At 37.4% G+C, this 72089-nt stretch overlaps 1 long non-coding RNA gene across 2 annotated transcripts; it reads left to right on the forward strand.

The window, feature by feature from the left end:
* The first annotated feature begins 9442 nt into the window (after positions 1–9442).
* On the forward strand, positions 9443–22246 carry LOC107966934 (uncharacterized). 2 transcript variants are annotated; one of them, XR_001706990.3, is made up of 5 exons: positions 9454–9522; positions 10082–10261; positions 12437–12481; positions 21826–21971; positions 22066–22246. It is a non-coding gene; the product is annotated as an uncharacterized LOC107966934 (long non-coding RNA). The 2 variants fall into 2 exon arrangements; XR_001706991.2 differs by lacking the exon at positions 10082–10261 and having other exon boundaries at positions 9443–9522.
* Positions 22247–72089: the final 49843 nt, after the last annotated feature.

The raw sequence follows: 72089 nt of genomic DNA on the forward strand, positions 1-72089 counted from the left end.
TGTCTTATTTACTCAGGACAATTTATTCATCTTATCTGCTCTGCTGAATCACCCTTGTAGCAAGCCTCAACCTTGTGTTCACTTTCATGTGACTCTACCTTCTTAGAGACTAAGTTCACTTGAGCATATATTATAAATTCAGGTAAGCCTTATGCTGAACTTAGACCGCAGAATACTCTCGTTCAAATGATAGCTATTATTTCGCCAATCATATTCCTCATACAGAATTTTAACTGAGAAGTAAAAGAGCAAATTAGAATTGGCTGTAAAGTTGATATGTCTGGGAGACAGAAAGCAAGCAGGAGCAGGAAAAGGAAATCACAACAGGTGCTCAGAGAAAAGCAAAGATGAGTCAGTGAGGACCCTGAATGGGAGACAGAAATAAGGCAACTTCCCAACTGCTGTGTCTTATAAAGCTGTTCCTGTCTTTGGAATTCAGTAAAATGTCACTAGCATCCTTCTAATAACCACTAAGGCAGTTATTTCATGAGTTATCTGGAATAAGCTCCTGTTCTTTTGAACCAAAAGGGCCTTGTGCAGCCATCCTCATGACTGCCTGTCAAGATAAGCAGAAGTAGTGTTATCACAGGAAAAGAGAGAAGGAGTGTCAGCAATATGCTTGTCTAGTGTTCCATAGATTCAATTCATCAGAACCACCTGGGGAACTTTTTTAAAAATAAAGATTCACAGACTCATTCTGGTTCAATATGGGCTCAGGAAACCAATGTTTTCTAAAGATCCCCAAATATTTCTCATGATAGTTAGTTTGGGGAACCTAAACTAAGGGCTCTTAATCTTGGAATTACAGATATCTTTGAAAATGGCATAATACTATGATCCTCTTATTATATGACATTCACATGTGCTTTTGTATAACTTTAGGACCCCCTAACCCAGACCTAGCCCAGTGACCCTTCTGGGAGTAGACAGAAAATGACCTATCCAATGGCCAGCCAATGGGAAGCAGCCAAGCCAAGCCTATTATCTGAGCTATTAGAGACATTTTGCAAATAACAAATAAGGAAAAGACACAAGATAAATTTCTTGGTGTCCAAAAAGAAACCACACTAGGTGTTTCAACAGAGTGTAACGAATAAATACAAAATTGGTTGCACAGGTGTTGAGGAACTAAAAGAGATAATAATTCCAGGAAGCCATTTATGACCCAGGGAAGGAGGATGAAGAGTAGGGGCTAGGATTCTCAGAACTTCTTCCCCAAACTGGTGTTGGTACTCCAGGAGCACGATGGAGGAGCCCTGCAGACCCAGGCCTCTGATCACTGTGGAGAGAATTTTAATCATTTGTTGCTGGTACAATTAAAGAGAAAAATAAAGCTGATTCTGGAAGTACTGAAAGTAGCTGGAGACTGGAACCAACTGCTGCTACTGGGACAATGCTAACAGGCATGGAAATCAGACAAGAAGCAAACAAAAAAATCCTTGTTATTCCTCTGCCTTCCAATTGTCCTCCAGTGCTCCTTATTGGTGGAATAGAAACAAGAAGTGTGGTGATTTGTAAATATACCAGAAATTACTTCAAAACGTGAAAGCTAATTCTCCTCTGTTTCACTGTAGACTGAGCTTAGTGACTCACTTCTAACAAATAAAATAAACTGAAAATGACGCTGTGCAACTTTGAATACTTTTCACAGAAAAGAAAGGCTGACTCAGAGGGCAGAACCAAAAGTCATGGAGAAGTATTCTTGGGCAAGATCAGGCTAAGAAAAACTTTTATTATTAGCCCAGCTGAATTTCAGATTTTCTACGAGCCAATGACTCTTTTGAACCTTGCATTCTTCCCCTTCTTGAACAAGAATGTGTACAGCAGCTCTTCTATGCCTGCATCACTGTTGCATGTTGAACACATGAGGTAGAAAATTTGCCTCTCAGAGGTCTTAAGGCTTGGAGAAGGTGCACTCAAGAATCTCTATTTTAAAAACTACCTCTCAAGCAAAAAAGAGCCTCAAGCATAACTGGATCTGGTTTAGATAGTAAGATTTTGATATTAGAATGTTGGGGACCTGAGAAGGGGGTGTGTGTATTTTGCACATGAGGGGAATGTAAATAGCCAGAGTGTACACTATGGTAGTTTTATTTTTGAACCTCAAATTTTTAAATATACATTTCTTCATGAAGTGGAGTCTAAGATTACTCCCCTTGTGGTGGGCTGGACTTAGTGACTCATGTCTTACAAATAGAATAAACTATAGGGAACAATATGCAACCTTAAAGACTAGGTCATAAAAGGTACTATAGTTTTTTCCTTGCTCTCCCTCTTGAAACAAACATTCTGGAGGAAGTTACCTCCCATGTCAGAAGACAATGCAAGCAGCCTATAGAGAGGGTCATATCAAACAGCCCGTGAAAAATTGCCAACAACCATGTAAGTGGGCTTGAAAGAGATCCTCTTTCAGTCAAGCATTCAGATAAGAATGCGGCTTGGCTGAAATGTTGATTAAAACTTTAAAAGACCTTGAGGCAGAAGCACCTTGCTAAGCTGCACCCAAATCCATGACCCACAGAAACTGTCAGATAATAAATCTGTTTTAAGCCATAAATTTGGGAGTAATTTATTACACAGCAATAGATAACTAACACAGATGGCAAAAGAGAAACAGTTTCCAGAGTCTTAGATTCAACATCACAAAAGAAAATATATATGAGAAGATTTGGAACTGAGAGACAAATTAATCACTGTTATGGTCCAACATTTTCCTACTCAGCATCCATTTATACCTCTGTAGATACGTGTAAACTTCCACACTAAAACACTAACACTGTTATGCTTAACAAGTTGCAAATATCATTCAACCAAATAAAAGACAGTCTCACTTTCTCTGCCAAAATAAGCAATTCAAATTCCCAAAAATCATGGTATCATCTCTAAGTGAAAACAATCCCAGAATCTTTTTCTGGGCAACTTCATGTTGAATGGGAATTTTCTTCTTTTCAGTACTAAACTAACTAGCAGAAGGCAAAGTTGTGGTAACAGAAAGCATCTGCAAGAGTGTTCATAAGTATAATGAAGGGAACAGCTAGTTCTGCATCTCCCTTAATCTCTAGAACACAAATCAAGTGTCCAAGTTCAACCAAGTACAATAACTCATCATTTACTCTGACCTGAATGTCCTCCAAAATATATGTGTTAACTTAATTGCCAGTGTGATAGTATTAAGAGGAGGGGCCTTTTGGAGATATTTAGACCATGAGGGCTCCATGTTCATAGATGAGATTAGTGACCTTAGAAAAGGGCTGGAGAAAACTAGCTAGGCCCCTTTGTTGCCCTTCCATCTTTTCTGCCATATGAAGATACAACTTTCGTCCTCTCGTAGCAAGAAGGCACCATATTAGAAGAAGAGAAAGCAGCACTCACTGATGAACCTGCCAGTGCATTGATCTTGGGCTTCCCAGCCTACAGAATTGTGAGAAAATAAATTTCTGATCTTTACAAATTGCCCAGTTTCATATATTTTGTTATGGCAGCACAAATGAAGTAGGATATCATTAGTATGCCAATTATTTTAAATAATAAAACCAAGGCAAAGAGAATAATGTTACAATGTAAATATAATTAATAATACTGAATTGTACACTTAAAAATGGTTAAAATGTTAAATTTTATGTCATGTATATTTTGTCACAATTAAAAATAGAAATAAATAACAGGAAAAAAGAATAAGTAACTTGACCATTGTTACATGGCTACTAAGTAACAGGGCTGGGATTTGAATTGAGGATTTAAGAACAATTGGTCTTACTACTTAGGACTTAGTGAAGTCTTCTTTGGGTTGAATGTTATTAGAGACTTTCAAGCTTAGGTACCTTGATGTCCACATCTCTTCCCAGATTTGGAGAGTTTTCAGCCATTATTTATTTAAATAAGCTTTCTGCCTCTTTCTCTCCCTCTCTTGCTTCTAGAAATCTCATAATGTGAAAGTTAGCTCTTATGCTGGTGTCCAATAAATCTTGTAGGCATTTCTTCACGTACTTTTTTTTCTTTGCATATTTTCAAATGTCCTGTCTTTTAGTTCACAGATTCTTTCTTTTGCTTAATCAAGTCTGCTGTTGATTCTCTCTCGGTTGTATTTTTGCATTTCACTCATTGTATTATTTAGCTCCAGTAATTCTTTTTTTTCTGTCTCTTTACTGATCATTTTATTTTCTTCATGTATGTTTTATTTGATCCTGTTGAGTTGTCTGTGTTCTCTTATAGCTCACTGATTTTTGAAACAATTATTTTAAATTTCTTGTCAGGCTGTTCACAGATCTTCATTTATTTAGGGCTAGTTCTTGAAATATTATTGTATTTCTTTTGTCGTGTCATGTTTCTTTAATCATTTCAGTTTCTTGAAGTCTTGTGTTGCTGTCTTTATATTTGAAGAAGCAGTAACTTCCTCTAGTTTATACTGACTGGCTTCAGGAGAGAAACGTCTTCACCAAATATCTCAGCTAGGAATTCTGAGGCTCTCAGAACTTTTCTATGGGTATACCCACTCCACACCTCTTGTTCCCTCTTGGGGTGTGGGGTTTCTTAAGATCGTATGCCTTTCCTCCATCCTGCAAAGCCAGGTCAGGTGCTGAGAGCCTCCCATGTGTTTTCCCTAGGACAATGCCCTGAAATGCATAAGTTTGTGTGCCTTGTCCCAGTCCCACAGAGTCGAACCAGCTGTCTTTACAAGAGCTGTCTTGCGCTCATCATCTGCAAGGGCATGCTTGGAGAGCTGGCCTGAGGAGAGTGGTGAGGTGCATAGAGCATTCGAGTTGCCTATAGGCCGGTTGTGTGAGAGTCCACAGGTGAGATATTTTAAGCCACTCATGGATGAGCTGCCTGACTGAGTCCACTGAGCAGTTAGTAGAGCCCATGGCCTCTCTTCTGTTCCCAGCTTCTTCCAACCACTTAGCTATGTCCATCACTTCAGTATCCTGGGTGGAGCAAGAAAGAATTGGGCCTATTGGCAGCATCTTGCATGGATGGGAAAACCAGACACTTATTCACCACATTTTTATTCTCCCCTGAGGGAGAAATCATGGGCCAAGGGGAGTCTATCTTGGCACAGAGCTGTGCCACATTAGGAGAAGGGAAACATGGGTCAAGTGAAAATGTCCTTTATACCCCCTTCAATGGATCTCTCTTAGATTTTTTACTTCAGTGGTATACTGGAACTTCTCCGTTGACTCATAGATTCCTGCCAAGGTACTCTTGTTCCTGGGTGTTTGTCAAAATTGATGCTTTTGCAGGAGGATAAGGTAGAAAGCTCCTATTCTACCACCTTGCTGACTTTACTCTCCTTAGGAATTAAAAATTTATTACCAATACTCATTATCAAGACAAAACTTATTTACCAATGCCTTTTACATTTTACTGTGGTGAAGAATTAACAAGGTACGAATTAACAGTATGCATAACTAATGTAACCTTTCTCATTATATACTTGACAAAAAAAGAACATTGTATCTGTTTTTCATTTTCAAAGCCAAAGTATTTAAGATTATAAATAACTAATATTTTCTCCTTATTTTTTCCAGTCTGTGTATTTTCTGTGGAGCAGCTAGAGCTTTTTAAATTTTTTGATGAAAAAACTTTTAGTCAGATGAAGTCAATAACTAGGGGCCCAGAAAACAAGATGGCTTCTGAGAGTAAAGCTAGGAAGTAAAACACCAAAGGCGAATTTAATAATCAACATTTTTTTTCAGGGATCGGTCACCTCTATGGTCAAAGTGATAAAGAAGATTTGGGATCCAACCAAGGAAATATAGCAAAGTCTTGCATCATTAACAAAATTAATATATATAAGGGAAGAATAAAATTAGAAGTCCAGATAAAGGGATGTCCAGAGAACAAAGATTTGTCACTATCTTCAGGAATGTCCAAGGAAGAAAACACTCCATCAACTGATATAGATATTTTACAGTCCTTTCTTTAAAACGTTAATGAAATAAGCAAGGAGTCTTATTTCATACTATAATTATCTAGGAATAATACTAAAATTAACAAGAATAACTATTATTATATAGTATATAGTATTAATCACTATCATTATTCTTGTTATCCATAGTATTACTAATAGCTAATTATCAAAGAATGTGTATGCTACCATTATTTTGTGACAGTGGTTGTAAGGAAAATTCACCTTTCTTGCTTTCTTTAGGTGTTCCCCAAGCAGAAAATGAATGAATTGGTTTCACATGTAGTTTTCTAGCAGGCAAACATGCTAATATGGGCATAAACTTTTCATATCATTCTATTTTTCAGTGAAGTCAGTAACCAATTTATACAGAAGTCCCACGTGAGTTTGGTGAGTGTGCCTCAAGTAATTAACAACGCTGATCTCTGTGTGCTGACAAAAAAATGAATTTTGGAACCAAAAATGTAAGGCCCTGACCATAAACCACAGTTGTCTCATTTTGGCACCTCTCTGATAAGGACTTCAGCCAGTGCCTTTTTACTACTGCTACCTGGAATCTTGCTTGATTCAGCATCACAGATATGTTTTAAGTGTTTCTTTTTTCATTCATAGAACCAAAGAAAAACAGTATCCTTTCTTTTCTTTCTTTCTTTCTTTCTTTCTTTCTTTCTTTCTTTCTTTCTTTCTTTCTTTCTTTCAACAGCATTCGTGTGTGTTTCTTTGGTGCTATATGCTGCTGCAGCAGTATACCATGCAAGAACAAAGAATGGAAAAGTGTAATGGCTTATACCAGAAGAAATCTCCTGTAAAATCTACAGGCTGGAACTTGGAATTTACTTTGAACTACCCTTCCATCTGGCAGAATAAGCAGAGCCTGTTTAACATTATGTACATAAATTTTCTCATACTGTCTTTAAATGAAAGCCTGTTTGAGCTTTGCTACTATAGGTCCTGAAGATAGCTTCATGGTATAGGTCACACTTGCATCTCTTTCCCACTATTACCATATTTCAAGACACTGGAGTTTTCTGCTAGAAGGGTAGTGAGGAAGATGGTCTTATTTTAAGTCAAAAGTCCTGACTTATGTACAAAAAAAATCATGTGTTATATGTGAATCAAGTGCTATTGTTGGAATTTAAAATTCTCCCTTGGCATGGCCATATTATACTTTTAAATTGTAGAAAAGGATAACCGAGTTATACAGGAATTGGCTTTTAGAAAAATGTCAAGTACAGTTCTGCTTTGGCTGGGCTAAATAATCACAATTATTTAGCCACAGTTATTTATATCTCCAAGCCAGGAGACAGGGAAGTGAGTGCATCCCTCAGGTGGGGGAGTTGGGAGAAAATGCCTCTCTGAAGGCTGACCTGCGTCCTGTGTCTGAGCTCATGGCAAATTGTCAATCAGTAGTTAAAGTATAACCCTGGACACAAAATGAAAACACGGAGCTTAGATTCTCTTCAGTGCTTATCTTTTATCTGATGCATTTTCCTGAAATGGAAGCAGGTTTTCATAACAACATTTTACGGCTTTTTTGCATAATCTCTCTCTCTCTCTCCACCCCCACACACACACCCTCATCTTTTCTCTCTTGTCCCTCTTTATATGTTTTTCCTTTCACTGGAGTCTGCACAATGAATGATGACATGGATGTTCTGCAAAATTCCAAGCAATCTTTGATTTCTCTCCACAGTGGCTTAGTAGCTTCTTTCATAATTCTTAAGCTCCCAAACTCATTTCCTCCTCCTCACTTTCAAAGAAGAGCAAATTAACTGTTTTATTGATATAACTGGAGTTGGGGAGAAACAGCCAGTGACTATCTAGATAAGAGATAAACATTACCAGTCTTTCAGGCTCAGTTTTCACTCTAAACCCCATTCAATTCTTTGTGTCTTTTGACAACTGATTTCACCGGAATGTAGAAATGAATCTGCATGTGCCACACTGTGTTACTGAAAGTTAAGCCACCCCTTTTCTCCCCTCTTATTTGTGCAACAGAGAATTGAGGAAGGAAATGTTCAAAAGCCTATTTTTTCTGTACCCTCCCTACTCAAAAGTGCATAACATTTGCTAATGCAATTTATAGTCACCTGGCCCGGTTCAAATGCTGGCTCTAGTACCTTCTACTGGTGACAAAATCTCTCTGGCTTCCAGTGTCCTCATCTTTAAAACAGGAATTGTAATAATCCGCTTCATAAGATAGTTCATTCAGTCCATGCTTATTGAGCACTGACTCTAGTCAGGCATTCCTTTAGGCCTCTTACCTGCTTTAACTCAATTTATCCAACAACTACTTTTGATACAGTTACAATACTCCCCCTTTATCCACAGGGGATACATTCCAAGACCCCTAGTGAGTACCTGAAACCAAGGATACCAGATGTTTTTTTCTTCCTGTACATACATACCTATAATAAAGCTTAATTTATAAATTAAGCACAGTAAGAGATGAACAACAATAACTAATAATAAAACAGGACAATTACAAAAGTATGCCAGTACCACTACTCTTGTACTTTGGGATCATTTTAAAGTAAAATAAACATTACTTCAATTTAAGTACTGCAACACTGTGGCAGTCGATCTGATAACCAAAGAAGGTCACTAAATGACTCGGGTGGGTGGAATATGCCATGTGGGCATGCTGGAAAAATGGAGGATTCATGTCCCTCTGGATGGCATGAGAGTTCATCAGAATGGCCTGCAATTTAAAACTTTTGGATTGTTCATTTCTGGAATTTTATATTTAATATTTTTGGAACACAGTTGGCCACAGGTAACTGAAATCATGGAAAGTAAAACTGCAGATAAGAGGAAACTATTGTACTATTATTATTCATATTTTACAGATGGGAAAATGTGAAAAAGCGTCACATTATTAAAAGCTGGGCAGTGACTAATGCTGCAATGCAGGACAATTTAGTGAATCTGGGTTGGAGCCTAGGGTTTAGGTTCTGAGCCTAAGCTTCTGAGTCCCACATCTCTGAATCCTGTATCTACATCTTGGAATGGTACCATTCTCCAATGAGCTCTGTGCAGTGGCAAATGTGCTGAAATACACTCTAGGGCATTTTAGTGCACACTGATTTCTTCCTGGCCCAATAATTATCTCACGAGCTAAGTGATCATTTTATAAATGGCTACCTTTTTGCAAAGGAAATTAGGGGGGGATGGATGAGTGAAGAGGCAATGCTGCAGATTCCCATTTCCCCTCCAAGCAGCTTTTGGATAGAGAAGAATAAACTCACACAATGACTATGCTAGTAGGTTTTATTATCTCATGTTTAAAGGAGAAACACACAAGACTTAAAGTAGTAAATTAAATTGTCCAAGGTTATCAAACAAAATAAGTAGTGGTTACATTTCTAATTCTTTCTAACTCTAAAGAACAAACTCTTCACTGCAAAAACCTTGCTTCTCTGTGATAGTTTTAAGGATGTTCACTGATTATGTTTGGCTCTCCATCTTATGGCACATGATAGGTCTGCCTCGGTACTTGAGTGGAGATATTTTTCACCTACTTATTTTCCTACTCTTGTTTGTCTCAGACTGTTATTATTATGTAAAGTCCTGAACACAGAGGAATTGACAGCGAGGAAAAGGAGGTATGCTAGTAAGTAAGTATAACATAATTTTGTGATAAATGGTTTGGTCTATTCAAACTACAATGTGCTCAGCACATGTGCAAATTAGTTAAGAGTTGATTGTGAGTCAATTGATAAAGGAAGAGGCAAAGCAATGTGTTAAAGCAGGAACATTACAATATCTAGTCAATCCCTAGACTGAGTAGCATCACTAAGATTTTGCAGTATTAGGCAAATTACATTTCATTGAGTCTCTGACGCATCAACCATAAAATAAGGTTTTAATTCAATGCTTTATGCCATAAATCAGTATATAAAATAAAGAATGGTCACTATTACATGAGAGGCCAGTATTAATAAATTTCCCTGTGTACTTGTTCATTCACCATCAAAAGTTTTTGGACTGGCTCATGTTCCTGTGATTGTACCCAATTTCCCAAACATATGTATAGTATATATAGATACTTTCTGGTTTATAAGTTCTGGGAGATGACAGGCCCATGCTATCAGTAATAAAGAGCATGTCAGTTGTTGACTTTCCATACTAGTTTTACCATGTAATATATTTATCAATACTTGTATTTATTTTCAGGAATCCAATTTATCTTTTCCAGAGCTTCATTCTCAATAACCACCTAACCCAATCAGTGCTAAATCACCATCAGGATAAAATCTAAAACAACAAAACAGAAGAATATCAGTATAAATATTAAAAAGCTTCAAACTCCCATCTGGCCTTTTGTTCAGTGCAACTAAGTGTCCTAATCAGCAGGTATGAGTCAATGTAGGCAACAGAGTGAGCCCACAGACTCCTCAACCCTTCTATGCTCTGCATATCTCACAGAGAATTCAAGGCAAAGAGAAAAAAAAAACTGTTCCCAAAGTTAAGAACCATGTTGTTCTAGCATCTAAGATTAGGCAGTTTTCAAAGGCTAAGTCAGCATCCTGCTCATTCCTTTAGAACACTAAATACAACTAGAGAGAACGTAACTAATTTGTTATTGACCTAATTTTTACATGTCTCACCATGTAGAAGAAAACTCCATACGGGGAATGATTTGAATGTCTTATGTCTTCAGAGCCTACTAGAGTCCCTGGCATTGGGTAGGCTCAAAAAACCTTCGTTGTGAATTTAAAAATATGAAATATTTGTGGATATAACAGCACATTTTTAATTCATTCGTTCAATCAACAGATTTTGAGGTCTTGTGTAGATGGCACAGTGGGGATGCAATGATAAAGAAATTAGATATGAAACTTACCCTCTGGTGGGTGAGATGGACATTAAATTAGTATTTATATAATTAGATATTTAATTACGATTTTGAAAAGCACTACAAATAAGAAATACAGTTTGCCAAGGAAACATATTATTTGATCTAAGCTGTGTGAGGTAGTTTAGGGAAGGATTCCCTGATAAAGTGACACTTGAGGCAAGATGTAAGGAATTATTGGTAATTAATGTGACGTGTCTCGAAGAAGAAAGGGCATTCCAGAGGAAAGAATACGCTTCAAGGTCCTGAGATGCAAAGGCTAAAGCTGCATTCAAAGGACTGAGGGAAGCTCAATGTGGCCAAGGCAGGAAAAGTGAACCAGAGTCCTGTGGGATCAGTTTAATGAGGCAGGCAGGGACTGGCTGTTCCAAGAACTTACAGGTTATGTTAAGGTTATTTTTTTTCATTGTCCCAAGGAGAAGAGGAAGCACTTGAAGGGTTTTAGCCATAGATTTGTTTTTAAAATATAATTGTGGCTGTACTAATGATAATAGCTTAGAAAAATATAACAGTGCATGTGAGGAAACCAGTCAAGAGGCAAGAGCATGGAGGGTGAAAGTGAAGATAGAAAAAAATAATAATAAAGAGGATTTGGAATTGGGAAGAAAATTAGGTTGTAAATTTGATGACAGATGGTGATTAAGATGTGGGGATGGGGTAAGAAAATGTTAAAGATAAATCTCTAATTTGTATCTTGCGTGATTCAGTCCCATTCAGACCAATTCAGGGTCAACTTACTCATTAGGCTCAGCAGACATGGTGCCTGGGGCCCACAAAATTTTTAGAGGGGTTGTCAAGAAATTTTTTGATTTTCTTTTAATCCAAAGAGCAAAATGAACTTTAGCAAAGACAATGCTTAAACATATAATATTAATATATTCTTCTTTATACCAATGCAATAAAATATAACTTTTAATATTCTTATGGAGGAAACAAAAGTGCCCAGGGCCCGTGGAAGTTATAATGCAGCCCTGGAGCAACTGTCAGTGATATAACAAAACTGGATGAAGACCAGGTGGGCATGGGGCTGGAGGCTATGGCAGCACAGGGCAAGTTGGCTCTGACATCAGTTGAGTTCAAGGTACCTGCGAAACATCCAAGTACAAGTGACAGAAAGTCCTTTAGATATACAACTTGAAAATCACTATGGCATTCTGAATGTCAGAACGTGTGGAGTCATAAAGTATGGATTTCAGTTCCAACTTCACCATTGTGGTAAACTTTGGTAACTCTTACTACCTTAAACAACATCATCTTTCCTTCAAGAAATGCTTCAAAACACATGGCTTTGTTGATGGTGACCTTTGGCCCAGTTGTAGTGAGAGGTTACCTGTGGGCTTACCCAAAATGAGCCAATCAGAGTCCTCCTGTGGGATTTTGTATCTGACAGTGGTTGGAAAGACCCCTGTGACTTCCTAGCAGTCAATCTACTAGAACATGCCCTTGAAATTGCCAGGGAAAGGGTACACTACCACACAGAGAAACTTACTTGAGAAAATGAAGCCAACATTTATAAAGTGACAGATTCAGTGTAGAGAAAATTCCAATGCCATTGTCACCCCTGTTTCCAATCCTACCACCACATCTACCCTTGCATTGTCTAGATAATTGACCAATAAGTTGTCTAGTCTGTTTAGGGTAATTACAATTTTGATTTCTTTCATTTTCAACAGCAAGAAAGATGGCAAATACAACTACAAAACACCACATGATATTGGGTAAGTCTTGTAATCTCCCCAAGCTTCAGTTTTCTGGTCTGCAGGATGAATATGGAAAAACAACAACATAGGGTCATGATGATTACATGAGAAAATCAGAAAATTGTTTAAAGGTTCAGTGTACAGCATGCACACACTTGTTATCATTTTCATGACGAAGAAGAGAGCAAGCAGGAGGGACTTCTAGATGTCAACATGGGAGCTGTTTGGCCCACACAGGGTCTGGCTCAGTTACTGGGAAGCCATTACATGTGTGGTTTAAAGCGTGCCTTCTCAATGTGCACCATTAGATCCAAGAAAAGTCATTATTATTTTCCTGTGGTACTTTCTGCTTCATGTTAATCTTTTTTCCTTTTCTGTTTTGTTATTGTTGTTGTTGCAACTCCCTCTTCACAGAACGTGTTAATCTTTACTAATTTTCCAACATTTGCAAAAAGCAGTGAGCTTACTCTGTATGAAATTCATGTAGAGCTAGGATGAGTTGCCTTCCACCTCACTTAATGCTCACAGTGAAAAATTCCTTCTCTGTGTCCTCTAAGTGTCCTGTCCTAACTGTACTATTGACCTCTCCTCATTGCAGTGTGAATTGTTTATGTCCACTATCTCTCACTGATTAGACTGTGAGTCTTCAAGGACAGACATATAGTCTCATTTATGTGTGTATACCCCAGCACTGAGCACACAACAGGTACTCAACAAACATTAGTTCAATAAACAGATGAATTTAGATACATTATATCGCAAAATCACAAAACACACATTAGCATCTCTAACACCAGTAATGTGTAATCCGCACTGTAGAATCTGAAATAAAATCCAAGCAGCTGGATTGAGATTTGGAAGTATATATATGGACAAACAGGTGGTGCTCAGCTCGAGGGTGGCCTGCATCCCCTTTATGAGAAAGAGGCCCTGTGAAGGTAGATGTGAACTGTCTTTAGCTTAGCCTGTGGCAGGAGGCGAGCTCTCGTTAGGAGTACCTGAAAAAACGCATTTCCACAATAAGACAACTGGTTGTTCAAGACACTGCCACCACACAGCTTTACTCTGTCTGGCTCTTACTTTATAGGTCTATCATTAGGGCATCTATATTTTATTTCTGTAAAAACTGATAACGAAGTCAGAAAGAGCCTTTTGTGGCATCACTATTTGTAAATTATACGGGCATAAAAGAGCATCACAAAGACTAGAACTCATATTTTGCATTCTCCAATAAGCATACTATCAATTAAAAGCTCAAGGTCAAGAAGCTTAGCCAAGTTTCCATCCAGATGGAATTTATAATAAATGTTATAAAGCACTGAAAACAGGGGATTCCAGCCAAAGCAAAGACATGTCATAAAAGGTACACACCTCCCTAATGTGGTAATAGCACCACGAACATGGGTCTTAGTTTGCCACAAATCTGCTTTTTCATTCTGTTTTTCAGCAAACATGTATTCAGTGCCTACTATGTGCTGAAGAATGCTTAGAAGCTGCAGTCATGAGAAGGTCCCCGAGAAAATGAGAAGAAATATATATACACAAACTCAGACCCAGATGTACATGGACACACACACCATGTGCAGCTAATAGCGCAAAATCAGTCAGACTAAGGCAGAGTAATTGGTGATTGCTTCTTCAAGCCTGTGTTATGGGTTGAATGTGTCCCTTCAAAATTCACATGTTTAAGTTCTGACCCCAGTACTTCAGAATGTGCCTTATTTGGTAATAGGTTTTCAGTAGACGTAATTAGTTAGGTTAAGATGAGATTATACTGGGGTGGGGTAGGCCCCTAATCCAATATGGCTATTGTCCTTATAGCACAGGAAAATTTGGACACAGACACACATACAGCAAAAACACCATGTGCAGATAACAATCATGCTGCCACAAGCCAAGAAACTACCAGAAGCTAGGAGAGAGACCTGAAGCAAGTCTCTGTCTCCTACTCCAGAGTGATTGTGTGATTGGAGCGTGGGATGGAATTTATAACTTCAGAGAAAGGATGGCTCTGTGAACACCTTGATTTTAGACTCCTGACCTCCAGAAGTACGAGACAGTATATTGCTGTTGTTTAAGCAATTCAGTTTGTGGAACTTTTTTACAGCAGCCCCAGGAAACTAATACAACTTAGTTGATGGTTGATTAGATGACTGATGATTAAATGACATAGTGTATATGAAAAAGCTGTTTGAACTTCAAAGTTTAAAAGCACAAAAGTGTACATCATCCATAGAGGCCTTTTGCACAGCCCAAATTATATTGTGTTCCCAAGCAAGTCTGAGCCCCAGGCTTTAGATTTCAAGAGCAAAACATGGAATCTGGATCTGTACCGTACAATACAGGAGCCACTTGCCACATGGGAGCACCCAAAATGTGCCTAGTTCAAAGTGAGATGCACCGTAAGTGTAAAACACACACCAGATTCCAAAGACTTCCTCTGAAAAAAATGTTAAATTGTTCATTAATATTTTTTATACCAACTACATGCTGAAATGATAAAATTTTAGATGTATTGAGTTAAATAAAATATGTTATTAAATATAATTATTTCACCTGCTTTTTTATTTTCACCTTTTTAATGTGGCTACCAGAAAATTTACAATTACATATGTGGCACATATTCTATTTGTATTATACAGCACAATTCTAAAGGTAAAATGTGTCCCTACATTTTCCTGAAATCACATAGATACTATTTTCCATCTGGTTATGTGTCAATTATAGCAGAAGGTCTTCCTTCAGATCACCAAATCAGAGCACTTTGCAGTTAAGTGCAAGGAGGTTTGCCTGCCAGTGGTTTCATCAGCTGCTCCCACCTCACCAGGGAAGGTTTTAAATGTTCAGACCTTTGATCTCCTTCCTCTGCTTGTCTTCATTCCACCCCCTAAGAACTCCAACTCATCCAGCTGGTGGCGAGATCTCAGATTTTAATTCACAATTAGGTTAGAAAGCCAGTGTCCTTTGCTCTTCAGTGAGGAGGTAGTTTTTGAGAAATGACCTCCCCTTGGCCAAACAGAAAAGTCTAAACATTCTACTTTCGAAATTATACAGACTACCATTAAATTTACAGCCTGTCACTTACTATCCCTGGGACTTTTCACAGATACTTAGGGCTAAGCATTAGCCAGGTGATAGAGATACAGATAATTACGAAATAGATTCAGCCATTAGGGGACTGAGAAGCAATTTGGGAAACTAGCATTTACCTCCAGGGTTACAATGATCACTGAATGACAGCTCATATGAAAAGTGCAGTGTTCCCTATGGACATAATACCTATTAGCAGGATTATCACCTCAAATTAAAAAGCCTTAGTATTATGTGTGACACAAAGAAGTTTTTTTGTAATACAGTCCCGCCCCATTTTTATTACTTCACAATTCACTACACTTTTCAATGCCCTGAAACGTCTCCCAAAATATTCATTTTAGATATATGAAAATTAAAATCCAGGAAGATATATGACACAACAACTCCCATCCCCCAATTACACAATCACTCTGGAGCAGCAAATGAAGATAGCAGACCACTTTGTGGGGCTATCCCCAGTCTTAAGGAACTTATCCATAATAAGCAGGATTGTGTCAACTGAAACTATGAGGACAAGCTCTGACCCTAGGTGATACGCTGCCATGAAGTAGACAGGATGCCCCATCAAGCAGGGATCAACACAGGACAAAAGTATAATCCTCGCATTTAGGATGCATGGCAAATTCAGGACCTGCCAAACACTGAAAAGCAAAGAATTAAGGAGACATTCCTGATATATTTCCAGACATATTCTACGGGCATCTCCTTGCACAAGGCTTCCAAGGTATACACTCTTCTTACCTTTCCAGGATGAAGAACAGGATTTAAGAAATAGAGAAAAGAAAGCTAACAGTAGCTTAATTCCTTGAAGAAACCAATATTAACATCACAAATATGCTTCATTTAAGTCTTTTTCTCTGCTTATGTTTTTAAAGTTGGTATAAGACTTTATAAGTAGTTTTGTATTCTGTCTTTTCACATATATAATGTGATTTAGCCCATGTTAGAAAATATTCTTTCAAGTATCACTTTTAATATAAAAACAACATAGCATTATATATATGTATGTATACATTTCATGATTTGTTTTGTATTCTTTATAGTAATTATTTTGTGATAATGAAAATACATGATATAGTATACAAATGCCAGACATGAATATCTTTGGTCATCAATCTTTGTTTCAGATGCTAAAAACATCCTTAGATTGCATCAATTAGCATAAACAATTCAAAGACATGTACTGCATGTCGTCAAACTGCTTACAAGAAAGTCTGGACCACTGCAATTATACTAAGAGAGCAGGAAATACACATTTTAGTGACGCCTTGTTGAGTAAAAAATTATTGGATTTTAAATTTGCTAATTAGATATACAAAATAATAAGATCCCACTTCTATTGATATGCTTGCTTTGATACCAAGTAAAAAACAATTTTTAAAATATTTATTAGTTCTCTTTTCCTCCCATTCACAATTGCTTCAAAGAGAATAAAATACCTAGGAATCCAACTTACAAGAGACGTGAAGGACCTCTTCAAGGAGAACTACAAACCACTGCTCAATGAAATAAAAGAGAATACAAACAAATGGAAGAACATTCCATGCTCATGGGTAGGAAGAATCAATATCGTGAAAATGGCCATACTGCCCAAGGTAATTTATAGATTCAATGCCATCCCCATAAAGCTACCAATGACTTTCTTCACAGAATTGGAAAAAAATAAAGTTCATATGGAACCAAAAAAGAGCCTGCATCGCCAAGTCAATCCTAAGCCAAAAGAACAAAGCTGGAGGCATCACGCTACCTGACTTCAAACTATACTACAAGGCTACAGTAACCAAAACAGCATGGTACTGGTACCAAAACAGAGATATAGATCAATGGAACAGAACAGAGCCCTCAGAAATAATGCCACATATCTACAACTATCTGATCTTTGACAAACATGTGAAAAACAAGCAATAGGGAAAGGATTCCCTATTTAATAAATGGTGCTGGGAAAACTGGCTAGCCATATGTAGAAAGCTGAAACTGGATCCCTTCCTTACACCTTATACAAAAATCAATTCAAGATGGATTAAAGACTTAAATGTTAGACCTAAAACCATAAAAACCCTAGAAGAAAACCTAAGCATTACCATTCAGGACACAGGCACGGGCAAGGACTTCGTGTCTAAAACACCAAAAGCAATGGCAACAAAAGCCAAAATTGACAAATGGGATCTAATTAAACTAAAGAGCTTCTGCACAGCAAAAGAAACTACCATCAGAGTGAACAGGCAACCCACAAAATTGGAGAAAATTTTCGCAACCTACTCATCTGACAAAGGGCTAATATCCAGAATCTACAATGAACTCAAACAAATTTACAAGGAAAAAACAAACAACCCCATCAAAAAGTGGGTGAAGGACATGAACAGACACTTCTCAAAAGAAGACATTTATGCAGCCAAAAAACACATGAAAAAATGCTCACCATCACTGGCCATCAGAGAAATGCAAATCAAAACCACAATGAGATATCATCTCACACCAGTTAGAATGGCAATCATTAAAAAGTCAGGAAACAACAGGTGCTGCAGAGGATGTGGAGAAATAGGAACACTTTTACACTGTTGGTGGGACTGTAAACTAGTTCAACCATTGTGGAAGTCAGTGTGGCGATTCCTCAGGGATCTAGAACTGGAAATACCATTTGACCCAGCCATCCCGTTACTGGGTATATACCCAAAGGATTATAAATCATGCTGCTATAAAGACGCATGCACACGTATGTTTATTGCAGCATTATTCACAATAGCAAAGACTTGGAACCAACCCAAATGTCCAACAATGATAGACTGGATGAAGAAAATGTGGCACATATACACCATGGAATACTATGCAGCCATAAAAAATGATGAGTTCATGTCCTTTGTAGGGACATGGATGAAGTTGGAAATCATCATTCTCAGTAAACTATCGCAAGAACAAAAAACCAAACACTGCATATTCTCACTCATAGGTGGGAATTGAACAATGAGAACACATGGACACAGGAAGGGGAACATCACACTCTGGGGACTGTTGTGGGGTGGGGGGAGAGGGGAGGGATAGCACTAGGAGATATACCTAATGCTAAATGACGAGTTAGTGGGTGCAGCACACCAGCATGTCATATGTATACATATGTAACCTGCACATTGTGCACATGTACCCTAAAACTTAAAGTATAATATTAATAATAATAAATATATATGTTTATTAGTTCTTTGGCTTTCTTTGAGAAATGGCGATTCATACCCTTTGCCCACTTTATTACTATATTAGTGGCTCTCTACCACTACTTACAATACATACGAGTTCTGTATACACTAAGAATAGCAACACTTCATTCCAGTACTTCTTCCGAATATTTTGTGAATACTTTCCTTGGGTTTTCTTTATTGTTAATTTTTCTTTGAATGTTTTGTTGTTACATTTTTTAATGTAATCAAAGTCATTATTTATTGACTTTGCAACTGTCTTCACTGTTTTTATGTATACCTAGAAAGTCTCTTTCCTGCAAGGTCCAGATAAATATAGAAAATATTTTTCTCTTTTCAAAGAATAGTTTTATTTTTTAATACTTCTTTCAATTAATATAGTTAGAAATCATTTTAGTGAACAATTAACTATGTCAAGAAATTATTTCTGATATCAAAACATTTATAGATTATGTTGAGATAAAAAATGTCATAAATGACCATATATAAGAGATTTCATCGACTAATTTTTCTTGTAGTGAAATTCTATGGTGTCTTAATAATCTTGTTCTTGGATAATATGTAAATCAGAAAAATGCTTATAAACTAGTATTAATTGTAAACAGCAACTAAAACAATTTTTATAATTTAATCTCTATAAATGTAACTGCATTTAAAGTTCTCACTGTATAAGCTGCTATAATATAAAAATAAATATAGGTAGATTCTAAAATGTTAAAATTGGTTGTTTCTGGATTGTAAGGTTACTATTGATTTTTATTTTATACTCCAGTATTTTCCGATTTTCCTACAATAGGCATTTATGACTTTTAAGAATAAAAAGTAAAGGAATATTGTTTGAATTGAAAATACAGTATTGCTTTTTCCATTAACGCTTTAATAATAATAAACTTTTTCATAGGCAGTTCTTTTTTTCAAAGTGGTTTGTAGTTGTTTTCATTTCTTATTCCTTTCATGGATAAAAGGGAAAAAAGTGGAAAATAGTTCCCTTGAGGCATGTTTCTAGGTCTGAGATTATTCAGACTCATTGGCTGCCACCTCTTTCTACATTAGTCTCCCGTTCGTGTTGTGCTTTTTGACTTCCTGTGAATACACCACACCTTTACACCCAATTCATGCCTTGGCATACGATGATCTCTTGCTTCCTTCCCCTTCCCCATCAGTTTCTGACTGCTGACAATATTCCATCTCAAGATGTTTTTCTTGGCCCTCCTGCCCACACCCCCTCTGCCTTCTCTCTTATGCTTCCTCGCACCTTGCAACATCAAGATCTGTCTCCCCTTCTGAGCCATGAACTTTCTGTTGGAAGCACTGTGTCTTATTCATCCTTTGAATAACGTGATTCTTACTCATTTGTAAGACCCAATACAATGAGCATATAGCTTCTTTACTTGGCTGCATTACACGGACATTTCAGTAAACCCTAAAAACAAAAACCTGTATACTGTCAGCATTAAAATTATATATACAGTAACCTTATTTCCTCAAATGTTAAACATAGAGTTCACATATGATCTACAAATTTGACTCTTAGGTATATTCCCAATAGAAATAAAAACTACCTTTACAAAAACTTGCATATAAATGTTAGTTAGCAGCATTACTCATTATTATTCATATTCGTAATAGACAAACACTAGAAACAAATCATCCGCTAACCAAGTAATGGATAAACGAATGTCATATACTCAAAAAATGGAATATTATTTGCTAATAAAAAGAAATAACATACTGATACATGCAACAACATAGATAAACTTCAAAAACATTCTGCTAGGTGAAAAGAAAGCCAGTTGAAAAAGAACACGTTATATAGTGTGTCCAGAATAGGCAAACCTATGGAGACAGAAAGGAGATTACTGGCTGGTGAGGGATAGGGGTGTGTGTGTGTGTGTGTGTGTGTGTGTGTGTGTGTGTGTGTGTGTAGGGTGGGAGGGATAGGGGAGTGACTATTAATGGGTATAATTTTTTTTGGAGTGATAAAAATGTTCTAAAATTATGGTAAAAGACTATGGTGTTGGTTTTACACCTTTATAAATATATTAAATACAACTGAATTGAACACTTTAAATGGGTGAACTTCATGACAGGTAAATTATTTCTCAAAAAACTGTATATATACACATATAGACATATATATATATACATATATATATATATATAGAGAGAGAGAGAGAGAGAGAGCTTGAAACACAAAAATCCTTACTCTTTTTTTTTGAGACGGGGTCTCACTCTGTCGCCCAGGCTGGAGTGCAGTGGTGCGATCTCAGCTGACTGCAAGCTTGGCCTCCCAGGTTCACGCCATCCTCCTGCCTCAGCCTCCTGAGTAGCTGGGACTACAGGCACCTGCTACCACGCCCGGCTAATTTTTTTGTATTTTTAGTAGAGAGGGGGTTTCACCATGTTAGCCAGGAAGGTCTCGATCTCCTGACCTCTTGATCTGCCCACCTCTGCCTTCCAAAGTGCTGGGATTACAGGCGTGAGCCACAAAAATCCTTACTCTTCATGGGACTGGCAGCCCATCCTCAAACTCTACCCCATAGCCTTGCCACTATCCACCACTGAAGGAGGAATGTGAAGATATGGTCATGGATAGACTCAGGAAATATGAGATTTAGCAACATCTATTGTAACTACTCTTGGTAATATTTTAATAATGTGTTTACATTTTGAAGCATCAGGCTGGCCAATCAAATAGTCACAAGGTCAAAACAACCCCATTAATTCAACTATATCAAAGTGGCTGTATAGAAATGTGCTACTTTTCCACCACTTCCCAGCCCCCCAGGGATTAGTGGTCGAAGGTTTACTTCTCCGACCTTCCATAGATCCCTGTTTATGACCCTTTTATGTTGTGGTATTATTGGATTACGTGTATATTTCTCCTAAAAGGTTAGGCTAGCTAAACTATGAACCCACAGGCTATATGGATTCATTATGGAACTCTGTCTTCTAAATGCAACCTGGAAAATGGTAATGTTTTATGTTTACTGAATAGAAGTTTTAAAAAAAAAAGCCAAAAAATAAGAGATGGCATCACTGCTAACTTTAAAAGTGTATGCTTTCTACCTCTATTCCCAGGAAGATGTTAAGCAATGTATTTGATGTCCTTCAAAAACTATCTTTATAATGAAACAAGAGAAACCATGATTAACTATCAAATTCAACTTGCTGCACAGCATAACAAAACTACAGTGGAATAAAGAATAAGGAGAATTTTGAGTCATGTGAGTAGCAGAAAACCAAATATCCTTGGTGATTTAATTTTACCTGAATAAAACAGGGGCTAGGCAAGTTGACCTCTAAAATCTTTTTTCCTAGGTCTTGTACAATTGAAATTTAAGAGCAAGGTTGCTTCTGTACCCCTATACAGACTTGGCGCTGTGCCTCCACATTAGCTGCCAGAAAGATGACGAATGACAATCAAAGAAATCACCAGGAGACAATGGCCTCTATAAGGCCCACATGCTTATTTGTTCTGAATTAAAATGCTCAAACTTCAGATTCACTCTCGTCCTCTGTATTTATGGTTCCTTCTGCCTTGAAGCAAGCATAGTGAGTGCCATGATAAATTGTTGAATGTCTGTCTCATTTCCAGGCAGACCCTGTAAATTTCTGAGCTGTGCTTTGCAACCCTTCATTCTGATTTGTAGCATTCAGCCACACTGTCAATGACACACAACGGGTCTGCAAGGCCCTTTTCCTTTGGCTGAACAGTGGCCATGAGATCCTGGCCTTTCATTATCCCCAGAATGTCACAAAACTGTGCTTAATCAGAGCATCCAGCCCTTTTCAATGAGGATGATGTGCTTGTCTTCCCGGTCAAGACTTTTGTCTAAGATGTGGCAGGTGCTGAGAGGGGCACAACCTTGTCAGGATGTGTGATTTTGGAATAGACATAGTAGGGAGGGTAAAGTCCTAAACAGAAGGTTCTCCCTGTACTTAGGATGAAACCCCAAAATATCAATCCTCTGGGACAAGTATTCTTTTCTTAAACACATATTTATAACATGCCCAGCACTCTTGTAGAAGCTGGGGAGATAGGAGAAAACAAAGCAGGGCAAGTCCTTGATCTCTTGGGGCTTAGATTATGTTCCTTTCACTGAATGAACAAAGGGGCGAATGAGTGAATGTACATGATCTTTGTCTTCACAAGAGGTTGCTAATCCCATTGCCATCTAAATCATATCCGGCCCTCTAAGCCAGGCTTACAGCACAACCTGGGCAACTAGTGAAAGTAACCTAAAGGATAAAACAGTTTTTCAAGGTTATTTTTCTATACCTTTTCATACATGAAATATTAATACCTGGCCCCTAAATTCTGGTTTTCTTTGCCAACTTCAAGATTTTTCCCTGAACCTGTATGATTCTGTTCAATCTCTCAACCTCCAGCTTGGTGGGCCTTAATGTTCACACATAATTTTCAGTTTCACATCCTCCTTCCATATTTGTGTTCTTTCAGAATTAAGTATGCATCAATAGTCCAGCTCAAGGTAGCACAGAAATTCACCTACTCAGAGGACAGATTCAGATCACTATGAAATAACTGTCTCCATGGAATCTAGAAAACAAAACGGAGTGGGAAATTAAGACTTCATCTTTTCCCATTTGCCAGATAAAGGTGCACTTTGATGCTAGACATTTATTTACAAAGACTGGACAATAAAACTGAGACCCAATTAAAGCCTGGGGTGAAAGAAGGCAGAAAAGCTGAATTTGTATCTGAGGGGTCTCTGTCTCATCAGTGTTGACGGATAATAAAGGGAGCCTAACATCCAGGGCGGCTGGAAGACTGAGCTTTCCTCAATCCCCACAACAAAGCAGAGGCTAGAACTGTAACAGAGAATCAAACCAGAAGGCAAATACTCCAAAGCAAGTTCTGAATAAGAAACACAATCGTCGGCATAGGTACATTAAAATATGAAGGATTAGGCAGTGAAAAAAGAATAGAGATGAAGAGAGGAAGGAAAGACTCAACACTTCATAGTCTCACAGTAGGTGCTGAGCACTTTCACATACAACAGTTCATTTAATATCCACAATTTTTGTGAAACAGATATTATTAAAACTCATGTTGAGAAAGGACAACAAATTGCTGAAAATCTGAGAAGTGAAGCAGCCTACATAAATCAGACAGATGATAACCAGAGAGCCAGGAATAGAACCCTTGTCTCTCTGATACCAGGAGATTCATGGTTCACCTTCATCAGCTTTATCATCATAGCAGAACAATGTGAAAGTTTACATAAAAAGTCTTCCATTTTTTTAACTTTTATTTTAGGTTCAAGGATATATGTGAAGGTGTGTTACATAGGTAAACTCATGTCACAGGGGTTTGTTGTACAGATTAGTTCATCCACCAGGAATTAAGCCTAGTACCCAATAGTTATTTTTTCTGCTCCTCTCTCTCCTCCCACCCTCCAATAAACCTCAATGTCTATTATTTCCTTCTTCATGTTCACAAGTTCTCATCATTTACCTCCTGCTTATAAGTGAGAACATGTGGTATTTGGTTTTCTCTTCCTGCGTTAACTTGCTGAGGATATTAGCCTCCAGCTCCATCCATATTCCCACAAAAGACATTATCTTAAAAACCTTCCATTTTACTTGACTGGACTTAATGTTCTCATTTTTTCCCCTAATTTGATGGGACACTAAATGATTTGATCTATTACTAGAGAATAAGGAAAAGAGAGCATAAATTGCTATTTACTGTTCATAATTACATACCTATATCAGAATCAGCTTTTGAAAACATTGTAAAATAAATAGTATATTGTTTCCAGAGTTTATCTCCACTGTATTAAGAAGCATTGTAAGAACAGCACCGGGCTCCAGAGATTCGGGGTGACTTGGAAGATGACAGTGCAAGCGAGGTGTGTATTTTCAGCCTTTAACTGGCCTGATACCCTAAGCCTAAAGAGAATTTCTCACATTAAGATATCATAAATATTGTTTCCTACATGTTATTTACTTTAATCTTTCTAACCTCTAATGGTCTTGGTATCACTGTTATTGCCCTTTTATAATAATACTGAGAAAGTTGAAGCTCAGGAGAGTTAAAACGTTATCCAAATTCTCTTCTAACACTGAACTTGCTTGTGCTAGTTTATTGCCAAGTCAAATGAGACATGACTCACTGCTCACTAGAGGTGTACTACGAGACTTCATTTGAACTATGAATATGAGTGGGAACCTGTGCAGTGTGTGTGTGTGTGTGTGTGTGTTTCCCAGCAGGTGACTTATTTATTAATACTACCAGCATATTCACACACTGGATCCACCTACTCTTAGGCCAAACTCTGCATCAGCACTGTGGTAGACTGTTACTCAAACCAAAGCTCCAATGGTCCTTTAGCTACATCTTGATAACAGACAAAGGATAAATGCACACATGAGTACCTGAGATCTTCAGTGCCACTGCTTTAGAACTGGTAAAATATGTTCTTTGAGCCTATAATATTGATACATTTGTATTTTTCTTTTATTTTTCTTGGCCCTGACTTTTTTCTCCTTCTACTTTATGAGTTCATTCAGTTATTTATTTAGTATATATATATGTACATGATTGGAAGAGCATAAGGAAACAAGGGTGTAAATTATATATAATTTTTGCATATATACATGTACATTTATGTATATGTATATGTGTACGTGAATACAGTTGGCCCTTGAACAAGATGGAGTACTGTTGACTGGAAGCCTTACTGATAACATAAATAGTTGATTAATATATTTATATGTTATATGTATTATATACTGTGTTTCTACAATAAAGCAAGCTAGACAAAAGAAAATGTAACTATGAAAACCATAAGAAGAAAAAATATATTTACTATTAATTAAGTGGGTCATAATAATGATCTTCATCCTAGCCGTCTTCACTTTGAGTAGGCTGAGAGGAAGAAGAAGAGTGGTTGGTCTTGCTATCTCAGCGATGGTAGGGGCACAAGAAAATTGACATGTAAGTGGACCTGCCCAGCTCAAACTTGTGTTGTTTAAGGGTCAGCTGTATATCACACTACTATATGCCAGACAGTATTCCAGGCACTTGGAGTACGGTAGTGAACAAAACAGACATAATTTTCTGCCCCTGTGGAGCTTACTTTTTTTGCAGAGGGCATTAGAAAATAAATAATAAAAATGATAAATTATAGGATATGTTAGGAACTGAAAAGTGTTATGGAATATAGGGCAGCATGGGGCTGAAGAGATATGAGTGGGGGTGCAAGCTTCACTTTTAATTAGGGTGGCTGGGTAGGCCTCTTTGACAGGATGAGATCTGAGCGAATACTCTAAGGAAGAGAGAGAAAATCATTTGGATTTGGAGGAGACTTCCAGGAAGAGTGAACAGTCAGTGCAAAGAACGTAAGGCACGAGCATGCTTGACATATTCGATAAATAGCATGGAAGCACGTGTATGTGGCTAAAGAGAGTCAGAAGGAGAGAATAATGATAAGTTCAGGGAAGTCTGAGGGTTGCAAGTCTACAGGGTTATTGTAAAGACTTTGTCACATACTCTGAGTAAGACAGAAAAATGTCAGGAGAATTTGAGCAGGGAATGACTTTATTTAACTGACTTTTTACAAAATTCACTCCAGTTGCTATGTTTAGAATAGATCTTGTGTTGGAAAGGTTGGAGGCATGAAACCAATTTACACACTAACTGCAGAAATTCAGGCCAACGATAATGTTGGCTTGGGTCAGAGTGATAGCAGAGGAGGTGCTAATAAGTTGTCAGATGCTGAATACATTCTGAATGTAAATCCAGTAAGATTCCTTGACACTTTGGATGTGGGGTGTAAATGAAAGATAGCAGTCAAGGAAGATTCTAGGTTTTCGCCTGAGAAACTTGAAAGAAAATGTTACCAAGAATTGAGATGGAGAAGGCTGCAGGTGAAGCAGATGTGAGGGTGAGACCAGGAGCAGAATTCAAAGTTCTGCTTATGTACGTCACGTTTGAGATCTCTATCTTTTCTGAGTGGAAAGGTCACGTAGGCACTTGGATATACACATTTAGACTTCCATAGAAAGTCTAGATGAGGTAAAGAGGTATAGATTGGGATCTATCAGAATATAGATGTTATGTAAGCAATATGAGTTAAAGTCACCAAAAGAGAGTGTCGAATTAAAAAGAAGAAAGCCATTAAAACATTTAGAATTTAGGTAAAGGAGGAAGAAATGTAGGCAAAGAAGAAAGAACAACGAAATAGTATGCTGTATCACAGAAGTCAAGCAAGAGTACTTTTTATAAATGGAGATCTTGAATTTTATTATAAATTACCTTAAAGTTGAGGAATTTGAGGAAGCCATTGCATTTTGGCAACACGGGGTTCTTTGATAACATTAAAGCAGCAGATTTAGTGGAGGTATATGAATATGAACCAGAGAGGAGAGAAAGAAAGAAAGTATGATGAGGAAGCAACACCTTGAATGGGCAATTCTTTGCGTGTAAGATAGGCTAAAGGTAAAGATTGTAAACTGTGAAGTCAGAGTATTTTCCTAAACTTAAATCACGGCTCTACTTATGTATTAGCCTTTGAATGTTGCAGCATTATTTCACTTTGCTAAGCCTCAGTTTTCTCGTCTGGAAAATACAGTTATTAATAGCACCTATTCCACAGGTGTTTTGTGAAAACTAAATGAAGTAATATATGGGAATCCCTTAGCAAAGTACCTTGTATCTAGTAGGATTTGAATAAATGTTAGCTATTATTATTTCTATTAATAAGCTTTTGAGACATTTTTCTATGAAGAGCAGAACAGAAGCAGGAGTTTTACAACCTTATGCATAGCTTTAAACATAATTCTAATTATCTTGTCATATACGTCATATGCCATATGTATATACACACACACGAGTGTACAAAGATAATGCCTCAAATATGTTACTTGAAGTTGGAATAAAAATAGTCGTGGTGCACATATTTAGTAAACTGTTGCAATTGGTTTCCATTATAAGATTTAAATATAACATAATTTTGATGTCCCTGAAAGCCTCATTAAGCCGGATTCAACTGTGTAAGCATTTAGATCAAAGAGTATAGTTCTTTTGAGAGAACTTTTAGAAGTATAGAGCTTTAGAACTCTATAAGCTACTCAACTATCAGATGATTCAAGTTGTCATTGAACCATTACTTTTTAAAGTAAGTATATGCTGTGGTTGCCTGGAAACCACGATCTATCTTTGAGTTCATGAAGTTTCTGATCCAGAATTCTATATATGGGTCAAATATCATGTATTTCAACAGGATGAGAAAATCTAAAATTTCGGTAAGTGCAATAAAAGACAATGCCACAGAACTGACCCCCAGAGCTGCCAAGCAATTCAGAAGACTGGATCATGATTCAGGAACTAAACCACCTCATTGCCAATAAGAAAACAAAACCAAAAACCAAAAAAGTGACAAAAATGTAAGCATTTCCAAAGCTGATTTTTAAAATAAAGTTTAAAACATCTATGTTTACTTATATCAAAGCCAGAGTTCACAACATTCTATTCCCCTGTTTCAGCCCCAAACATCTTACAGGCTCTTTTGGTGCCATGTTTTACTGGAGTCGTTTATTCAGCGACTACCAAAGATACTTAGGAGGTAAGGTTGTTCAGATTTTGCATATTGGAGGTGAGAGAAAGGAGGATCGACTGATGGAATTCACTAAGAAAGGAGATGCAGGAGATTGACCAAAGTTGGGACATGAGATCTTGAGTTCAGTTTTGAACATGTTGATTTTGAGATTCTTGTTAAATCTCTAAGTGAAGATGTCATGAAAATATTTGGGTATATGAGTTAGTGGTTCAGAGCAAAAAAATCTTAGTCTAGTGATAAAAACTTGGAAATAACACCATATAAGTTACCAATTGAAACCTTTAATCTTGGGGAAAGGAAGTAGACTGACAAGAAAATAGACCCTAACACTAACCCTGAATAACTCTAATCTTCAAAACTCCTATCTGCTGTTTTAAGTTTCTGGGGAGGATCCACAGTAATTTAAGAAAGACTAAAAAGTAGTTATTCAAGTTAAGGGAAACAAATTTAAATAAATGGATCATATTCAATTTATGAAATTCTATGAGTGGTTAAGTAAAATGAGAACTAAAATATATCTACTGGCATCAAGGCACAGAGGTCACTGATGTCCTTAGTAAGTAAAAAATTGGTGAAGTGCAGGCATATATTTGTTTCAATAAAATATAAGCTATTTAAGTGGGAGAGGAAACAGAAAACGCATTCCTCTGTCTTTTAAGAAATCTGTGAATAGAAGGAGAGAGATAGAACTGCAGCTAAAGTAAGGAGTGGAGTCTAGAGATATTTGCTTTGATTTGGTTTTATGTTACAATCTGACATGATGTGGCAAAATGAAAATAAAAGAAACAGAAGGGATAATATAGGTATGTTTCCTGAGAAGAAAGAGAGTAAGACTCAGAACAAAGGTGCATAATGAACTAGCCACAGGCAGAAGGATGTATATTTCCTGAGAGAGAGAGATGCTGAGAGAGACACACATAGAAAGAGAGAGAGAGAGAAACTGGTGCAGATGACCAGTAGAGGTTGGTTTACAGATTGATGGCTTACATTAATGAGGGTCCCATTTAAAGATCTCCCACCTCAAGCCTCCATCTGAGAATTAAGGTGAACACATGAGAATCAAGATTTTGAGAAATATGAAGACTTCAAATAATCTTAGGAGAGATCATTGAGTAGAGAAAAATGGTCATTAATGTAGTGGTACCAACTGATTTTCTTCAATTACATAGAAAAAGGAAGATAGCTAGAAAATTGTGTTTTATTTAGAGCAGATGAGTTCACAAGAATTAGAAGGAAAGACCAGAGTATAAGCCTTGAGGACATTGGAACAAGAAAGTATTCATGGGGAAAAACAGATTTAAATAATGTATCACAGACAGGAGAATAATATTCATAACTTATTCATTACTGTATCTCCAGCAAGGTGGGTGTGATCATTTTGTAAAAATTCATCTTGTAATATGATGATAAAATGTGCCTTTTTTCTATGTACATGCTATATTTCAATAAAACAGTTTTACAAATAAAAACAATACAAAAGTATCAGTGAATTATAAGTCCCCAGTTGTATTCAGTATACTCTAGCCAGAATGTACTTTTTTAAACATCTGCTGCTATACAAGGGAAGAGTGTACTGAACCTGCAGTTTAATTGTTTGATTTTTCAAGACATGGACATAGCACACCGAGTCATTTAAAATGTATTGGGATAACGCTGTTATGATCCTTTTTTATATCTGAAGGATCAATATTAATATACCTCTTTTTTCCTGATACTGATCGTTTTCTTTTTCTTGTTATTTCTTGATTACTTTTGGCAGGGGTTTGTCATTTTAATGGCTTTTTTCACTTAAAAAAAAAGAACTATTGATTTTGTTCATTCTCTCTACCACAAGTTGTTTTCTACATCATTAATTTCTGTTCTTATCTCCTTTACTTTCTTCCTTCTATATCATTTGAATTTAATTTGCTGCTCTTTAACTTCTTGATATCAATACACAGAACAGTGTTTCTAAGTCTCTCTTTTCCAATATACATTTAGGGTTAAGATTTTCTTCTTTTTATTGTGGTAAAATTAACATAAGTAAAAGCTACATATATTAAATGGACATTATGATGGAGTATTGGCAGATATATTTACCCATAGAGCCACCATAACAATCAAAATATAGAACATTTTTTCTATCATTCCAGAAAGTTTCCCCCCTGATCTTTTCTTGTATTTCTTTACATGAATAGAACCATAAAGGTATTATTTGTATCTGTCTTATTTCTTTTAACATATTGCAATTTAGTATCTTTTACAATGTTTTCTCCTTAGTATTGAGATAAATTTTGCAACCAGTGAAATGCACAGATCTTATATGTATAATTTCAATAAATTTTGTCAAATGTGTAACCAGTCTTCTCAATCGAGACATAGAATAATCTATCACCCCAGGAAGATCCCTAATGCAACATTAGGCAACTACTTCTCTCAATTACATTATGCAGATTACTTTTGCCTCTTCTTTAGCTTCATATAAATGGAATTGCACAGTATGTATTTTTTAGTGTATAGCCTCTTTCACTTGGCATAATATTTTGTAGATTCATCAATGTTATAGCATGTATCAAGGGTGTAATCTTTCATAGTGCTAAGAAGTATTCCAAGTACCAATATATCATAATTTCTTTGTGCAAAAATTGTTTATGCAAAATGTTTATGCAAAATTATGTTTATTATTTAGCTACCATTAATGGACATTAGGATTTTCTCTTTAGTAGTTGATCATTATGAATAAAGTTACTTTAAACATTTTTATGTAAGTCTATTTGTGGATATAGGTCTTCATTTCTTTTGAATAAATTTCTAGAATTACTAGGTAAACAGATAGATGTAGATTTACTCTTATAAGGAACACATAGTTTTTTAAAGTGATTGGATCACTTTACTGACCTAAATCAGTGACATGTGTGGGTGTTCAATTTATTCCACATACTTTTCAACACTGGGGATTGTCAGCTTATTAAATTTTAGAAATTATAGTGGTAGGAAGTATTATCTTACAGTGGTTTTAATTTGGATTTTTCCGGTAACTAACAGTATTGATCCCTTTTAATGTGATTTGGGGCATTTATTCATATTTTACGAAAGCTTATGTTCACGTCCACTGCAATTTTTTGCATGTTTTCAAATTATTGATTTGTAGACATTCTTTATATATTTTGGATAAAAAGTCATTCTCCAAATGCTTTCTATACCTCCATTAATAAGATAATGTTGTTTTTCTTCATTATGTTAATATGGGTATAAAGGATAAAGTGATTTTACAGCTGGATTAGGATAATATAATTACATGCATAGATGCTTGGAAGTTTGGCACTGGCTCTTGACTAAGATATAGACAGTGTGATAAACAATGTTTATTGTGTGATGTTTAATATTTGAAACTCCCCTGGCAGCATACATGAATGATTTATACTTGGCATAATCATATAGATAGTCTTCTTTGGCCATATAGCCAGAGGGGCACCAAAACTGCTGGAAAATTTAGGGAACTCTCCTGAAGCAAAGTGTTACTGCTCAATTTTTAGTGGTTGAATCCAGAGGTGAAGGACAACCTTGTGCAAATAAGAAAGACCCTAGGGAGCTGTGCCTGGAAATCTCTTGCTTGTCTGCCCAGTCTTTCTCTTGTTCTTCCCTTCTGCCCACTTTTTCTCCTCTTTATTCTGCTGTACCCTAATTTTTGCTTTATATAGATATGTTCTATGGATTTGTAGGTCTTTTCAATTATCCATTACTGTTGTAATCTTTGCAAAGAGGAAATACATTTATTGATGGGCAACCACTAAATTGAACTTCCTGGGATTAGCATACCTAATAGACTGAGCCTTCTTTTTGTTTTCAGAATTAGGCTATTTCATCTAAATTTTTAGGATCTTAACATAAAATTGTTTGTGGGAGTCACTTATTGTACTTGTAATATCTGTAGGATCTCTAATGGTAGCCCCTTTTTTCATTTCTGATATTGATAATTCTGTCTTTGTCTCTTTCTCTTCCTCTCTCTTCTGTCTCTCTATTGCTCTCTGTGTATGTGTCTAAGTGTGTGTGTGTGTGTGTGTGTGTGTTTGTGTGTGCAGACATGCATGTCTCTCTCTTTTGATTAGTCTTGCTAGGGTTATATCAATTGCATTAATTTTTCTAGAGACCAGCTTGGACTTTCTTAATTTTCTCTATTGTCATGCATTTTCTATTTTATCTTTTTGCTTTCATCTTATTTACTTCATTTTCTGTATTTTACGTTTAAGTTGCCCATTTTTTTCTATATTCTTAAGGGGAAACTTAGTTCGCTAATTTTAAACAGTTCTATTTTTCCAAGATAATCATTTTAGTCTGTGAATTTTCTTCTAAACATTGTTTTATTCATATCCACCAATTTTTAAATATTGTGTCGTTATTTTTAGTGAGTTCAAAATATGTCTTAATTTTCTTATATTTCTTTTCTGATACACATGTTATTTAGAAGGGTAATAATATGACAAAATATGTAATTTTTCTGGGTTTCTTACTTTTTAAAAAGTTTTATTATATTAGAATAAGAAAAGAAATCATAAGATTTTGAATTCTAAAAATTATTGAGATGAATTCAGTCATATCACTTTCTTTGTGCAAGTTCCATGTGTATTTGAAAGGGATGTTGCTGTTCATATTCTTTTACAGATTTTATATATTCCTAATGTTTTTTATTTAATATTTAAATCAGTTGTTAAAAGAGGAGAGTTAATATCAACAACAATAAGTATAGACTTATCTCTCTCCTCTTTTGCTATTTTTGCTTCAGGCATTTAAAGTTTGCCTCTTCTTTTTTTTTTTTTTTTTTTTTAAGAGAAAATTCTCACTCTGTCACTGAGGCTGGAGCTCAGTGGTGCAATCATAGCTCACTGTAGCCTCAAAATCCTGGGTTCAAGTGATCCTTCCACCTCAACTTCCCAAAGTGCTGGGATTACAGGTGTGAGCCACTGTGCTTAGACTGAAGCTTGCCTCTTTTATCATTGTGTAGTATCTTTTTAAAGTCTGAAAGTACTTCTTTTTTGAAGTTTATTTCATTTAATATTAATCTAGCCACTCAAATTTTATTATGCATACATTTTTATAGTGCATCTTTTTCCTCTTTTACTTTGAACTTTTCTGGCCTGTATCATTAAACCATATCTCCTCTCCTCTGTTGAGAATATGTTGTTGAAGGACTTTGCTTTTTTTTTTTTTTGTCTTATCTGAAAAATTCTCTCTATTTGCCTTTTTAGTACATTTACACTTAATATAATTATATATATGTTTAGTCTAGGTCCATAATTTTGCTACTTGTTTGTTTAATACTTTTGTAGGTAAGGTCTCTGGTGTTTATGTGAAACCATTTGGCCCCTGCCACTTTGAGTTACCATCATCCTCATTGAATTCAGGAAGCCAAATTCAATAGCAACATCTCCCACTGTCATTTTTGGCTTAGGTAATAGCCACTATAGACCCACAAAAATTAAACAAAAGAATGACAGTACTCACCTCACTAATGTACTTTTAAAGTCTTGATGAAAAAAGTGTCTCCTACACCATCGTGTGAGACACAGGGAGTAAATGAGCAGGTCTAACATAGTATTTCAGTCTAGCATTTCAACTTCCTTTAAATTGGATACTTGTCTGTACTAGACTAAGCAAATTTTCGTATTTTCTTTTCAGTAATTGTAGGCCACCTTTAAGTTCATGTTTCAGCCAACTAACAAAGCATACTTTTAAAGCCAGTATCAATTTATACAATCAATTAAGAATCTCTGCTTAGAGTACCCAAGTCAACAAATTCATCCCATGATAACTACATTTCTTCTACCTTTACTCTATGTCCTTAGAATTGTTTTCCAGACACCTTCTTTAGATTTGTATAAATATAAATTAGATAAATTTTGTGAAACATTGGGCAGAGGAAATTATGGCATGCACTTATGAGTCACACTTTGTTCTTGACTCTCAGGATCTGTTTGGAATTAAACCTGTTTATAAATCTAAGAGCAAGACCTCTGGTAGAAGTCTTTGGCGTAGGTGTTAAGAAATATCAGTAGTTTCCTTTAAGACAACCTTAGAAGAGACCATTTGCTTTCTTGTCAAAGGAGTGTTGATGGGGTGAGGGGCTGCTGTTTCTATTGGCAAAGACAGCTCAGCCATATTTAGAAGATCAAAGTTCTTAGCATAAAAATCTGCCCAGAAGCTGGGTGCAGAGGTTCACACCTGTAATCCCAGCACTTTGAAAGGCTGAGGCAGGAAGATTGCTTGAGACCAGGAGTTTGAAACTAGCCTGGGTGACAAAGAGAGACCCTGATTCTACATAAAATAAAATTACCTGGGTGTGGAGGTACACACCTGTAGTTTCAGATATTTAGGAGGCTAAGGTGGGAGGATCGCTTAAGCCCAGGAAGTTGAGGCTGCAGTGAGCTGTGATGGCACACTGCACTCTAGCCTGGGTGACAGAGCCCCAATACTTTATAATCAATGCCCTAACTTTACCAAAAGAGACCTTCAAAGATTGTGAATTCATTTACATTGCAATCCGCCCACCCACAGGTTTAACCTTTGTGTGTGCTTTTTAGAAACTGCAATCCTGTTGCTAATAGAGATAGGACATTTTTTTTTTTCTGGTTTGCTGCCTAGAACTTGAGTTAAAAAGTCTTGAGCTCAAAATTTTCTTTCAGCACATTTTTCAGTAATGTAGAGGCAAACAAACAATCCACAGTTCCAATACTCCATTTCCATAAAATGTCCTATGGCATTAAATATTTGGCCATTTAAAGCTTTATTGACACTTAATTCCTGGTGACCACAGATGACAGTTTAAATAAGTGCTTGCCATAGCATGGCATGGGCTGCCAATGCATTTACTACCAGCATCAGGGTTATTAATGCCTCTAGATCTAGTCAGAAAAGAGAACCAATCCAGATTTGTATCTCTAAGATGTTGATGAAAAAACTCAAACATTGTAAAACATTTCAAGAGGTTTTCCGAGCCAAATGTGAGGACCACGACCTGTGTGTGATACAGCCTCAGGAGGTCCTAAGAGCATGTGCTCAAGATGGTTTGTTTACAGCTTGATTTTATACAGTTTAGGGAGACTGAAGTTACAGGAAAAGACATAAATCAATACATGTAAGGTATACGTTGGTTCAGCCCAGAAACACAGGATATCTCAAAATAGGAGCTTCCAGGTTATATGTGGATGCAAAAATTTCCTGACTGACAATTGGTTGAAAGAATTAAGCTTTGCAAAAATGTTAAAGTCAGCAGAAAGAAATGCTTGGGATTAAGATAAGGGGGGTTGTGGTAGCCAAGATTCTTGTTACACAGATGAAGCCTCCAGGTAGCAGGCTTCAGAGAGAATAGATTGTAAATGTCACTTACCAGACCTTAAAAGGTATCAGACTCTTAGTTAAATCTTTCCTGCATCAGGAAACGATCTGGAAAGAGAAAGGGGTTCTCTATAGAACATAAATTTTCCCCACAAGTGATGGCTTTGCAAGATTATTCTAAAATATGTCAAATAAATATATTTTGGGGTAAAATACTTTGATTTCCTTTAGGGCATGTTACCTGTCATGTGATGTTATTCCAGAGTTAGGTTGGAATTGGTATCTTATTGCTACAAAGAGTCTGTTCTCTCAGTCTTAGGATCAGTGTTAATGCTGGTCAGTTTTATCTAAAAAACAAAAAGGAGAGGGTATAATGAAACTTGTCTCAGGCCATCTTCCCATCATGGTCTGAATTAATTTTTCAGGTTTCTTTGGAATCCTGAAAGAAATCCCCCCTTTGGCTGAGGGGGAGGGGTACATTCTGTCAGTTGGGGGGCTTAGAATTTTATTTTTGGTTTACAAAGGTTCTGTCTCTCTCAAACTCCTTCTGCTACTAATAAATGAATCAAGTAGAGATCAGGGAATCAAAGCCACTATAAGTGCTATGGGATAAGAGAACTATCATAGGAATTAGATCTTACAAAATTTTGAGAGGAGGTGGGGCAATGATAGTCTAGAAGGCAGAGTTGAGGGATCAGAGGAATAAGACATGAATCAGTCCTCCTGAAGCATTGATGTGAGGAGGTAAGTTAGAGCCTGAGAGAATCAAAGAAGCCACATGTGACCAGCTGCCAGTGGGGGATGATGAGGGGATGATGCGTAGGTGATGATGGGAAGTGAGTTCCTATGTAACTATTGCCTGTATGCATCTGCAACTAGGCATCTGGTAATAGACTGGGACCATCTGCTGGTGGGCCTTTGTGCCTGCTTGACTTATAGCTTATGGAGAAACTGAACCTGTGTGACCATTGAAGCTAGATCACAAATTCAATACAGCTCCTGCCTGGCTCTCAGAACGCTTGCCCTTAGAATCCAGCCACTATGCTATGAAGTCCAGACCATATGGAGACCAACTAAAGTCCCTGGCCCTCCAGCACAGCAGGGATCCCAGTCAATAGCCAGCACCAACTCACCAGTCATGTGCATGAGCCATCCTGGAAGCAGATCCTCTAGCTTCAGTCAAACCTTCCCCACTGACATTAAGTGGAGAAGCAATGAGCTTTCCCCACCAAGCCATACCCAAGTTGCCAATTTGTGAACAAAATAAATGTTCATTGTTGTCTTAAGCCAAGGATTAACAAACTTTCCCTGCAAAGGCCAAATAGCAAATTTTCCAAGCTTTGCAGGCCACATGCTGGCTCTGTTGTATTTTTTTTTTTTTTTTACAAAAGTTCAAGAATAGTAAAAAAACAAAAAAATATTCCTAGCATATTGACACACAAAAACAGGATGTAGGCTGGATTTGGGCCATGAGCAATAGTTTACTACGTCCTATTTCAGGCCACTAAGTTTTACAGTGATCTGTTACATAGCACTAAACTATCAGAGCAATCAGTTAAATAAATTGCACAAAGCTGAGTTTGGAAAATTAGGAGAAAAATGAGAATCAAGGAATCACATATGTCTTTCTGTGTGTGTATGCATGTGTTTATTTGTATACATTCATACACAAAGTACATTTCATAAGAATTCTTATAATAGCTTTATTGGCTTAAACATAGAAGATCAGATACCAAACATAAATGGAACAGCAATATATAAAAGCCCCCATTAGATATATCTTATTAAAGGGAAGGGAACAAATATGTATTAAAAACCTCCCATATTCCAGGATCTCTGTGGTACCATGGAATGCATTATTTTATTTCTCTTCAAATAGTCTTATGAAGGAGGTATTGTTATCCCTGTTTTACTAATAATGAAACTCATTTGGACAAGTCAAATAATTTTCTCAAGGTCCCATGATTATTCCTTGATTAGTAATAAGCAGAGCTTGAATTCAAACTTAGTTCTATCTACCAAATTCTAAAGTCTGTCTATGTCTTTAAGGATTAGCTGAAGTGGATCTTAAATAAAATCACTTCAGCTAAAGTATCTTTCTCACTTTGCCTGTTAGTTATACGGAGGAAGGAAGTGAGACACTGAGAGTTCCTTAGAATCAGAGCATGATATAACTGGCATTAAGGCTTAATTCCTTCTGCACATAACTATCTTATGTCTATATTTGGCTAATTTTCAGCTGTACTGTATTTAATACGTACATTTATATGTAATACATTTTTATGTAATAAGGGATCTAAAAGTTTAGATACTACCGTTAGATTTCATTCATGAGCCAATTTGTCTTCAGAATGTATGGACAAAATAAAAAAATTTCAGCAAATAAATAAGATATACAATAGTCTCCCTTATTCATAGTTTTATTTTCCACAGTTTTAGTTACTGGTGGTCAACAAAGAATGGAAAATATTACATCACTACCATTGAACTTTGGGGCCATTATTAGGTAAAATACGTGTTACTTGAACAAGCACTGTGATACTGCCATCATTGATCTGATAACTGAGACGGTTACTAAGTGACTAACAGCAATCCAGGCAGGACAGACAGGATGGTGCTGGTGCCATATTTCATTATGCTACTCAGAAGGGTGCACAATTTAAAACTTATAAATTCTCTATTTCCGGAATGCTTTTATTTACATCATAATACCTACATCATTCACCTCCCTTCGTCTCATCACATAGGCATTATATCATCTCACATCATTACAAGAAGAAGGATAAGTACTGTATAATGAGATAATTTCAGAGAGACACAGACCACATGCTCATTTTATTACAGCATATTGTTATAGTTGTTCCATTTTATTAACAGATACTGTTAATCTCTTAATGTGCCTAATTAATAAATTAAACTTTATCATAAGTATGTATGTATAAAACAAAAGTATAATATATATAGGGCTTGGTGCTATCTGTGATTTCAGGCATCAACTGGGACTTTGGAACACATCCCCTAGGATCAGAAGACTTCCGTATCTGTGTGTATTCTTGTTGAGTGACAGAAAAAAAGAGTTGTTTCATATGCATTAACTTGGAAGCATAGAAGACACCCTAAAAGATAATGTTGTTTTGAGCTGGCATAGTCTGCAGGAATCAGTGTTCTTTTTGGGCTATATTTTTGTGATACATTTAACTCATGCTAAGAACCATAAAATTTTATGGCCCAGAGACTGACAGCCAATTCCTCTTGGGAATGTATCCATCCACCCTCTATGGCTGATCCTTTCTGATCTCTAAGCCTGCTCTGAGGCACTCGCTCAGGAAAACTTTTATCAAGTGTTCATAAAAATCTGAGATCGACCTCTCGCTGCAGATTAGAATATCATCAGAAGATTTCTGTAAGCCATGGAAGGCTTTTCTCTTCCTCAGCGGAGAGAAGATGAATGGTTTTACAAATCCCTGAGGAGACTCTGTGGAGCTATAGACAAAGATGGAAGATCTTCCCATTGAAGCCGCAGGGCTCCATCTTAGCTCTGGCATTATAACGCAAAGTCTGGAAAGAACAAAGTCAAGAAGCATGCCTTTAGTACAGTATCCCTTTATTTGGTAGGCCAGTGTGCTGGAATTTTCATCAATACCCAATTATCTTCTCCTGGCCACATACCGGGTGATAGGATGATAGAAAACAAACAAAATGAAGCAAAGTCACATAAGTACTTCTGGCCAATGAAATGTGAGCCTAGGCAGGTACTAGCTGGTGTATTTTTTTTCATGTTCCTTTTCTCTGCGGCAGGGATTGCAGAAGCTTGTGTTTAGACGGAGACGCTGCAAGATCAAAGCATCTTGAAATGTATGTACCATGTGAAAGACAGAAACTCTGGAATGCCTCTCAGACCTGCAGCAGAGTTTGAGTGCAAGGGAAGAAAGCTGTTATTGCATCAAGCCACCCAAATATGTGGTTTTGTTCCTGTAGCATAATCTATCCTGATTAATATGTGTAGCAAATTCATGGTGCTATATTTATCAAGATTCTCCTGCTTCTAATGAATCTATCCAACGGATCTGCTTTTTACAGTTGGTACTTCAGAATAGTGGAGCAAAAATAGATAATTTCATTGTAAACCCCATCAGCCTCATCATCTTCATGGATCTTTGTAAATACCATTTGTTTACCAGGTAGAGACCAATTATCAGCTAAAACTGAGGACCAACCTGTTCAATTTCCAAAGGTATAAGCAATATTGTTTGTTAAATATCCCTTTCTTAATCAATTTTGGAAAGGCTTACCTTATCATGTATCAAGAATTTTGGGTTTTTTTAAATCAATTCTCAGTTTTCTACCACTGTTTTATACATTTCAGATTCAGTAACATCGGCCTCCTTCAATTGTCACTATTATTGATAAAATATCCTTTTTTATCTCTCATTACTTTTGTCCCAAATTAATTTTAGAATTATTTAATTCAAAACTATATTTGGATTTAAGTTGCAGTTGTGCTAATTTTATAAGGTAAATTAGAAATATTAAACATTTATATAATATTTAGCTGAAATATTCAAGTATGTGGTTTGTCTCCATCAATTCTGCCTCTTTATTTATCCCAATAAAATGTTATAGTTCCATTTACAAAGATCTAGTGTACCTCATATTAGGTTTAGCCCTAATTATTTTAGATAATTTAATTTTATTATAAATGGAATCTTCATTATTGTTGCTGGTTTAATGGGATGCTTTTATCTTTGTTATATCTATTTTATTTTGGCTCCTTTATTAAAGTCATAAACTTGAATGCAAATCAAACATTTTAATTAAGCTAAATCCCTACTAGATTGGTGGAATCCAACCCCATGAACTTACTATTACAAATGTTCATAGCAGCGGTATTTGTAATAGTACAAAACTGGAAACGATTCAAATGTAAATCAAAAGAGAAATAAATAATTAGCATATTCATACAATGGAATACTGCAATTGACAAAGAGAAGTAACTAGTTATCACTCAACTACATGTTGAGTGAAAGATGCTGAATAATAAAAGATCCTTTATGAGTCTACTCACATGAAGGTCAAAAACAGGCAAAACTAATCTAGGCCGATAGAAATCAAAATATTGGTTATCTGCAAAGAAGTCTTGACTGAGAAGGGACAAAAGGAGATTTCTGGGTAGATGGAAATGTTCTGTATCTTGAGTTGAATAATGTTTACGTGAGTGTATGCATATAAGCTATACATTTTTGTCCATTTTGCTATATGAAAGTTATACCTAATTAAAACACATATACACACAACCTGCAGAACTAATCTAATGGTGATACAATTAAAAAGAGGATGGCATTTACTGGGAAGGGCGTTTACTGGGAAGTAACTGGGAAGGAAAGTTCTGGGGTGGTGATCTGGCTGTTGGATATTTGAGAGTCATTACGGGTAAAAGCTGGACATAGCAGTTTTGTATACTCATGTATTTTTTATCTCAATGAAAGCATCTTTAAGTTAACAAATTATTTTGAATTAATCCTTTTGAATTTTCCTGGTGTACAATAATAATACTTTGTATTAGTTTTAATTTTATTTATATCCTTAATTCTATTTACCAGAAATTTTTAAATACTGCCTTTTGTTTCATTTGTAAAGGCACATATCTACCAATATTGACCATAAAATAACTTTCGATAGAAAATGTATAATTTGTTATATTAAACAATATTCCTCTTTAACAAAGAATATTGTAACAAACTTAAAAGGCAAATGAACAACTAGGATTACATATTTGTACCATTTAATATCATCAAAATAGTATAGAGCTTAGAAGTCAGTATAAAATGAACAAAACAGCTTAATGAGAAATGTCTTGAAAGTGTCATTTATTAAAAGCTTCAAATATTCGACTGAAATATTACAAATGTGTTCATATAATCTCACTAATAACCCAAGAAACAAATTCAAATAGGAAATTGTTTTACCTGTTAAATTGATTATAGCTAATTAGTTAATGGTCCAGGCTCTGGAGTTATACTGACTCACTCCTTGCTATGACTCAATGTCTTTATAGATATGAACTGGGGAAATAACACTGATAACATATAGTATTTATGTAAGGACTTCGTTAATATTCATAATGCCCCTGTTGACTTGCCTGGCATATAATCTGTGCTTAACAAATGCCAACTGTTGTTGTTATCATCGTGATTCTTATTTTTGGAAAAAATGAGAAAATTGATATTATTCTGTAATGACAAAGATAGGAAAACAGTGACAGTGAGTAAAATTGTTACATTCATTCTGGAGGGCCAGTTTGTGAATATGTATCAGCATTTTAAATGTGCACACCCTGAAACTCAGGAACTTTAATTCTACAGATTTACCTTTCTTTAAAAAAAAAGACAGTTCTTTTCTAAAGAGGAAACATACAAAGATATGTCCATTGCAGCATTTTTATATAACAAACAAAAAAATCATAAATATCCTAAAGAACACCACTACTTCTCTATTCTTCTTAGCCACATGAGATCTTCTAAAGATTCTTGAATATACCAGCTATGTTCCTGACTTAGGGCCTTTGTCCTGGCCATTCCCTCAGTCTAGAAAATTATTTCCCCCAAATCTACATCTCATTCTCTCTCCTCCTTGTTACATTTCCTTACATATCACATTATCAGTGAGGCCTTCTCTGGGAAAATACTGGTGATCATCTTGGCATTGTGTGTTTCTTTATAATTTTCTTGAAGGAAGAAGGAAGTCAGCTAGCTTCTATGCTGCCATTTTGGAACTAGAAGTCTCTTATTGTTGAGTTTTAAGAGTTCTTTGTGTATTTTGGATAACAGTTCTTTATCAGATGTGTCTTTTGCAAATATTTTCTCTGTCGATGACTTATCTTCTAATTCTCTTGACTTTGTCCTTCACAGAGGGGACTTCCAAAAAATTTAATGAAGTCCAGCTTATCAAATCTTTCTTCCATAGATCATGCCTTTGGTGTTATATCTAAAAATGTATCACCATACCCTCGGACTTGTAGGGTTTGTCCTGTTATTTCCCAGGAGTTTTATAGTTTCAAATTTTACATTTAGGTCTATAACACTTTATGAATTCATTTTTATGAAGAATGTACATTTGTGTCTAGATTTTTTTCTGGAGTGTGGTGTAGAGATGTTCTAGTACCATTTATTGAAAACAGTATCTTTGCTCGATTGTACTGTCTTTGTTTCTTTGTCAAAGTTTAGACCCTACATTACATGGGTCTATTTCTAGGCTCTATTCTGTTCTATTGATCTATTTGTCTAGTTGTTCAACAATAACACCACCTTAATTACTGTAGCTTTATAAAAACTCTTGATGTAGCATAGCATCAGCCCTCAAACTTTGTTATTCTTCAGTATTGAGTTGATTATTCTGGATATTTTGCCTCTGTTTAAACTTTAGAATCCACTGTCAACATCCACAAAATAGCTTGATGGGATTTTGGTTGGAACTGTATTGAATCTATAAATCAAGTTGGAAAGACTGACATATTGACCATAATGAGTCTACCTATCCATAAACATAGAATTTCATCCCATATATTTGGTTCTTCTTTGATACCTTTTATCAGATATCAGATTTTTTAGTTTTTCTCATGTAAATCCTATAATATTTTGTTAGATTTATACCTAAGTATTTAATGTTTAGGGATGCTGATCTAAATGGTAGTGTGTTTTTACTTTCAAATTCTTTTCATTTATCATTGGTGTACAGGGAAATAATTAACATTTTGTATATTAACCTGGTATCCTGCAATCTTACTATAACTGCTTATTAGTACCAGAAATTTGTTGTTTATTTATTTTTTGTCAGTTCTTTTGGATTTTCTGTACAGATGATCATTTTCTATAGACATTTTAATGTGTGTCATCTGTTAATAAAAACAGTTTTATGTTATTTTTCCCAATCTGAAAGCCTTTATTTACGTTTCTTGTCTTAGGCATTAGTCAGGATTTTTAGCATGACTTTGAAATCCACTGGTGAGAGGGACATCTTTGCCTTGTTCTGATCTTAGCAGTAAAGCTTCCAGTTTCTTAACATTAAGTATGATGTTAACTGTGGGGTTTTTGTAGATGTTTATCAAGTTGATGAAGTTCCTATCTATTCCTAGTTAGGTGAGAGTTTTTTATCATGAATGCATTTTGGATTTTGTCAAATGTTTTTCATCTAGTGATATGAGCATGATTATTCTTTAGTCTGCTGATATGATGGATTACATTAATTATGCTAATTGATTTTTCTAATGTTGAACCAGCCTTACATACCTGGATAAATCACACCGAGTCATGGTGTGTACACTTTTTATATCTTAAAGTATTCAGTTTGCTAATATTTTGATGAGGATTTTTGTATCTATGTTCATGAGAGACATTGGTCTGTAGTTTTCTTTTCTTGTAATGTCTTTGGTTTTAGTGTTAGGGTAATGTGAACCACACAGATTCAGTTAGGAAGTAGCCCTTTGCTTCTATGTTCTGGGAAATGTTATGGAGAATTGGTAAAAAGGCTTTCTTAAATGTTTGGTAGAATTCCCAGTAATCCCATGTGAGCCTGGTGTGTACTCTGTGGCTGAAGGTTATTAATAGTTATAGGCCTATTAGAATTGTTTATTTGTTCTTATCTGAGTTTTGGCAGATTGTATCTTTCAAGGAATTGGTCCATTTCATTTAATTTATCTAACTGGTGAGCATATAATTGTATAAAGTATTCCTTTATTATTATTTTAATGTCCATCATGTCTGTAATAATGCCTCCTCTTTCATTTCTGATTATTTTAATTTGTCTTCTCTTTTTTTCTTAGTCTGGCTATAGACTTATTGATTTTATTGGTCTCACTTTTTTTCTGGACCTAAGAAGAGCTGATGATTTTTCAGTTTTTAAATTTTGTAAAATTGATATATAATGGATGTACATATTTGGAAGGTACATGTGATAATTTCATATGTTCATATAATTTGTAATTCAGTGTAATTGAAAAACCCATTGCCTCAAATATTTGTCTTTTTTATGCTAGAAACATTCAAATTACTCTCTTCTAGCTATTTCAAAATATAAAATAGATTACAATAAACTATAGTCACCCTACTGATCTATTGAACACTGGGTTTTACTGCTTTTATCTAACTGCATGTTTATAATCAGCCTCTCTTCATCTCCCTCTTTCCCCATCCTTACCAGCCTCTGGTAACCACTTTTGAACTCCTTACATACTGGACTGAAAACCAGAAGTTTGCTATTTAATTTTATGCTTTCTTTTTATTCTGTCTTTATTTCTCCATTTTATTTTCTCGTTTTCTGCGGGTTACCTGAACTTTTTTAAAATTCCATTTTGATGTAACTATAACTTTTTGGTAATTCAGTGGCTTTTATTAAATATATTTAAGGTGTACAAGTGATTTTTTATATACCTAGGAATATGATTACGACAGTCATGCAAATTAACATACCCATCATCTCACACAATTATGGTGAAACCACCTTAAATCTTTTTTTTTTTTTTTTTTTCGGAGACAGAGTCTTGCTCTGTCTCCCAGGCTGGAGTGCAGTGGCAAGATCTTGGCTCACTGGAAGCTCTGCCTCCTGGTCCAATTCACGCCATTCTCCTGCCTCAGCCTCCAGAGTAGCTGGGACTACAGGTGCCCACCACAATGCCCTGCTAATTTTTTGTATTTTTAGTAGAGACAGGGTTTCACCATGTTAGCCAAGATGGTCTCGATCTTCTGACCTCATGATCCGCCCGCCTCGGCCCCCCAAATTGCTGGGATTACAGGTGTGAGCCACTGCACCCAGCCTTAAATCTACTCTTTTAGCAAATTTACAGTATACAATACAATATTATTAACTTTAGTCTTTATACTGTTCATTGACTCTCCAGACTTATTTGTCCCACATAACTGCAACTTTGTGCCCTTTAATATACATCTCCCATTTCTCTTATTTTCCTACCCTTGGTAACCACCTTCTACACTCTTTCTGTTGGGCTTTCTGTTTTTCATTTGTTTCAAATGTATTTATATTACTCACTTAAGCAATTTTAGCATGATTTCTTCAAAAATCGTCACCAGATTATTCTTACAGTTCTGTCATCTCATTGTTGACATCTCTGTATTTCTTTTTTTCATTAAGTCTAAGATCTTCCTGATATTTAATATGACGAATGATACTTGATTGAAACCTGGACATTTTGTTTTATGTTATATGAGACTGTGAATCATATGTAAGATTTCTACTTTAGCTGCATTTCCTTGATGTCAGCCCAACAGGAAAAGAAAGTAGGTCACTTCATTAATGCCAGATGGAAGCTGAAGTCCAGGCACCCTACTCAGCCTCCATAAACAGGAAATCAGCGGACTTTTCCTTACTTCTTGATAGGGATGGGAGTTCTAGCTCCCCACATGGTCTCCACTGACACTATAAGGGGTGGGAGCTTCTTACTGCTAGCAATGATGAACGTCCTGACTCTCCAACAGGACTCTTCTGAAAGCTCAATAACAGAAATAGGAAGGAGTATATTTCTGGTTGGGGTGAAAGGACAGATTCCTCATGTAGTTTCTACTACACCATTAAGGGAACAGGGTGTATGCTTGTTACTGGCTAGTGAAGAAGAAGTAGGCATGTCTTCTAGCCTTTATAGATTGGATTTGGCAAGGAAAGCACTTCATTGGTCATTAATCCAGAAATTCTGGGTGGGCTGGCTGGTGGTTGCTGCTGGAGTCTTTGGGCAGGCTGGCCTGGTTCCTGGGTGAGCAGGTGGGTGGGCCTGGTGCCTGGGTCCACCGAGATAGGACTGGAGCCTGAGTGCAAAGTGGTGGGCCTGGATCTTGGGTTGTTAAGGTCAGTCCTGGATCCTGGTTCTGCAGGGGCTTACTAGGTGCCAGGGTGGCCTTGGCACCTGGGTCTAGGGGATGGTCCTGAATTCTGGGTCTGCAAAGCCAGCCTGGTGCTGGGGAGGGCCAGAAACCTGAGTCCACAGGAACAGGCTTGTGTCCTGTGTTCTCAGGTGCTGGCCTAGATCTGTAGAGGTGGTTCTGAAGCCTGATTCACAGGGACTGGCCCAGCACTGAGATATACTGGAATAGGCCGTTACCTTGAATCTGCTGGAGTGGGCCTGAACCCTGGGCCCACCAGAGCCTAGGGCCTCAGGGGCTGGCCTGATGCCTGGTTTTATGGCTGCTGATCTTGTGCCTGCAGCCACAGCATCTGGCCTGATGCTAAGGTGGGCATGGAGACTGGGTTCACAGAGCTGAGCCTGGAGCTTGGGTCTGCACAGGCAAGCCTAGGTCCTGGGGCCAGAGGGGCTATTCTGGCTTTGGTGCCCCTGGAGCCTGGGGATTTGAGGGTCAACCTGCTACTGGGGCAGCCTGGCACTGGTACAGGCCTGGGGCCTAAGTCTGCAGGGGCTGGCCTGGTGCTAGTGTGGGCCTGGAGGCTGAGTCCACAGATGCTTGCCTGGAGCTTGGGACCACTGGGGCTGGCCTAGTACCAGGGTTGACTGGGGTGGTCCTGGAGCTGGGATCCCTGGAGAAGTATAGTGCTTACTTCACTCTTTTTCCCCTAAGCAGAGGGTGTCTCTCTTCACACTGGGATTGGGGAGCAGGTGATACAGGCCATATGAAACTCTTTCCTACCCTCTTCAATGAATCTTATTCCTGTGCTCCACCCAGGTGCTTTAACCACTCACCTGGATTCCTTGCCTTTTGCAAAGGTATTTTTGGATGTGGACAGTTGTTCAAATTGATGTTTCTGTAAGGAGATGGGCACTAGAAAGTCCTATTCCAACATCTTTTTGCCAGAGAACATCTTTAAAAGCTTTGTTTTCATTTTTGGTTTAACCTGTTATAATCTAGAGGTGTGTTTTGTTTTGTTAATATTTAATGATTTTTTGCTATAAATTTTTATTTTTATTTCTTTTATGACCTAATGTATGCTTAGTTTTGAAAATGTTTCATTTATTCTTGAAAAGAAAGTACAATCCCTGCTCTTTGAGTGGAAGGTTTAGAGAAATGACTCTAAGATTTCATATTTGCCTGTGCTGGAACCCTAAACATTTGGCAAACGTGGGGACAATTTTTATGCCAATTTCTCCTCCTAACAGGATGCAAACTTGACCTATCTTCTTCTGGTAAACACACATATAGTGCATTGTTCATGCTCTGGGCAGGTTGCTTATTTTCCTGCTGAGTTCCCAAGTTGTGGGTGTTTTTTTGTGTGTGTTGGGTTTTTTTTCTTTTTTCTTTAGAAACAGTGCTTCTTATTCTGTCACCCAGGCTAGTATGCAGTGCTGCCATCACAGCTCACTGCAGCCTCCCACTCCTGGGCTCAAGCAATTCTCCTGCCTCAGACTCCAAAGTAGCTGGGACTATAGGCCCACACCACCATATCCATCTAATATGTTTTTATTTTGTTTTGTAAAGATGGGGTCTCACTATGTTGCCCAGGCTGGTCTCAAACTCCTAGGCTCAAAGAATCCTCTTGCCTCAGCCCCCTAAAGAGCTTGGATTACAAGTGTGAGCCACTGCACTTGGCCAGGGTAGATTTTTTGTGTCTCCCTTCAATAATTAAATGTCATATCCAGGTTCCTACCTTTAAGAAGGGAACTTGGTTCCATCTCTGGCTTATACATGGTTGGTATTTATTAGGCATCAAAACTTCAGCTTCTAGGATACATTTGGTCCTCTTACTTCTGTGCACAGCTAAGTTCCACTTTCTGATCATTATTTTAGATTTGAGTTTCCATTTCATGTAGCATTGAGCATTTCTTTTTATTTATTTATTTTTTGCTTTAGTGCTCAGATATGTTGTTTTAAATAATTGTTTTGCATTCATTTTTTACATATTTAGAATGAAGTCAGATTTTTCTCATCTACTTAACCTCCTCATTGAGAAAAAGTGCTTTGGCTTTGCACTCCAGGTTGGGCTATCTGATGTTAAGATCTAGCCTATATTGAATGCCACATGTTCCGTCAGGTCATGAAGAATAGTAAATAAAGTAACTAACATTTCTTATGCTATTATTGAGAATTCTGAGTCTAAAGTTCTACCTCTGTGTCCTTTCATAGATGGTGCGGCATGGGGGATTGCAGAGTGCAGATTGGAGTGTGGATTCAGGAGCAAAACTGCATTATTTCAAATCCTAGCTCTGATATTAACCACATGACCTTGGGCAAATTACATAGCCTCTTCTTTTCTCATCTGTATAATGGGGTCCAAATATTTACCTATTTCATGTGCTTTTGTGTAAAAATCAGATTATACTATAAGGTAAATGTAACAATGCTCAAAATATAGTATAGACTTGATGACTCAGTTATGATTCTGTGTCAATGCACAGCAGTCTCTAAGTCTTTTAATCCTGTTACTCTGATAACTTACATATTGTGTTATGGTTCCATCACACACTGCCTAGCACAAAATAGACTCTTCCCAAAAAATGTGTTGAATAGATAACAGAATTATCAATATTTAAGTAAGGAAATAAAACTGAATGTGGGCAGATAATTCTAACTGTGTCACATAGTATAGACCAGAGTTTTGATGGCTGTCTGTTTTACTATTGACAACTGGGATTTCATCAGCACATGGAAACCTCTCTCTGGCCAGCTGTATCACCACGAATAAGGAAGAGTGTTCTGCTATAAGCATCTACATTTCTCTTCACCACTTTTTACTCTACTGTTTTTTTTAAATATTCCTCTTCTCTGTGATGCAAAAGACATTCATTATCTTTTATTATCTTCCTTCTTTCTCTGGACTTCTAAAATTGCCTGCTCTCTTGTCTTATACCAGTGTTTTTTTTTTTCTTTAATGTGACTTCATTGGGTGTTTTTTCTCCTTCTCTCTTCTCTAGATCAATAGTCTCTGTCCCCCTCACCTGATAATCCTACTAGCTTTCATTTTCAAGTCTCTTAAAGCCTTAGGGGAGAAATCCATTTTAACCTCTTCCTTTTATAACGTTTTGTCTTTCTCCAAAGCAGAGCAGTTTTCTTTACTCAGTGGCAATTTTGTCCTTTCTGATGTCCTTTCTGCTGAGGTTTCTGTATCTGCAGGGGCTGCAACAACCCTTGGCCAGATGCTAGGATGTTAAGAAAATTTAAAGTTCATATTAGATGGTGAGCCTGGTGAGTTTCTAATGTGATCACTGCTGGTATCCTCTCAGGTTTCTATTAGGGAATCCTGCATTTTATTGCAAGAAGAGTTCTGTCTTTCTCTGGGCCTCTTTTTCACTGTTTTGATTTACATGAAGGCTATGCTAACCCCAGGATTCCCTGATAGTGGAAAGGCGAGAGACCCATTTTCTTCATGATGTAATGAGAGACCACCACACAGCCAGTGCCACTTGTGATAAAGTCTAGACTGGTGGGTACGCCTGGAAAACCACAGCATGGGAAAAATGCAACTTACCCTGAATCATTTATCTTTATACTTCCTTAAACTTCTGTAAGATCAAATCACACACGCTAATGCTCTACCTCTCTTAGAGAAAGAAAAAAATCTGACATCAGAGAAAGGAGAATCCTATAATCAGAAAGGAAAATCTACTGATCATTTTTTGTGTGCCTAATGTTATGAACTGGACTGTGTCTCCCCAAAATTCACAAGTTGAAGTCCTAACCCCAAGTATCTCAGAATGTGACTATATGAGGCCATTAAAATGGGGACTCTAATTCAATCTGATGGGTTTTCTTATAAGAAAAGAAAATGCATACACAAAAACAGACACTAAGAATGTGCACAAAGAAAAGCTCATATGAGAACACAGAGAAAAGATGGCCATCTGCGAGCCAAGAAGAGAGGCCTCAGAAGAAATGAACTCTGCCAACACCTTGATCTTGGACTTCCAGCCTCCAGACTGTGAATGAATAAATGTCTGTTGCTGAAGCCATGCAGTCTGTGGTATTTTGTTATTACAGCCCCGCCAAACTAATACAAATAGTATTGTCAGTCCTAGTGCCTGTTAAAACAATCATCACTGAGGTTGCTTTGATGTCCCCATTCTATGGATAAAATGTATGAACCTCACCAATGTTAAGTAATTTTTCTGCAATACTAGGGCTAGAATTCAAGTGCAGAGAAAGGTAGCCTTGTATTTACAACATATTCTTACCCATTCTCACCCTGCTTCCTCCACAATTCACAGGTAGCCAGAACTTTCTTTATCAGAGAACCACCTCTCTCAGTCTTTGGACACCAGAGAAAGCTAAGGAGTGCCTTTTGTTTGGGGACCCAGGTTTGAAAACTCCTACAGACAGGTATCAACACAGCCTAGTGTCAGGCCTCTGGCTTTTCCAATGCTTGAGGAAGACTTGTCTGTTACACTAGGATCCATTCTTTCCAAACCCAGAGACAATCTCTGCTGTGTCTGAGAATAGGAACTGGCCCACTAGAACCTCACCTCTGCTGTGGCCACATGGCTTAGCCACAAGCCTCAGCCCACCCCGTCGTTAGGTTTGGCCACTAGACATTCTTGGACCAGCAGAAAGGAAGCAGATGTGATGACAACCATGTCACAGCAGAGGTTTCATGAGACGTTTTATGGTTCTGGTAATTTGTGCTCTTTTCCTTCTCCCACAATACGGGGCAGCCAACAAAATGTGACATTAGCAGGGAATCCACGTTACATTCTGTAAGCCTCGGAGATTTGGGGTTGTTTTTACCGCTGCAGCAAAGCTAATTGGACCATGATATTCACACTGGCCCTCTCATTGTGTCAAATACACTGATGCACCGATGGTTTATGCTGCCTGGGGAACTCTCCCATTTGATCCACACACGTTTTTACTTTTTGTTATTCAGATTTTTAGGCAACTACTCCTTATTCATAGACTATTCTCTTCCATTATTTTCTACTAAGATTTAATGGTCACTGAAATTGTATTAGGTATGCATTTGTTAACTTGTTTATTGCTTGTTTTCTCCAGACTATAGCTTCATGAGAATAAGTGTAGTGGTTAAGAACACAGATGTGTTAGTCCAGGTGCCTCCTGCATTATAATTCTGGCACCAACGCTGGTCAGCTCTGTGACACTGGGAATGCTATTTAACTTAATGGACTTTCATTGCCTTATTTATAAAGTTTTAATAAAACTAGAATAGAACTCATAGGGTTGCTTTAGGACTAAATGAGTTAGCAGGTACAAAGCACTCAGCACAGTGCCTGGCACATAGTAAGCACTTGAGGAAGTCTGATATTATCATTAGTGTTGGATGCCATGGCATGCAGCTCTGATAACACCCCCAGGATAATGTAGGAGTTTAATAATTTTTTGATAAATGGGTGGATAGATGGATGGAAGGTTGGGAGATTGCCATGAAGATTTAGGAAATGTTGCTGACAGAGAATAATATATCATAGTTGAGAGTCAGTGACAATCAGGTGGAAGTCTAATGTACACAAAATGTTTAGATTGATTCTTGACATTTAGTCATCAAGATAATGATATTAACAATAACAACAGATATCAATACTACCCTATATTTAGCATCTACTTTTGTTACCTATATTATTACATGATTGTAAAAGGGCTATAATATTTTTAGGTAGGACACAGACTTGGTGAGAAGTTACCTGGGCTTACTCAAAATTTCACAGATTATTGAAGCTGGACTTCGAATGTATTCTTCTTTGACTACGTAATACTGCCATGTGCTTATTTAAGTGATTACTTCTTTCTTATCTTCTTCTAGTCCTGCTTTACTAAGATGATTCATGTTGTCAATCTTAGTCTGATAAACAACATTATCAATTTCTTTGAATCAACCAACGTTCTGAATCATAGAACAGGTGAAATAAAGAATCCCATCCCAGCTTCGTGGTAAGATCCATGATGGTCACAGAAAAGCTAGCAGTGATCTGCCGAATAGGTGTGGCTGTGTGCTCCTTCTGCCTGCTTCCTGGTCACCCTCCATGCTAATACTGATGGACTGTCCACTCTTTGGTGGTCACTCTACTGCAAATAAGTGTTCCAGAAGAAACAACAGAGAAATGAGATATGTCCCTGGCTCTTTAGGATTGAAACTGTTGAAATAACTGCTAATCCTGAAACGAAAGTAGTTGGAATGTGCTCTTTCCTTTACTTTCTTTTCTAATAATTACACGAATCTTTGCTGTACATATAAATAGGGGCACCAAAACTTTTTGAATGTACCCAAGATTACACAGCTGAGGAAGCCATGTGGCTAGGATTCAGATACTGGAAGGCTCTGTTCACTTTCTACTGTGTCTCTACTGTTAGGTATGAGGAACACCTCATTTTTTCCCATTTAATAGTGAAACCAGGTCTAAAGGCAAAGCTGGTCAGAGATATACACAGAAAGTAGCATAGTGACAAATGCATCTATAGCATGACCGTTTCCTAAGGGGTGTGTATTCCTGCATAGAACACAGCTGCAGCAATCAAAGGATCAGTTGATGCTCCGGTCTGTTCAATTGCATAGTTCTCAGTGGCCCTATGTTTGAAGTTTCCTCTCTGCACATTGCATTTGGGTAGCCCACGTGTGGCCTGAAACCTCTCCCTAACTGCTGTGTTTTTGATAGTCCTTACTAGGTGTGCAGATCATGCATTCCAAGTGTAACAGTGGCCACATCCCCTCACTGAACACCAGCTTCTTTGACCTCTCCCTCCTTGCTGTTTCCAATATGCAGTTTTTCAGAAACACAGCATTGACTCTGGGCCATAAATCATGGCCAACTTGGTGGCATTCACTTCCCTCCAAAGGTGGACACATGGCAGGCTACCCTCTGCTCTGCAGAGAAGCTGCCGAAGAGTCACGTTGCTTCAGCATTATAAATCAGTACCAGGCATGCGACAGCATTCTGACAGCAGGACAATTACTGTCCTAGAAATAAGAAATGCAAATTTCTCTTCCCTCATTGTGGAGGCAACCAGCGGACTTATTCTATGATGTTGATCAATGACTTTAATCTATACCCGCCTTCTTCCTTGCAGCTCAGCACTGAGGCACTTTTTGATTTTTCTAGGTGTCATGTGAGTCATTTGGGCCACCTTGAAGGGGTGGCTATTAAAATGGTAAGTTTTGGAGAGAAATTTTAATTGTAACTATTTCACCTGAAAACTGAATCCTGGAGGCTTCAACACTTAGGAGCTGTGTGACCTTGACAATTTAGTTGGCCTCTCTAAGTGAATTTCTTATATGACAAATGCAGACAAAAATATCTATAGCAGAAGCTGGCTTTGTTCTGTAAACTGGGAGAATTGCTCATTTTGTGTTTACTACTATGTATTTAGTATTATTTGGCCACAGTGGTCAGGTAAGAAGTGATGAAAAAGTGAATCTGTACTAATGAATCAATCAAAGCACCAGAAAAATAGGAATAGATTCTCTACCAAGAGATTGTGCAACTTTATTTTTCATATAGTAATTGACAAGTGGGTCTAGCTGAAGAAAACATGGATGATAATACCAGAGAAAAAGGAGACCAGCATGAACCGCACACCTGCTAGGTTTCAGTCACTGTCTAGGACCATTACCACGTGTAAATGACCTCCATTATCCTTCAATTTCTTCAACCAAACATGAAGCTTCTGGATTGTTTTAATAACATTATTGGCAAGCAGGTTACATAAAGATATATTCTACCTATAAGTCACATGGTATTTACATAAGTTCACAAATTTGATGATTTGATGTAGAAATACTGGGTGTTGGAAGAAAATATATGGTAAGAAATCCATTTGAGTTCATGCCAATGTGGACCATAGATGCATCAAACAGGAGTAATTAAAGGGCTAGAGACCATAAAATGTCCAAACTGTGCCAGGAGAGGAGATGAACACAAATCAACCTCTCTGACTGTGAGTAAAACTGCAATGGTTGGCTCATAATTTTATCTTGTCTAATAGCGCCACAGTTGTCCATTAAGAGATATGGTTATTGGAGCCAGTTGCAGCAGCTCACACCTGTAATCCCAGTAATTCTTCTCCTTTACTAAGGAGTTCAAGGTCAGCCTGGGCAACATAGCAAGACCCTGTCTCTAAAAAATTAAAAAAATAATTAGTTGGGCATGGTGTGCCTGCCTATAGTCCCAGCTACTTGGGAGGCTGAGGCAGGAAGTTGGCTTGAATCCAGGAGTTTGAGGCTGCAGTGAACTATGATCACCACTGCACTCTAGCCTGGGTGACAGAGTAAGACCCTATCTCTAAAAATTAATTCATTACAAAATAACTTTAAAAACAAATGTGATTATTATGGTCATAGAAAGATGCTAAACTGTCCCCTTTCTGGATACATTCTATTCGTATCCAAGGACATCATAAAGTTTTGAGATAATAATTTTTGAGAAACAGAGTGGTTTATCTTCCTAACATTATACCAGAAATTCAAGCAGGCATTTCAACAAAGGAGAGCCTTGCAGTACTTAAACTTCAGTTGCATCTTGTTGCAAGAAATTTGATGTCTTTATGAAAGGCCTCACAAGGTCACTAAGACCAGAAATATTCTGCCTCTGCTGGATAACTGATGGATCAGTTGATCACAAAGAAAGCTGAAGATGCAGAGAGGCCTATTCAAAGCTTTGGATTCACTATGAAAGAGTCTTGCAAATAAAGAAATTGTCTATGCACACTCTCCACTGCCAACTAGCTGGTCATGATGAATTATCAGGACAATAAATTGTGAATATATATGGGAAGGGAGTGAGGATAATAATTAGAGACATTTTCTGAATTTTTGAGATCCATGAGAAAATAATGTGACTTATGAACTGCATGCTTATGTTCCCCCAAAAATTCATATGTTGAAGCCTTAACTCCCGATATGATTGTATTTGGAGATGGAGTCTTTAGAAGGTAGTTGAGGTTAGATGAGGTCATGAGGGTGGGGGTTCTTATGATGTGATTAGTGCCCTTAGAAGAAGAGACACCAGAGATTCTCTTTCTGCCCCCATGCACACACAGAGAAGAGGTCACGTGAGCACAGAGTGGGATGGCAGTCACCTACAAATCAAGAGATGACGCATCAGATCTACCCTGCCAGGACCTTGACCTTGGTCTTTCACCCTCCAGAATTCTAAGAAATAAATGTCTATTGTGATATTTTGTTATGGCAGCCTGAGCAGACTAAGAAAGTGACCATTAGAGCTATGTCTAAAATCTTCTTTCTAAGTTCTTGCCCCTGAAAAATTAATTTTAGTTTTTATCTGACAGTGGAATAAAGCAGTTGAATGCAGAATGCAATGGACATTTAGCACAATATTCTGATATGTTAAAAGACAAGCACCTTACTTTAAAGGTTTAATCAAGGAAACAGACAGTTGTCTCTGGAACTGTCTGTGGAGCTTGGAGAGGTGTGATGTGGTGGGAGTTGAGAATAGCCCTGATTGTTACAATCACCAGCTAGCTATCTTACTGCCTGCTCAGTGTCCCAGCCTTCTCATCCCTCAGCTCCTGCCTTCAATGACTTCTCCTGGAAATCTCAGTCATGTTGCTTGGTAGCTAGATATATGAAAAGCATAAAGAGAGGATCAGCAGTGTCTGCTCATTCATCTACAAAAAGGCTTTCAAATTCTTTTTCTTGTCTCCCTTTTCGCTATCATCATCCGAAGGCTGTGTCTCATCATTTCTTAGTGTGAAAATATTTCAACATTCCCTGCCCACATGTCCATGACTCATGGTTTTTCTACAACACCAACAACGTATTTATTTCATGGATCTGATCCTTCTACAAAAGCCATTGATGGCCACCTTACCATCTGCCTATGCTCCAGCTCTGATTTGTTGGTCCAGCTTCATCTCTGGCCAATACCCTCTCTGACCCCTGGGCAAGCTCCATAATTATACTACCCACCATTGCTAAATGAATCTTTGGCATTCCCTCTTGCAGCAGTGGCCTTCCTAAACTTTCCTGTCTCCAATGCCTTTAAACCCCAGTCCCATTACTTATTGTGGTAGGTAGAATAATGACCCTCAAAGACGTCCATAATCTAATTTTCAGAACCTATGAATATGTTGTTATATGGTGAGGGAGAATTAAGGTTGCAGAAGGAATTAAAGTTGCTCAGGAATACAGTTGCCCTTAATATTATCCTGGATTATCCGGAGGGCCTTATGTAATCACAAAGGTCCTTTAACATGGAAGAGGGAGGCAGAAGGTCAGTGATACAATGTGAAAACACACAATTGGCCATTGTGGCTTTGAAGATTAAAGAGGTCATAAGCCCAAGAATATGAACAGCCTCCAGAAGCTAAAAAGGCAAAAAAATGGAGTCTTTCCTAGGGACTCCAGAAAGACTATAACCCTGCCAATGTCTTGATTTTTAACCCTGTGTGATCCATTTTGGACTTCTGACTTCCAGAACTGTAAGATAAAAAGCTTGTGTTGTATTAAGTTACTGTGTGATAATTATTAACAGCTAAGAAAGGAAACTAATACACTTGTGTTCATTCATTATTTTATTCATATTGAGAGTCATTTAAGTTCCTCAATTGGCTAAGCGCTGTGGTAGAAACAGAAGTAGAAGATAATGTGCTGGCCCACAGGCATTTAAAATCCACTTTGGAAAGGTAATAACAACTAATGTGTACTGAACACTTGCTCTGATAGTCCTATGCCATAGACTGAATGATTGTGCCCCCTCCCAAAATTTGTATGTTGAAATTCTAACCCTCTATGTGATGGTATTAGGAAGTGAGGCCTTTGATAAGACATTTTGTCATGAGAGGGAGCCCTCATAAATAGGATTTTTATTTATTTATTAGAGCACTTTTTCATAAGTGCCCTTATAAAAAAAGACCTCAGAGAGCTCCCTCCTCCCTTCCACCATTTGAGATAATAGCGAGAAGACGACCAACTATGAACCAGTTGGCCCTCACTGGACACTGCATCTGCCAGCACCTTGATCTTGATCTTCCCAGCTTCCAGAGCTATGAGAAATAAATCTCTGTTCTTTATAAGCCACCCACTTTATGGTATTTTGTTATAGTGGTCCGAGCTGACTAAGACAACATGGCTGTCACATGGTTCATATATTACCTCACTGCACCCTTCCACATCCTTCCACTCTTTGAGTAAAGTAGGCTCAAAGAAGCTAGTAAATTGAGTAAATTCACACAATGGAGGAATTGCCATTTGAACTGAAGTTTAAGTGACTTCACCTAAAGTAACTTAGCAACTTTTAAAATTTAAAAAATTTTTAACTTTGGGGGTACATAGTGGGTGTATATAATTATGGGGTATCTGAGATATTTTGATACAGGCATTCAATGTGTAATAATCACATCAAAGTTAATGCGGCATCCATCACCTCAAGCATTTATCTTTTGTTAGCTATTTTTTTTAAATAATAAAAGAATAGATAGTGCTTTGGGGTTTCAGAGGGAAAAATACTTTTCAAATTGGCAAAATCAATAATAGTTTCTGGGAGTAAGAAGATTTTGAACCAGATCCGGCTTAGAAGGAACACTATATATTAATTATGATATGCATAGCAAGATGACTATTTAAATAGTCTAGAACTTAATTATGTCTGTATGACTGCTGTTATTATTTTCAGGCTAACTGTCCACCAGGATCTGCTCTTGGGGCCTACAGGCTGCCCTTAGGCCCTTGCCATGTGCTACCCTCTGTTCACAACAGGGTAATTACTTCATCCTTCATGCAAGCATGGGAATTTCTTTCTGAGGCTTCTTCTTCTTTTAAAGGACTCACCTAATTCATCCTTAATAAATAATGAATTATGCTCATTCATTTTTTATTCATACTGCAAACCATTTAAATTTATCAATTTGCTAAGTTCTGTGGTAGATACAGAAGAAATGACTCACTTAATTAGGCCAGACCCACCCAGGATCATCTTCATTTGTTGAAACTTAAAGTCAACTGATAAGTTTGTAATGAGCTCATAAAAAGAAAACGCTGCATGCCAAATCCAATTCTGATGTAGTGCTTGACATAATGGATATTCTTAGGTCAGGGATATTCTTAGGATAGGCTCTCGAAAGACATTTCCTTGTTGTTGTTGTTGTTGTTGGATTTTTTTCCAACTTTTATTTTAAGTTCAGCGGTACATGTGCAGAATGTGCAGGTTTGTTACATAGGTAAGTCTGTGCCACGGTGGTTTGCTGCATAGATCATCCCATCACCATTAAGCTCAGCATCCATTCGCTATTCTTCCTGATGCTCTCCCTCCTCTCACCCCAGTGTGTGTTGTTCCCCTCCACCCATGTGTCCATGTGTTCTCAACATTCGGCTCCCATTTATACGTGAAAACATGCAGCATTTCGTTTTCTGTTCCTGTTTTAGTTTGTTGAGGACAACAGATGCTGGCAAGGTTGCAGAGAAAGAGGAATGTTTTGCACTGTTGCTCAAGGTATAAATTCAACCATTGTGGAAGACAGTGTGGTGATTCCTCAAGACCTAGAGGCAGAAATACCATTTGACCCAGCAACCCCATTACTGAGTATATACCGAAAGGAATATAATTCATTTTATTATAAAGATACATGCATATGTGTATTCACTGCAGCACTATTCACAATAGCAAAGACATGGAATCAATCTAAATGCCCATGAGTCATAGTCTGGATAAAGAAAATGTCATACATATACACCATGGAATACTATGCTGCCATAAAAAGGAATGAGATCATGTTTTTTGCAGGGACACACATTTCTTTGTTGCTAATTCCATCAAAAATAAAAAATAAAATTTGATTGGGAAATATCAATTTTTTCACATTAACATTTTAATGATATACATTAAATTTTTTGTTGTAAAGATCTATGGGTTTTGACAAAGTGTGTATCATCATGTATATACCATTACAGTATTATACACAATAGTTTTACTTTCCTAAAATCCTGTGTCCTACCTGTTCAACTCTTCCCTCATACCCCTGGCTATTTGCCATCTCTATAATTACGCTTCTTCCAGAATGTCATACAAATTCAATCATATAGTATGTAGCCTTCTCATACTGGCTTATTTCACTTAGGAATATGCTTTTTCTTTTAACTGTTTTTAGAGGAACATGGTCTCACTGTTGTCCATGCTGGTCTCAAACTCGTGGCATTAAGAGATTCTCCTGCCTCAGACTCCCAAAACGCTGAGATTACAGGCAGAATCCACCATGCCCAGCCAGCAATGTGCATTTAAGATTCATCTATGTCTCTGTGTGGCTAGAAAACTTATTTCTATTTATCCCTGAATCATATTATATTGTAGGCATGTGAAACTATTTATCCATTCACCTAATGAAGGACATCTTGGTTGTTTCCAGTCTTGGTTGTTTCCAGTTTTTAGGGCTATGAAAGTTCAACATCTCCATGAAGATTTTTTGGTAAACTTAAGTGCTCAAATCAGTTGGGTAAATACCTAGATGTTGGATCATATTGCAAGACTATGTTTAGCTTTGTAAAAGACTGGCAAACTCTATTTGCATTTGCACCAGCAATGAATGAAGGTCTCATCCATTGCTCCACATTGTGACCCAAAATTGACATTGTCAGTATTTTGGATTTCAGTCATTCTAATAGGTGTGTAATAATCATCTTTGTTTTTAAAAGTCATCTTCCCTGTAATCCCAGGACTTTGGGAGGCGGAGGCAGGCAGATCACAAGGTCAGGAGATCGAGACCTTCCTGGCTAACATGGTGAAACCCCATCTCTAGTAAAAATACAAAAAATTAGCCGGGTGTGGTGGCAGTCACCTGTAGTCCCAGCTACTCGGGAGGCTGAGGCAGGAGAATGGCGTGAACCCGAGAGGCGGAGCTTGCAGTGAGCTGAGATGATGCCACTGCACTCCAGCCTGGGCGACAGAGAAAGACTCTGTCTCAAAGAATAAAAAAAATAAGGCATCTTCACTGGATATAGAATTCTATGTTCATTTTTTTAAGGATGTTTTGAAAGACGATGTTTAAAAAGTGATGTTTTTAAAAGATGATGCTAAAAAGGATAATAAAGATAATTTAAAAATAACGTTACCCAGTCTTCTTGCTTGCACTTTTTTTCTGACAAGAAATCTGCAGTAATCCTTATATCTGTTCCTCTGTGTACAAATGTCTTTTTTTTCTATCTTATCTTAAGATTTTATCTTTATCACTGGTTTTAAGCACTTTAATTATTATGTTTCTGGGTATAGGTTAGTTCATATTCCCTACGTCTGGGGTTTGTTCATCTTTTCTAATAGGTAGTTGTAAAATTTTTATCAAATCTTCAACATTCAGAGGTCAAAAGTTCAAAAAGTTAAAATTTGGCTTTGGCAACATTGTAATACAAAATATCCATTGGATGTATCCCAAATTAAAAGACTTTATAAATTATATATCACGCTTACTTGTTCTATCACGACAGAAACACCAGGGGTCTCAACCAGTGGGCAATAAGAATTCATCAGGCAACACAGTGGCATGAGCAGTAGCAGATGGTTCCTTCACTCTATGAAGAAAGGCAGCTGCCTAACCTTGAGAATTTTCCTAATAAAAGCTTTTTTTGTAGTTTTCCCCTATTCCTAGTACACTAAGATGGCACTGTATTATGATGTGTCACTTCAGACACACTGCTTATGCTGTCAGCTCTGCCCCTTCGAGTTGCTGCACAACTCAAGGGGACATCATTCACATTGCAGAATATTAGAAAATAGTTGTTCTTGTTACTAGCCACTTTTTGGAGCTGCACTTTTTAGGGTTTTAATATGCATAAGTGGAAGGATTAGTATGAAGGTATTAAATGAACAAACTATAACTTCAACAAATAGGAGCAACTTTTTGCCTGGCTTCAATTCTAGATGGGATCTAGAATAAAATCAAGGAACCATGGGATGGTATAAAATAAGCAATTGGAATAAGCACAGTTAAAGTTAACATATTGTAAAGGTTATAGTTAGAATCTGGTGTCAACAAATGGACTTTGATTAAGGTTCTGGCTCTGTCGTATACTGGATGTACTGGAGTTAAGGGGCTTCAGTAAAATAATAGTACCTTGCTAATGGAGCTAGCAATGTTGAATCGCTATTATAATGTCTGAATGAAATGGTGCAGGCTTAAGTCCTCTCAGAAAATTGCCTGATATACATTGATCCCTCAAAAAGTGGTAGTTATTATTTATTAGACAATGAGGTTGAAGCTACAATTGAAGGGACAGAATGCCCTTTGCCAATAGGTTCCATGATTCTGATGCAGTATAGATCATTTTTCTATCCAAGATTATATGGGATCTAAAAATTGGCAAAAAGAAGAATGGAGTCAGACCTGAAAGAAAAGGCAAGAAACCAAATAAGACTGTGGATATTAACCAACCCAAAGAAAAGAAGAAAAAGTAATAGAGCTGGAATACAGTCAGGAGTCTGGGAACCATGGAGATAAAGAATAATAGTGAACAGGAATGGAGAAATAGATAAAGGTCTGAGGAAATTGTCAGGCACTTGTGATTGTAGGCAAGTTTCCTCACCTATAAATGGATAAATTTGATTAATAAAACACTGCTCCTGGGAATGACAATAAAATTAAATAAGGAACCATCCACATGAACATTTGCCACAATGGCAGACAGAGAGTAGACCTGGTCGAGGTCAGCTATTATTATATTATAATGATGGTGTTGGGTAGGTCACAGACACCTTCTGCACAGTTAACATTCAGCCATACCTGACACAGGCCTTAAGGCAATAGAAATTACAAAAGAGTAAATGTGGATTTGAAGACACTAAAAGAAGCACTGGAATGAAAAACTGGAAGTATAGAGAGAAAAGGAACATAATGCATAAATCTTAACGTTAGTGTTCACAGAGTCAGCCATGGCTGGATTGTCAATTCTGTACAAACCTTTTGGAAATGAGCATGTATTTTAAGTCTGTTTCCTTTGCTGATTTGGAGTTTTTGCTGATTTCTTACCCTCAGAAGAGGCTTTTGTGACCATAAGAATTCTGAAAGGCAAATCAAGCAATTAAAATTGTTACTCCCACTTGATAGATGAAGAGAGAGTTTGGAGATATCTAGAGATTAGTTCATAGTACCCTAGCTCATGAGTGATGACTAAGGTTTGAACCCAGTCATTTTGCCTAAATGAGCTCCCATTCCATTCTGCCATGTGCTATATAAGGAGCATGTTAGATATTCAAACATGAAGGTGGTAACCCCCATAAAACTGAACAGCAGGACAGATGTTGTTTGCCGGAGGCTGAGCCAGATCTGTCTATGAGTGCCAAATTGCTGTCTCAGCGCTGCTGCTGATGCATAGTCTGCTTGCCTGCCCCGGGCACTAGGAGCAACAGGGAGGACCTTCCATATGGCACAAAAGTCCCCAAAGCTCTAGGAGGCACAGCCATGTGACTCCACTGAACTTGCTTTAACACTTCAGCCATGAGCAGCTGGGGCAATGGTCTAGCTTTGGTCAGGATGAACTTAGGGGCTGCCTACAGAGTCCACCTGATGTCTAGGTCCAGGCAGTACCTTCACGGCAAATGTAATTTTCAGTTAAGCAAATTCTGGGTAATTACAGGATTTTTGATATTTTATTAATGAATGAGCTTGCACGAGATATTGAAGGCAATCCATGAGCATATGCATATTTGTGTCATGAAAGCATTTTGGGTTTATTTGTCTCTCGGTACTGCAGAGGCACAGTTGGTATCTGGTGGTTTAAGACAAGCAAAATGAAATCCTTTCCTTTTACAATTATATAAAGCCAAGTTATAAATCAGGAAGGTACCCTGCAAATCATCTCATCTACTATTTTTATAAATGAGATGACTGACGTCTCAGGGGCACCAGTGGAACTTGGTTGTGGTCACAAGGCTGACAAGTACAGAAGCCTGGATCTGGCCCATGATGCCTGGACTTGAGCTTCCCCACTCTTTTGTGTCAGGTAAAAGTCAAATACATATAAAGTACCAGTTCTCTATTTTTCTCTTCTTTCCTTTTGTTTTTGTTCCTCTTTCATTTCTTTATTATCCAATTCAATTCATAATTTAATAATTTTCCCATTCTCTGTCTATTTATGTACTTTGCTCATTTTCTCCCCTTTAAGAATGTGTAAGAATATTCTTTATACAATGCGTTCAATCTGAAAAAGCTTTGTTGGTTTGTTTTTTCTGTTTCCAGTGCTTGTAAGATGGAAACTAAGGATAAGCGTCTTGGCTAAGTTTACACAGCTATCCAGAAACATGTTAAAGCTTTCTTTGCTATCAGTCTCAAATATTTATTTACTTATGACCATAACACGTTATCTTTTCTTGTTTCTTTCTGTTTTTTTTTCTTTTTTTTTTTTTTTGAGACAGTCTGGCTCTGTCACCCAGGCTGCAGTGCAGTGGTGTAATCATGGCTCACTGCAGCCTCAACCTTTCCGGTTCAAGCAATCTTTCCACCTCAGCCTCCCAAGAAGCTGGGACTACAGTCGCATGCCACCAGGCCCAGCTAATTTTTGTATTTTTTGTAGAGCCAGGAGTATGCCTTGTTGCCCAGGCTGATCTCAAACTTCTGGGTTCAAGCAATCCATCCACCTCAGCCTCCTAAAGTGTTGGGATTACAGGCTTGAGCTACCACGCCCAGCCCATTTTCTTTCAATATAGTTAACACTTGTGGACCATGACCTTCATATTATTGGTAGCATGACAGCACTGTTTTTTCTTCAATACCTACATAAACTCATAAAAATCTTTAGTATTCGCTTCTTCAAACTTCTAAAATTTTAAAAGAGGAGCTCACACAATTTCACTGGTGGGACATTATGGCAACTAGTTTCAACACTTACAAGGGAGAGATTTTATTGTGATGCCTCATAAAATAATTACTATCCTAATTTTAAAAAGCATAAAAGTATATTTTCAACAACTACTGACACATGAATGAACAGACATCACATCATTAGCACATCCTTCTCAATTTACATATTCTTTGAAAATCTCATTTACTGAGGTTATTTATGTCTTCATTTACCATTCACTACCTTGATTAGCCTAGGTTAATCAAAATTGCTTTAAGGAAATTGATTAGTTAAAAGTCTTTCTGATGTAATCTGTCAAGCATACCTGATTCAGTCCTACTGTGTGTACTGAACTTAGGCTTTCTTGTGCTCGTCTTCTTCACAGATACCCGTATGAGACTCCAAATATGCCTGAGGCAGACTGACAGAGTAGGTTAACAGATTTTTTATTTGCTTAAGGGTATAATGGATTTCATGAATACTTAACAACTGAATGAGTTTAGGCCAATGGCTGAAAACAAAGGCTAAGACCATTGTACTGGACTATAGTATTTAAGCTACTTTCCTCATCACACCCGCTTCTAAGGAATCTACCAGTCCTTCAGCCCGTAGATGGCCTTTCTTTTACTATGTAACCCATGTCCTTCACTTTTTATAGCTATTTGAACCAAAGATGAGCACTTCATGTGAAAGTAGTAAAATAAAGCCTGGATGGTGATTTTTGACTTGACATGGAGAAGTAAGTATGGTTAATCACAGTTTTCTTCCAGAAATTTGAAGTGAAAAATTTTGAAAGAATTAGTTCACATGTAGGGAGATCAACAAACATATGAAAATACAAAACTGACACCTTGCCCTCTTCCATATGAATATGTTTATTATTTAGTGTAATCGTAAAAAATATACTTTGAATTCAGGAATAAACCTCAAAATACAAGAACACACTATCTAATACTATCCCCCCAAATAAATAGTGTCTTGAGCCCCTTTCCTATATATTTCTGATTCCCTAATCAGAAATATAATACATAACAACCCTTATAGATATAATAATTATAATTATAAGTCACAACTTCTATTTTTCTACCAATGATTAGGCCATTTATAACTTTCTTTTTCATTGGAATAACAGTGTACTTTTTATTCTGAAAGCCCAGTTCATCTGATGGATGGACCCCTTCTATAGCAAACATTTCAGGTAAACATATTTTATTTTTATTTTCATGCTAAAATTTTTTTTGTTTACTTTTTTTAGTACAAAGATCATGAGTAAGGGCCCAAGAAATAAACAGAGTTTCTGATTCCCAGATCAATTTTAGTTTCAGCCCACATGTTTCCTTAAAATCAACATCCTCTTTTGGGAAAAAAATGCGATGAGTTCTTTCTCACAACCAAAGAATGAAACTAAAACATGTCCTAGTAAATTGAGAAATCCTGATTATCCTTAACATTGACAGGAGTGTATGGAATTCTCTTGCTTTTGGGAGACCCTCACCCGACCTGGCTGAGGATCAGAAGGGTGTGGATGATAAAGTACTATGGCGCGGGTGTACTTATGTAATCTTCCTACCAAATTCCCTATGTATTCCTAAAAACATATAGCAGTGCTTTCTAAACACTGGTTCATGGAGTCCATCTGTAATGATTTTCCTAGAAATGAGAAAAAAAATTCTGTAGTTAATTTTATATAAAAAAATTTATTAAATTTAAAAATATGTTCTTCATGTAAATATCTCCTCCTTTCTATATTCTGGAGTTTGAATATTCTTTCTTTTGTGAAAAGATAATATTAAATAGTGTTTCTTTCTCAAGATCTCATCTTGGCCTGGTAAAATACTGGCCACCATATGTTAATCCAAATGTACATTTTAAATTTTACTAAAAAATTCAGCATAGAGACTACTGAAGTAGAATCAAGACTTGCTGGAAAAATAACCATGTGCTGAGCCAGGAAGCCATACAGAAGCCACAGGTAAGGCCAAGAAAGAATGATCATGGGCCTTACAATGAGCTTTGGTGTAGCCAAGGGTGTCATGGTTGCTCAGGAGCCAAAGGGTCACCTTAGGAGCTCACAAACAGGAGGAGGAATCTGGGGGCCAGAGTTTCAGTGATTTTGCTAAAAGGGTAGTTACCAAACAATACTGTTTATTACCATGACTACAGCCTCATTCCATGTGAGTATCTCCTGGTCTGTGAAGCCCAAGAAAGGTGGATTTTTTTTTTAAACCCAAAGAAATTGGACACTAGACTTAAAGTTAATGAGATACATGGAATCCTGTGAACATTCCCTCTTCTGTGCACTTGTATATGTGGTTTCATTTTTCCACCTAGGCCTATGGTTTCTAATCCCGGGTGCATATTAGAAACACCTAGGAGTTTTATATAACCACCCAAAGAGCACTGTGATGAGTCTGGAGGACTTGACCTTCTCCACGGTGTGCCCTTGTATAAGCCACTTCATTCCAGTTTCTTATTACAAAATAAAGTCACTGGAATAAATGATCTCAAAGCTTCCTTTTAGCTCAGATGTTCTACAATTCTGTTCTCTTCCACACATCTATTTTTTCCCCAAGAAGGAAATGCCATGTCTTGATACCAAGACGGAAAAATGACATTAATTTTTAATATATTTTCCTTCATTTAAATTTTGATTTGTTTAAAAAAATTTTTCATTTTTTTTTAAATGAAACAACTCAAGTGCCTGGTTTTTATCTTAAAAGCAGAGATGGCAAAGAATTAGAGTACCTTATTGCTTCTTTTGCTGGGGATGCATGGCCATAGTTCACTGAAGGACAGCAAGTTCTCTTTGTTGACACACCCAAAGGACTTGCTGGAATTACAGAAATTGCCAGAAAGCTGTTCACAGAGAAATGTCTCATCAGAAGCACTCTGCTACAAAACCGCTTGAGGAGGTTGTTGGAGGCAGCTGCTGGCCACCAGGAGTTGCTGGCTGCTGTGCACTGCAGAACCTGGACACCAGAGAAAGTGCAGGCCCTGCTGGGGAAGTCCTGTGTGTGACAGGAGCTCGACCTAGAGAAACCGGATAACTCAGCAGGAGTCTGCACAAGGAGCACACTGGAAGCAGGAAGCAAAACTCTTTCCTTTCTTCTGAAATTTCTCTCAAGCACTCGCTACTATCAAAATTTAGCATTGTGTTTGCTAGTAGAGAAAAAATATTTAAAGTCCCCAGATCCACTTTCATAGAACAAGCTAAAAGAGTGAATTAGAAGCTGAGATGCCATAAACTGATAACAGCATAAGCTCCTTGAGGGAGACAGCATATCTGACTATTCCTATGTTCTTCTGCCTGGGGAACAAAGGGATTGCAGAATGGTTGTGGAAACTGCTGTTACTGTACACATCAATTGTTCTGTGTGTGTTGTCCCCAAAGTCCCCACTGTGGGAAACAGGCCCAAGCATCTGGGTTTTCCCCTGATTTCCAACCTGTACTCCGTCTTCCCCTCATGTTCCTGTCTTACCACTGGAACTGGACTCCAGCTGTGGGTCTCTCACCTTGGAATAGTTTTCTCCAGACACTTCCTTAGTATTCTTTGATTCCACAGACTCTAAAATAGAGAGAAATTCACTAAACCATGTTTACTTTAGGTAAAATGGAATGCATCATCATATCCAGTGTGGATGGACACAGAGCAGGTGCTGACTAAGGAAGTTAGGCAAAGCATTATAGTCTCCAGGCCGCAGTTCCATTGGGCCAATGTTATTTGCAAACACTGTGGGGCTCTGCAAATCTGAGGAAGAATTAAGTCCCCAGACACCTGAGAAACTCTGGAGGGGCCCACAGAGCCAATGAAGACAAATGTGCAATGGGTTTAGATATTTTTTCTTTAAATTCTTGTTTATGACTTTAATTTTTACATAAACTCATTATCAAGATAACGAGGAAGGATAAAAATGACATGGACAGAGAATGGAAGGGAAAAAGCTGAAACATTGAGAAGCTAGAGTTTCAAAGTTAGAAGCAATAGCTGACATCAAACAGAACTGAAAATAACTGAGTGTATTTCCTTATTGCTTCTTATGAAAGATATCCTGCTTTCCATATTAGTTGTTCAGTCACCTTCCTTAAACAGAAAAGCCGAGGCATAGAAAAGTATCATCAGTGCCACAGTCCCTTGTTTCATAAGGATAGGGAAAACAGTGCCTAGTGTTTTGGCAATTTGACTTTAGAGCACGGAGAAGCACAGACATGGTAAACGGAAGCAGTGTATACTGAATGCGTTTTTTAATTCCTCTGCTAGAACTCCATATTGTCACCTGCATATGGCAGATGATGTTCTGATTGGAGCTGCCAAGGGCCCTAGAAGCAGGAAGTACCATCAGTCCCAAGCTTTGTTCTGCATAGGAACAGGTGTTATGAAGTGACGAATGGAGAAATCTCAGCTGCCCCACAGAGGGTCCCATGGGTGAAGAAAATCTTGAATGTGCCAAGTTCCAGAGTTAGCCTTCCTCGCTACGTGTCTTGAAAATAAATCACATTGAAATCATGTCGACCTGTCCAATGTTGATAAGGATCTCAGGGATAACTAATTAAAAATGCCAGTAAAGCCCTCTCTGCTGCTTATTTAAACTGAAACCAATCATGGGGCTGGTTTGCTAAGCATTTACGTGTGTGTGTGTGTGTGTGTGCGTGTGCGCGCACGCGCATGCGCACATGCATGTGTGCCCAATTTTATTAGAAATTTATCATTTTGTTCTTTTTAAATATAACTTTTTCTACAATTATAAAGATAGTGTATCACGATCATAAACACTTAAAGAAATATAGAACAACAAAAAGAGAAGATTAAAGTCCCACCTTGAACAGAATTTCATTTGAGAGGTCTCCAAGTACAGAAATTCACTATTTTGATGAGAAACAGGAAGAGGAGATGAGGGTCACTACGTATCCCCATGTTTTTGTGTCCTTTGATCTTTCTCACTTCTCTGTAATGCATTCAACTCTTCCTAAGTTTAAGCCAAAATTCAATAATTTTAAATCTGATCTCTTAACTTTTAACTTCTGGCTTAACATCTCAACCCCCATGTTTTTTCTGCATATATAAGGGATGAGTTGAAATTTTTTTAATGTGCTTGTTGGATGAAGACGCTTTAGATAGTCATTGCAGGACAAAGTAAGGGCCTTTGATTTCCTCCATGGCATTGAAGCAAAATGGCCATGAGGTGAGTTTTCCAGACGAGGTTCTTGAGAAGGAAGCAGGCAGGCACAGACAAAAGGCTCAGTGAGGGAGGACTACACTGCAGAATAGAGGAATAGCAGTTAACGAAACAAAATGCCATCAGAAAAGTGTTCACAGTCTGGAGACCAAACTTTTACGGTGCAGACAATCTGTCAGAGCTGGTACAAATTCCTACTTCACCACTGACCAGACTTGTACACCTGAGCAAGTTACCTAACAACTTGTTACCTTTATTTGTGCATAAGTGATGAGGTTTGTTAAGCATACCTTCTTCACTGGATTATTTTCAGAACTACTACTCATTATTAAAAACCTAGGCAAGCCCCTGGTGCTGAAGCACAGGAGATACTTGATAAGCACTGTTCCCGCGTCTCTTCTCCCTTGCTGCTGATTTACAATCTAGTGGGGTCTGGCGTTGAGGAAAGGTTACTTTTGAAGTCATTTTTTCCATAGTTTTTTTTTTTATTCAATATGTGTCTGTATCCTGTTTCCTACCTCAGAGTTTGTAACCCCAGGTTAGCAATACCGAAGGTGTTGCTATGGCTACCACTATACTGTGACTTCAGGTGGTGAGAAAGCTGCAGGAGGCAGAGTCTGTGCTTTCATGCAAATGTCCTCAAAACTGCAGAGAAGGAAGGGTGAGCCTTGTGAAGGTGCTTGGGTATGAAATTTTGTATACGCAGTGGGCAAGGGTTGGAGTCACACCTGCGATGTGAGGTCTGGGCATGTCAGATGCAGACAACATCCTCCCTGCAACACCAGGCCCCCTGCAAATGAGCAAGTGCCTCACTCCAGAGACTCAAACACAAATTCACATTTCCCTGTATTTTTGTCTCTTTTCTCAATCTCTTTTCTATTTCCAACCAGATATCCTTTTCTTCCTTCCTTTAAAACAGATTCTCCCTGATTCTACTCTCAGGAAAAAAAAGGTAAACGCCCTTTTTCCTTTAACTAAACTTGCTTATTGAATTGATTCAGTTTATAGAAGGCAGCAACATCCAGAAACATTGCTTTTCTCCCACACCATCATGAGGTATTGATCCCTCCCTTTCTGTCCAGATATCTTTGGCATTTTTTCTTTTTTTTAGCTTTACTAAGGTATAACTGACAAATAAAAAGTGTGCATATTTGAGGTGTACAATGCAATGTTTTGATATATATATATATACACACTGTGAAATGATTTCCACAATTGAGCTAATTAACATATCTATCACCTCACATAGTTACCAATTTTTGCATGTGTGATGAGAATACTCAAGAGCTACTCTCTTAGTAAATTTCAAGTATACAAAACATTATTATTAACTATAGTCACCATGCTATACATTAAGTCTCCAGAATTTACTTATCTTAGAACTGAAAGTTTGTACTCTTTGACCAACATCACTCCTCAACCCCTGATAACCACTGGTTTACTCTTCCTATGAGTTCAGCTTTTTTACATTCCCCATATAAGTGATATCTTGCAGTATTTGTCTTTCTGTGTCTAACTTATTTCACTTAACCTAACGTCTTCTGAGTTCATCTGTGTTGTCACAAATGGTAGGACTTCCTTCTTTTCGAAGATTGAATAGTATTCTATTGTGAATATACACACCAAAGCTTTTGGTTGTTGTTGTTTTTTTTTTTTTTTTTTTTTTTTTGAGACGGAGTTTCCCTCTGTCTCCCAGGCTGGAGTGCAGTGGCCTGGTCTGGGCTCACTGCAAGCTCCACCTCCCATTCCAGGTTCACGCCATTCTCCTGTCTCAGCGTCCCAAGTAGCTGGGACTACAGGCACCCACCACCACGCATGGCTAATTTTTTTTTTTTTCTGTATTTTTAGTAGAGACGGGGTTTCACCATGTTAGCCAGGATGGTCTTGATCTCCTGACCTCGTGATCCACCCGCCCCGGCCTCCCAAATTGCTGGGATTACAGGCGTGAGCCACCGTCCGGCCTATACACACCAAAGTTTATTTATCCATTTACCTGTCAATGGACACTTAGGTTATTTTCAAATCTTAGCTGTTGTAACTAATGCTGCAATGAACTTAGGAGTGCAGATGTCCCTCAAGATACTGTTTTCATTTCCCTTGGATATATGCCTAGAAGGGGGATGACTGGATCATATGATAATTCTATTTTTAATTTTTTGAGGAACGTCCGTACCATTTTCCATAATGGCCATACCAATTTACATTCCCACCTACAACATATAAGGGTTCCTTTTCTCCGCATCTTTGGGGAAATGCAATTCAAAACTACATTGAGATATTACCTCGCACTTGTTAGCATGGCCATTGCCATTGACATTCTAACCTGAGATCACATCAGTCCACAGTCTGAACAGAATGTATTTATCAATCCAGTCAAAATCCTCAACATGGAAGGCAAAAATTATGCAGAATTACCTCTCCAAGCTCTGGACTTGTCATTTAACATATGCTATATCATTTTATCTTCCTAGCTATTCTATGGAATAGCTGACATTTCCTCATTTTACAGAGATAAGTACTTTGCCTGAGGTCACAGAGTCAGTAAGTATCTGAGTCACTATATACTGATATAGTGCCTGATACTATATAATTGCAAAGCCA

The sequence above is a fragment of the Pan troglodytes genome, chromosome 8, assembly GCF_028858775.2.
Source record: "Pan troglodytes isolate AG18354 chromosome 8, NHGRI_mPanTro3-v2.0_pri, whole genome shotgun sequence".
NCBI lineage: Eukaryota > Metazoa > Chordata > Mammalia > Primates > Hominidae > Pan > Pan troglodytes.